Source organism: Oncorhynchus keta, chromosome 12 (genome assembly GCF_023373465.1).
Source record: "Oncorhynchus keta strain PuntledgeMale-10-30-2019 chromosome 12, Oket_V2, whole genome shotgun sequence".
NCBI classification, from domain to species: domain Eukaryota; kingdom Metazoa; phylum Chordata; class Actinopteri; order Salmoniformes; family Salmonidae; genus Oncorhynchus; species Oncorhynchus keta.
In genome coordinates this window covers 26,472,949-26,545,037 of record NC_068432.1, presented here as the reverse complement: position 1 = coordinate 26,545,037, position 72,089 = coordinate 26,472,949, and the positions used below count along the sequence as shown (strand labels likewise).

Below are 72,089 nucleotides of genomic sequence, written 5' to 3'. Positions count from 1 at the left end.
AGTGATACATTTTGTTATCATCCATTTATCAATTCAGGTGGGAATTTCATTGAATCAATTAACAGTCAGTGCATTCTATTTAAATGAGGGTGTCTTATGTCCTCTTGCCTTCCACTGTAGTCCGCGGCGCCACTGGTTTTTCACTCTGGCTAGCACCTTTTCGAGGTTATCATGCCATGGAATAATAGGCTGGTCATATAGAATGAAACACCTGTTCATAGTGACAGAATGTGGTGATGCAATAGAATGCCTGCCAATGTGTTCTGGAAAGATCAAGGTCATTATTAGATATGATTCAAGGTCTTAACACTATCTTTCATCCATTGCACTCCGTTAATTAAGTGTATGTCTACTGTTTAAGACATTACACAAAAGTCCCCTTTTCCAAGGAAACCAACCACTTTGTAAATAACAACAATATATTCCGTAGTTTAACAGCTTTCTTCTGGGCGTTCAAGGCACCCTAGAAGGCAGCAAGTTTGAGATTAAAAATGATATTATCTTGGCGTTTCTAAAGAACTTGTTAAATATAGACAAGCAATCAAAATGCCAATGTGTTTCAGCACAGTGTCACGTTCTGACCTTTATTTCCTTTGTTTTGTCATTATTTAGTATGGTCAGGGCGTGAGTTGGGGTGGGAAGTCTGTTTGTTTTTCTATGATTTGGGGATTTCTATGTTTCGGCCTAGTATGGTTCTCAATCAGAGGCAGGTGTCATTAGTTGTCTCTGATTGAGAATCATACTTAGGTAGCCTGGGTTGCACTGTTTGGTTGTGGGTGATTGTCTATGTTGATTGCTTGTTTCAGCACAGTTCGCATTAGCTTCACGGTTGTTATTACATTTATTGTTTTTGTATAGTGTTTCAGTGTTCAGTGTTTTCTTTATTAAAATGAATGATGAACACCTACCACGCTGCATTTTGGTCCTTCGATCCTTCTCGCCTCTCCTCTTCAAATGAAGAGGAGGACGACCGTGACACACAGCCCGTTTTTGACATAAGGCCTACATCATTTACCTTTTCGTTTCTACTCAAAAGGGCTTCAATAAAGATAGGCTATTCAGAAAGATTGGGTTAAGGACTAATAAACAGCTTTGCGAGAACACAAATTCTGAATATCTCAGAGGAAGCACTCAAATGGCTGTCACTTATGGCTGGAGATGAGGGAGTAGATTTAAATTCTGTTGATTCTATGGTGGGGATGTGTTATGAATTGAAAACTGGTCAAGGTGTGGAGAAATGCCGGATGCAAAGATAAGGCTCTATATGTAAATGTTTAATAGACAAAGACAGACATGCATATGGGGAGACAGACACGTTCCTGTACGAAGTTCACAGCAATCTCCCACCCTCCAGAATAAGAACAGAACTAGACTATACATTTTAAACATCTTTATCACTTAAAGGGAAGATTGCAGAATTACTGTTTAACATTCTGATTGGTTTCATCCTTCAAACTAAAAGTCCCAATATGACATATCACTTTACATTTGTATTTTGGGAGAAATGTATATTTGACCTGAATTTGACTGAAGTCATGTCGGAAAGCATTTGAAAAAGTGATGCAAAGAGAAGAACAAGCGTGTGAATCCACAGCAGGAGTGGAGCCACTGTCCACAAGACGGTAAAGACCCACATCATACCTAGTCCTCATTGTTTAAAATAATATATTTTGACACTCTTAATAAAGACAACATATAATTGGACCACATCCTGTGATTTCTTTATGATGTATCAGCTAAAAATGTTTTAATCACTTATACAGCGGGCAGGCTTTCAGCATAGCCCCTTTCAGACCCATGCTAACCACTAGAAGCCTTGAAACACGTCACTTATTAGCGGTTCAGCACATCACAATTTATTGTACTGTTACACAAAATCAAGATAAACCTTATCCATCATAGTAGACATTGAACGTCTATAACCAAACTGGCTAAAACTCTGTTGTTGGCAAATAGTAGCTATAGCTAAACTGAGTGCTAATGTTACTAACGTTACTAGCAGCAGTAAACAGAGTAAATCCAGGTATAATGGCTAACACAAACATTGGCTACCATCATACCCTTTAAGTTATATTGGCCAATAAAGATCAGGCAGTTCAGAAAAAATAAAAGCTTACCTTAAAATAAACAGACATTAATCCGATTGTAATTGACCATTAATTTCTGCAAAGTGTGCAGTGTTGATGCAGTTGTTGTAGCTTGCTTGCTGGATAATTCCATCCACCAAAACCATGCTAGATCCAAGACGGCCAGTTCATTTTGCATGGTGTACTTATCTTCGTTTTTTTTCATCTACTAGCAACATAACATTACAAAACTCTTTGGGCACTTTTGTACCGACTTACCTGATTCACCTCCATCACCAAAGCCACCAGCAGGCTGTTCCTTTCTTGTTGCCAAAGCCGCAATGTATTGTTGGTATATGAGTTTTTTAATAATGTTATTCAAATTGCAAAAAATTGAAGTGTATAATCATTTTTTTCTTCACTTTTGCATTAAAACTGTTTACGTAGATCTCTGGTCTTAAGGGCTGTCCACACCAAGGAACTAAAGATAACTATAATGATAAAACAAAAAATCTTGAACAGGGGTGTTCACACTACAACAAGAGTGAAGAACAATAACGAGAGCTAACAATTTTCTCCCTGTCCCACCGACGATAAAACAATTGACAACCAATCAAAAACATGTTCCGTTGAAGAGTTCTTACTTCTAGGTGCATGAGGCTGCTCGGAGAGAAGGTTGAACGCAAGGTAAGTTTGCCTGAATAACTGGGCATGTGTGAGCATATTGGTGGCCACATTAATAATAGGATGACTTGGGAGAATGATGATCCACGACAAACAGCCTATGAGAAAGCTGGTAGGCCTATCCACCAATACATCCTGACAAAATACACACTATGACTGGCATGCTAATATGCCGTTCTGGACTTTACTTGACACTTTTCAGGTCTGGAGATTGGGCTGGCCATGACAGGGTCTTGATCTAGTGGTCCCCCATCCACACCTTGATTTACCTGGCTATGTGGCATGGAGCATTGTCCTGCTTGAAAAAACTATCCTCAGAGTTGGAACATTGACAGGGCAAAAGGAAGCATGTTTTCTTCCAGGACTACCTTGCATGTGGCTTGATTCATGCGTCCTTCACAAAGACAAATCTGCCCGATTCCAGCCTTGCTGAAGCACCCCCATTATCACCGATCCTCCACCAGATTTCACAGTGGGTGCGAGACACTGTGGCTTGTAGGCCTCTCCAGGTCGTGAAATTTGGTTTGAGGATCGGTGATGATCTGGGGGTGCTTCAGCAAGGCTGGAATCGGGCAGATATGTCTGTGGGCTTCCAAATAGAGATCAGATCCGGAGGTACCTGCGCCTTCGTCCTCTGTTCTTTCTCCCTCTCCGGTGGATTCTACCTCGGGTTCAGATCCTCAGAGCTTCCCCTTCATCGGATCGTGAGGCTGTCTGATACTCTGGCCCATTCATCATCCACGATGGTTACTACAGCTGGCTTGGGAATGCAGAGGTTGTTCTTTAATGGAAGCCTTTCCAACATAATCCAGGTAGAATCAGGCATTCCCCAGGGTAGCTATCTAGGCCCCTTACTTTTCTCAATATTTACTAATGACATACCACTGGCTTTGATTAAAGTGTCTGTATGTGGATGACTCAACACTATTAACATCAGCTACTACAGCTAGTGAAATCCAGCACGGCTGGCCCTTAAATGTACACAGAGAGCTAACATTAATAATATGTCAATCTCTTATGGCTCAAAGTAGAGGAGAGATTGCTGAAGCTGAAAACAGCATGATCATTACACAGGTGCATCTTGTGGTGGGGCAATAAAAGGCCACTCTAAAATGTGCTGTTTTGAGCAAGTTTTGAGGGAGCCTGCAATTGGCATGCTGACCGCAAGAATGTCCAACAGAGCTGTTGCCAGATAATTCAATGTTAATTTCTCTACCATAAGCCACATCCAATGTTGTTTAGAGAATTTGGCAGTACATCCAACCGGTGTAACCACGCGAGTCCAGGACCTTCTTCACCTGCGGGATCGTCTGAGGGGGGATGCTGAGGAGTATGTCTTTTGTGGGGAAAAACTGATTCTGATTGGTTGGGCCTGGCAACCCAGTGGATGGACCTGGCTCCTAAGTGGGTGGGCCAATGCCGTCCCAGGTCCAACCATGGCTGCGACCCTTTCCAGTCATGTGCAATCTGTAGATTAGGCCTAATGAATTAATTTAAATTGACTGATTTCCTTCTATATACTGTAACTCAGTAAAATCTTTGAAGTTGTTGCATTTTGCGTTTTATATTTTTGTTCAGTATTTGTATGTATAATTTATCATTATAGTTATTGCTATAGTTATCATCCTTGGTGTGGATGGTCCTATAGCAAGGGTACCTACAGTACAGGCCAAATTCCAATAGGGAATGATCATCAGAAAATATTATTCTTAAACGGTCCGCTGGTGTGGATGCTTGCCAACGTTTATAGTTATGTATAATTTATCATTATAGTTATCATCCTTGGCGTGGATGGTCCTTTAGAGAGGGTACCTCGATGCCAAATTCCAATATGGAATAATCATCAGATAATAGCATTCTTAATAGATGTTGAATGTGTATTGAGTGTGCTGAGAGTCGGGAAGCAAGTACAGGGAGTGAGTGTTTTAATAAATAAACAAAATAATAAACAACACACCTACAGTCAATAACACCTGAGAAAAGCACCAAGGGGAGTGACAGATATAGGGAAGATAATCAAGGAGGTGATGGAGTCCAGGTGAATGTCATGAGGTGCAGGTGCGCAAGACGATGGCGACAGGTGTGCGGGATAATCAGCAGCCTGATAACCTAGGGCCGGAGAGGGAGTATGTGACAGAATGATTGTTAGAATGACAGAGGAATGCTAACTTTGATTTGAGCGCAATCATAGCCCACTACTTGTGCAGGAATATTTTGTTTATATATACCTCACCTTCGACCCGTAATATTCAATTAATATGAACAAAGCCTATTAAATTGAATTATATGACTCCATATTAATAGCAATGTGCAAACAGGACTATTGTTGAGCTACAGTCATTTGTATTTGTATTTATTTGGGATCCCCATTAGCATTTCTTCCAGTGGTCCAGCAAAATTAAGGCAGTTTTACCATTTTCAGAACATTACAATACATTTTTCAACACATTAAGTGTGTGCCCTCAGGCCCTATCATGAAAGGTCTGATAATTGTCTGAGAAAAATATAAAATTGCATTGAAAAAAATAAGTGATTACATTATACAAGTCATAACCATAATTTTCAAAGCAATACTGGCATTAACAAAGCAATCACATTCTAGATCAGAGAGAGAGAGTTCATGGCCTGAAAGTCCACAGGGAGTATAGAGAGAGTGTAACGGTTCTCTTGGAGAGTCGGACCAAAATGCAGCGTGTAGATTGCGATCCATGTTTAATGAACAAATGTAAAACACAAATCAATTATAAACGCTACAAAACAAAGAACGTAACGAAAACCAAAACAGCCTATACTAGTGTAAACTAACACAGGAACGAGGACACTAAGGACAATCACCCACGAAACACACAAAGAATATGGCTGCCTAAATATGGTTCCCAATCAGAGACAACGATAAACACCTGCCTCTGATTGAGAACCACTTCAGACAGCCATAGACTTAACTAGAACACCCCACTAAGCTACAATCCCAATACATACACACCACATACAAAAACCCATGTCACACCCTGGCCTGACCAAATAAATGAAGATAAACACTAAATACTTTGACCAGGGCGTGACAGAACCCCCCTTCTAAGGTGCGGACTCCTGAACGCACCTCAAAACAATAGGGAGGGTCCGGGTGGGCGTCCGTCCATGGTGGCGGCTCCGGCGCGGGACGTGGACTCCGCTCAAACACTGTCTTAGTTCCTCCTCCTCGCGTCCTTGGATAGTCCACCCTCGCCGCAGACCATGGCCTAGTAGTCCTCACCCAGAACCCCACTGGACTGAGGAGCAGATCGGGACTGAGGGGCAGCTCGGGACTGAGGGGAAGCTCTGGACTGAGGGGAAGCTCTGGACTGAGGGGAAGCTCTGGACTGAGGGGAAGCTCTGGACTGAGGGGAAGCTCTGGACTGAGGGGAAGCTCGGGACTGAAGGGAAGCTCGGGACTGAAGGGAAGCTCGGGACTGAAGGGGAAGCTCGGGACTGAGGGGAAGCTCGGGACTGAGGGGAAGCTCGGGCATGAGGGGATTCTCGGGACTGAGGGGAAGCTCAGGAGTGAAAGGAAGCTCAGGAGTGAAAGGAAGCTCAGGAGTGAGAGGAAGCTCAGGAGTGAGAGGAAGCTCAGGCAGGTTGATGGATCTACCAGATCCTGGCTGGCTGGTGGTTTCGGCAGATCCTGGCTGACTGGCAGATCCTGGCTGTCTGGCGGATCCTGGCTGTCTGGTGGATCCTGGCTGACTGGCGGATCTGGCAGATCCTGGCCGACTGGCAGATCCTGGCCGACTGGCGGATCCTGGCCGACTGGCGGATCCTGGCCGACTGGCAGATCCTGGCCGACTGGCAGATCCTGGCATATCCCGGCTGACTGGCGGATCTGGAAGAGTCTGGTTGACTGGCGGATCTGGAAGAGTCTGGTTGACTGGCGGATCTGGAAGAATCTGGCTGACTGGCAGATCTGGAAGAGTCTGGCTGACTGGCAGATCTGGAAGAGTCTGGCTGACTGGCAGATCTGGAAGAGTCTGGCTGACTGGCAGATCTGGAAGAGTCTGGCTGACTGGCAGATCTGGAAGAGTCTGGCTGACTGGCAGATCTGGAAGAGTCTGGCTGACTGGCGGATCCTGGCAGACTGACGGATCTGGCTGCTCCATGCTGACTGGCGGCTCTGGCTGCTCCATGTAGGCTGACAGCTCTGGCGGCTTCTTACAGACTGGCAGCTCTGGCGGCTCCATGCAGACTGGCAGCTCCGTGCAGACTGGCAGCTCATTGCAGACTGGCAGCTCCTTGCAGACTGGCAGCTCCTTGCAGACTGGCAGCTCTGGCTGCTCCATGCAGACTGGCAGCTCTGGCTGCTTCATGCAGACTGGCAGCTCTGGCTGTTCCATGCAGACTGGCAGCTCTGGCTGTTCCATGCAGACTGGCAGCTCTGGCTGCTTCATGCAGACTGGCAGCTCCATGTAGACTGGCAGCTCCATGCAGGCTGGCAGCACTGGCTGCGCTGAACAGGCGGGAGACTCCGGCAGCGCTGGAGAGGCGAGGCGCACTGTAGGTCTGATGCGTGGTGCTGGCACTGGTGGGACTGGACCGAGAACACGCACAGGTGCACAGGTGCTTCCCTGGTGGGGGAGCTGCTACCGGAGGGCACTGGAGCTCTTGAGCACCGAGCCTGCCCAACCTTACCCCGGTTGAATGCTCTCGGTCGCCCTGCCAGTGTGGCGAGGTGGAATAGCCCACACTGGGTTATGCAGGCGAACCGGAGACGCCGAGCGCAAGGCTGGTGCCATGTAAGCCGGCCCAAAGAGACGCACTGGGGACCAGATGTGTAGAGCCGGCTTCATGGCATTTGGCTCAACGCTCAATCTAGCCCGGCCGATACCCGGAGTTGGAATATACCGCACGGGGCTATGCACCCGCACTGGAGACACCGTGAGCACCACAGCATAACACGGTGCCTGGTCCGGGTGTGGTGGGTGATTCTGTAACGGTTCTCTTGTGGTGAAGGAGAGTCGGACCAAAATGCAGCGTGTAGATTGCGATCCATGTTTAATGAACAAACGTAAAACACGAATCAATTATAAACACTACAAAACAAAGAACGTAACAAAAACCGAAACAGCCTATACTTGTGTAAACTAACACAGGAACAAGGACACTAAGGACAATCACCCACGAAACACACAAAGAATATGGCTGCCTAAATATGGTTCCCAATCAGAGACAACGATAAACACCTGCCTCTGATTGAGAACCACTTCAGACAGCCATAGACTTAACTAGAACACCCCACTAAGCTACAATCCCAATACATACACATCACATACAAAAACCCATGTCACACCCTGGCCTGACCAAATAAATGAAGATAAACACAAAATACTTTGACCAGAGCATGACAGAGAGACAGTATAGGTCAGCAGGTCAGGAACAACAGAGAACAACACAATGAATCTGAGACCCTTTTATAACATCTGACTGTTCGGATTCAAAATATGAGTTGTTGACCAATAGCATGACTGTAACGTTAACTTCCAATCACACCATCAGACCTATAGGATGTCAACACAACATAACCTCTGCTTCCCAGATGTGTGACAGAATGGTGGATAGTGAGAGCAGCAGAGATAATTCTGCATTCCTGAGAAATACAAAATAATCCTTGCATATAGTTGATAAGAGTCAGGTCTGGGGCACGGCCACTACTACATCACTGAAAGAAAAGGTAGCTTTGCGGGTAGGAGAGTTGGGCCAGTAACAGAAAGGTTGCTGGATCGAATCCCCAATCTGACAAGGTAAAAATCTGTCATTCTGCCCCTGAACAAGGCAGTTAACCCACTGTTCCCCGGGCGCCGTGGACGTTGAGTAAGGTAGCCCCCTGCACCTCTCTGATTCAGAGGGGTTGGGTTAAATGCTGAAGACATGTTTCAGTTGAATGCATACAGTTGTACAACTGACTAGATATCCCCCTTTGATAGATGTGGGCAGTAAAAGGATAATGTTTGTTCACTCAAGCCCCATTAACAGGTGAATTATATTACTGGATGCAATGAAGGAAAGGAAAAGCATTTTGGCAATACACATTTATAGTTGTAATAACAACTGTGACAGGTGTGTATAGAGGCTTTCAGTAAAGCTCACCTCTGAGAGAAAAATGCTTTTCTCAGTTCTCACTGCTTCTGTTGTCATCAAGGTAATATCAGTTAGAACCCGTTTTTGTTCATATCAGGTATAGAATATTTCCATAAAGGTCTGTCTTGAATGTTCTTAGACAAGTGTTTTGCTGACTTGAACTAATACTAAATTAACAGAGCAATACCTTTGGGTTCTTCTTCATTGTGTCAGGTCCAGAGAAAATAGTTGAGGTCTTATATCCATAAAATGGAGCCTAAATGTTGGTCAAATTGATCAGCCATCCGTCTCTCCTGGTATTATCTGTGTGTGGGGTAAAATAGGCGTAAGCGTGACTGGACACCTTGTCCTGAGATTTAAACTTTGAGTGATTTTCATGTTGAGCCTGTCACCATCAGGGCTCCCATGGCAGCAATGACTAAATTATTCAATAAAGCATTGATAATGACAGCCCCCACCCCATTCCAAAATGACAAAAGTCCAGTATAAGGAGATTGTTTTTCTTTTTTTTTTCATTTGATGAGTTAAAGATTCTGTTTGGTTTTATTCTCTCAGTGAAAGCTGACACCATGCTGACCAGCCCACTACTCAAACTGTACTTGCAGTAAAGGGATATATTTACAGCCCAGTATAGCGACTTCTCATTCAGACATGATATCATAAAAGTATTTTATTGCCAATCTGTCTGGGTGATGATACTCTGAGCAACAAAGAAGAAAGATTCAGCCTACATCTAACAGTTTTATTATTTTGTCTGTATTTGTGGCTTATCTTTATCATTTTGCTGCAAACAAGCTGATTTATCTTTCTGGGGAGAGGAAGAGGGAGAGGAGAGAGACGATAAAGGACGAAGGTAGGATTTCACTTGAACATTGGCCATCCATGGAAACACAACAGGCTGGGTCTAATTTGCCTCAGGGCAATTGTAACTGACCTATTTTAACTTTGCAGCTTCGCGTTTCACACAGGAGAATAATGTTTATGGATTTGAAAAGGTCCTGTTGAGACCAAAGAGGGTTGTATGAATGCATTATGAGTATTAGAAGTGTCTGAGTTAGCATGCGTTAATTAGCTTTTATTCCAACTGTTGGATTCTAGCTTGATATACACTTATTAATGTTACCATACTAGATCTTATTGATTACTTTACATTTATAATGAATGTATATATTGGGGTCAATGGAGGGTGGATAAGAACTAGGTGTATGGAAAGTTACTGAGGGAGACAATGGGGGGAGGCAGGAAGTTAACATTCTGTCAAACATGTTATTATTAAATCTCATGGATCCTATGGAGGGAAGAAAATGACAACAGTCTGGTTTCAGCCACTAATAAGGTAGGACAGCCGTGGATTAGGGAAGAGTGAGGTCATGCCAGATGAAGTGAGGAAGAACAGTCCTGTTACACATATGTTTATATCCCCACAAAGGTTTATAGCAGGATGCAGGGCCATGACTACACCAGTGAGAGGAACCAATTAGGTTCCTGACTAGCAACATAGATGTGTTGGCTATCTAGAGATGCAAGGAGGTGACTCCTCCTAGTAGGAGGGTATAAATATATGTGCTTGTGTAAACATGTATTTGTCTTTGCAGCTGTTTGATCCAGTGGGTGAATAAACTTGGTTTGATATTTTCCTGCTAAGGTTTTTTGTAGGCTGAGTGGCCTGGCTTTTTGACACATGGGAAGTGTAGGTTCTTCCAGTTCATATTACTCAACTTCTTCAAAAATTTCCCCTAATATTTTTTTCTTGGTGCTAAAATAATTGGCATTGTGGAATTTAATGTACCTGCTGTATTGTAGACCAACATAAATGCTGTTATGAATGAGGAATGGGGATATGTATGGACTTTGAGGAAATTTGCATACTGATAGATTTGTGTATACAGCTGTATAAGTAAATATATCAGTATGAAGACTGAATGAGAGACTGTAAATGGAGAATCCTGTACTGTGAAAAGCTGTCAAGCGAAGTTAAACAAGGTTGTCCACTATCTCCATATCTATTTGTTATGGCCATCAAAATGTTAGCTATTAAAATCAGATCCAACAATAACATCTATAGGTTAAAAATCCAGGGCTTAAAAGTGTCAATGTATACCGATGACGGAGGTTTTCTTTTAAATTCGCAATCTGGATTACTGCAAATAATTTCTCTATCTATTTGGACTTAAACATAGGCTGGGATTCAATCAAACTTGCCATAGCAAAGTTTACACAGTGTGTTTATTTTTATAATATTCATTCCGTGCCTAAACTTCTAATTCTGAAAAGTGAAAGCATACCTGTGAAAGGAGTTTCCCTGGCAATAGTTGTAGGTTTTTATACGAATACCAGGGTTAATTTGAGCATTGGAAAAAGATCTACTGTAAATACTGCAATGCGGGTTTGATTGAAATGAGCTCCTAATTATGATGTGTACCATATTACATATTGGATTGTTAACTTTTACAGTACCCTCTAATTTACCAATAAACTGGTCTGATGGTGAAGTAGGTCAAATTAACAAACTCACAAAATTCTATAGAAAGCTAGCAAAAATAGACAAGATCTTGCAACCATGGTGAGGTAAATACCAGTCTATTTATGGGAAAATCACACCGATGAACTCTTAAGTCATATCACAGTTTACTTATTTACTTATGGTGCTGCCTATGTGGCCGATGTGAAATGGCTAGCTAGTTAGTGGTGGTGCACGCTAATAGTGTTTCAGTCGGTGACGTCACTCACTCTGAGACGGTGACGTCACTCACTCTGAGACCTAGAAGTAGTTGTTCCCCTTGCTCTGCAAGGGCCACGGCTTTTGTGGAGTGATGGGTAACGATGCTTCGTGAGTGGCTGTGGTTGATGTGTGCAGAGGGTCCCTAGTTCAAGCCCAGGTTGGAGCGAGGAGAGGGACGGAAGCTATACTGTTACACCTACTCCAGATTACTTGTTTTTATATAAGCAAAAAATATTTCACTTTATTTTGTATTTTGTTCAGCCAAGGCAGCAGCTACTCTTCATGGTGTCCACACAGGAATAAAACAATTACATCATAAAAAGACAATATATCATACAAGAACTTATTACATTATTACTCCATTATTGCACATTTACAGTATAAATTTTACAACACTACAATATTACTGTGTGTGTGTGTGTGTGTGTGTGTGTGTGTGTGTGTGTGTGTGTGTGTGTGTGTGTGTGTGTGTGTGTGTGTCTTCACAGCCTGTGTTGTGCCCTGAGGTGTTGTTTTATCTGTTTCTAAATCAGATTTTACTGCTAGCTTTCACTTTATTTTGGAACAGTAAGCCAGACAAAATTAAACATTAATATTTACGTATATAATAAATATGAGTTTGGGGGGCTAAAATGATTAAATATTAATCCATTAAACCTCTCACTAAAAGCTTCAGTCATACAAAAATGATACATAAACCCGATCAGGTTATCCAGTAGATTAGTAAGAATGGCTCACCTTTTTTGAAATGTCCTTTTTGCCTTTATCCAGATTACAACCTCTAATTGTTGGTTAATTGAAATGACACCTTGTTCAACGTATCACCCTCTCTAAAACAAGCCATACAAAGCTGGTTACAATTTCAACTTAATCCTCTAGAAATGACAGAACAAGTATTCCCCAAAATCAAATATACCGATTTATGTTTTTTTTAAACACAATTTATGGAAAATAGGTGTTTAAAAATATATATTAATGATATTATGCATAGGAATGGTGGAGTTATGTCACACGTGTAGCTAACAAAATATATGGGAATGTTTGTTCTATCCAAAGTTACAACCAACTGATTGCAGCACTATGGCAAAAATGACAATGGGAAGGGGGAGAAGGTAGGGAACTTGTTTGTCTGCCTTATATTAAAGACCAAAATTTGCTGAAAAAATTGTCATAAATAGAAAAATATACCAGATTAATTTCAGGACCAAAATGTTGATAGCTGCAGGTTGCAAAATAACTGGGATGAGAATATCGATGTTCAGATTTTATGGCACATGGTTTATTAACTGATACACAAAACAAATCTTGTTTCAACAAGTTCTTCAATTTAAATTATTATAAAACATGACTGCCACCAACAGAATGTTATGTGCAGTATATGTGGCATACAACCAATTCAGCTCTGCATATTTTGCTGTGAAGAAACAGATAATCATCAGATAATTTATTCTGGTATTGCCCCCATGTAGCATGTTTATGGTCACAGGTTCAGCAGTGGCTGAAAATTACAACATTCACCTAAAAACCTAACCCTACAAATGGCGCTGTTGGGCAATTTGGAAAGCCATTGTCAATCAATAATCTAATAATATTCTTAACAAAAATATTGATCTTTAATTTACAATCTGTGGATACTATGAGATTAGAAAAACACCACAGCACAGTTGAAAAATAAATGCACATGGAAATCAAGAGAGGGGGGATCCATGGAGATAGGTGGGATGGGCTGAGTGTGGCTGAGGGCTGGGATTAAAAGCTCATGATCTGTAATAGCCAGGACCGAATACACCATATCATGTACACCAAATATGTCTGAATACCATTTAATGTCACATATTATTTAGCAGATGGAGTCGTCCGTTTGGACCGTCAATTCAACATAGACCCCCTGTCAGTCCAATAGAGCTGTTTGACAGGCTACCACACAGGGGTTCCATTATGCCTTCGCGGCACCAGGTTAACCCTATTATTCACACCCTGAAGTGTTGCAGAGAGAAAGAAGAGTGAGATGACAGACAGACATGTTCTAGTAGGTAAGGCAATCAACATGATGGCCAACTATACACTTGTCACTCTGGACGCAGAAATTAAGAGCTGTCAGTCTTATAAGGAAAGGTGGTTTAAGTTTGGATATCATTAATTACTATACTTCACTTTGCATCCCCCTGAGAAATGCTTCTCATACTTTACTTTTTTCCAAATATGCATAATTTATTAGACTTACCCTGGGCAACTTTTCTCTAAATGCTTTTCTAACGTTTTAGAGTAGAGTATCCTTAAAGCTAGAATCCTTGAAACAATAACAATGCTGTCACCCCGTCTGTGTTTTGGTAAAAAGCGGAGGGGTGAGCCTGGAGTATTCTAACCACTCTCAAATTCATAGACTGAGCTATGGATGCAATGATATCAAAATTATATGTTTTGAGGCTATACTGTGTTTGTTTATATTTACATTGTTTATAAACATTGGAGTAAAACAAGCTTGTATTTTGGGTTCTGATTTGGTATGACAGTTGAACTAAGCTCACAAGACATTAATGTTATATTCTTAAAGTACTTAATTCTATAGCTAGAGGAGTCCTAATATCTTCAGGAGTGAAAAGTGTATTTATATTGTCTTCATCTGTTGTTGTCTAGTACTGTGTTTTTGCTAGCTACTTTAAGTGCCACTTGACTTCCCAGTGGCCGACTTGGTGTGAGAACTGCTGACTGCTCATAATTTGCAGATAGTTGTTGACTCATCAACCAGGATCAAGAGGCAGGGCAATTTGTGTCTTGTTTTGGTATTCAGCGGCTGAATTGGAGGCGGAGTCGTTTCACCTCTCCTAAGCAATCAGCAATTAGTACAGGGAGGCGTGCTCTCCACCTCTGCTAGGCAATTAGCAATTAGTGTTAGTCCTTCAGTCTCCCCTGGTTCCTCAGTGGAAAACTAAGACCGTCGCTGAAACAAAGACGGTTCTGTGGAGTTGTTCAAGGAGGGAAAGAGAGGAAAGCTCCACTCTCTCATTTGAGTGTTTTACAGATCTAATTTAGGTATTTTGTAGCTTTAACATCTATGTGTGTGTTTTCTATACCTGTTTGCACCTCTCCCTGTAGGCTTTACAGGCGTTCCCCATCCCTTGGCTGCAACCCTTCTAATTTAGTGTACACTGCGTGCACAACCTGTGTGGAATTCTGGGTCTCTGGCAGCATTTGGAACTGCCGAACTGCGGTCAAGAACACAGTTAATCTCGGCCAATGCTGCCCTTCAGTCCCTTTTACTTTTTGGCCCTGACAGAGATATGGATCACCCGAGAGAACACTGCCACCCCCAGCTGCTCTCTCTTCATCTGACTATTTTCTCTCATAGTCCGAGGTCATCATGGTGAAGGCACAGGTCTACTCATTTCTCCTAAATGGAGATTATTCTTCTCCCGCTCTCAAATGTCATTTTAATTCCATGCTGTCACTTGTCCACTCAAGCTTAGCATTAGTCATCTATTGCCCACCAGGTGCCCTTGGAGAATTCCTCAATGAGCTTGACACCTTGATAAGGTCATTTCCTGACGATGGTTCACCGCTCTTTGTTCTTGGCGACATCTGCCTTCGATTCATTTCCTTACAAGGTCTCTTTGGCCTCACCCTTTCCCAATATCATCCAACTCACAAGGCAGGCAATATGCATTTTTACTAGAGGCCGCTCGCCTACTAATCTCACTGTAACCCCTCCTCCAGGTATCTGATCACTACTTTGTTTCCTTTTGTCTCCCTTTCCATCAACCGTAACCACTCAGCCGCTACCCAGATGATCATGCACCGTCGCAATCTTAGCTCTCTCTCCCACTATTGTCTCCTCTTCTATCCTATCCTCTCCCTTCTGCTAAATCCTTCTCCCTCCTATCTCCTATAATCTGCCTCTTTTGACCCTACTCTCCTCCCTTTCCACATTCTTTGACTCGCACTGTCCCCTTTCCTCCCAGCCGGCTCCTGCTCCATTTTTTTATTATTATTATTTTTATTTAATTTTTTTTAACCTTTATTTAACCAGGCAAGTCAATTAAGAACATATTTTTATTTTCAATGACGGCCTGGGAACAGTGGGTTAACTGCCTGTTCAGGGGCAGAACGACAGATTTGTACCTTGTCAGCTCGGGGGTTTGAACTCGCAACCTTCCGGTTACTAGCCCAACGCTCTAACCACTAGGCTACGCTGCCGCCCCATTGCTAAGTGACTCATTGCGAGTGTACAGAACAGGACTGCGGGCAGCTGAGCGAAAATGGATGAAAATTCCAGTGGACCGATCATCATTTCACTCCCTTCTCTCTACCTTGTCTTCCTCAGTATCCACTGCTAAAGCCACTTTCTACCACTCTAAAGCTTCTGACTCTAAACTTAGGAAACTAATTTCCAACTTCTCCTCCCTCCTTCATTATCCCCTACCTCCCACTGCAGATTACTTTGTCAACAATTTAGAAAAAATATTGATGATATCCGCTACTCATTCACTCAGCCTATTGAGTACACTGGTCTCTCCCACACACAGAACTACCCTATGCCTTGACCTCTTTCTCCCTCTCTGTTCAGATGACATTCTGCAACAAGTGAGGTCTGGCTGCTTGACAACCTGCCCGCTTGACCCCATTCCCTCCTCCAGACCATCTCTGGAGACCTTCTCCCATTCTCACTTCCCTCATCAAAATGCCCCAAGTTGCTCCCCTCAAGAAACCAACACTCATCTCATCTGACGTCAAACTATAGACCTGTGTATCCCTTTCTTTCTAAAATACTTGAGTGTGCTGTCTCTGATCAACTTTCTTGTTATCTCTCTTTGAAACAATCTTCTTGACCCTAACGACTCAGGCTTCAAGACGGGCCACTGTTCTTCAGTGTCATGGAGGCTCTCCGCACAGCCAAGGCTGACTCTTTATCCTCTTTTCTCATCCTCCTCTGCCTGCAACACCGTAAACCATCAGATCCTCCTCTCCACCCTCTCAGGGTTGGGTGTCTCAGGCTCTGCCCACTCTTGGATTGCATCCTACCTGGCAGGCCGAGCCTAACAGGTGACGTGGAGAGGCTCTGTGTCTGTACCACATACACTTTTTACTGTTGTCCTTCAGGCCTAGGTTCTAGGCTCTCTTCTCTCTATACACCAAGTCACTCGGTTCTGTCATATCCTCACATGGGGTCTCCTAACACTGCTAAGTGGATGACACTCAACTACTTTTCTCCTTCCCCCCCTTCTGACACCCAGGTGGCGACATGCATCTCTGCATGCCTGGTTGATATCTCAACTTGGATGTCGGCCCACCACCTCAACCTCGATAAGACGGCACTGCTCTTCCTCCCAGGGAAGGCCTGTCTGCTCAAAGACCTCTCCAACACGGTTGACAACTCCAGTGTCGCCCTCCCAGAGTACAAAAATCTTGGCATGACACTGGACAACACCCTGTCATTCTCTGCAAACATCCAAGCAGTGACCCACTCCTGCAGGTTCATGCTCTACAACATCCATAAAGTACGATCCTACCTCACACAGGAAGCGGCGCAGGTCCTAATCCAGGCACTTGTCCTCTCCTGTCTGGACTACTGCAACTCTGTTGGCTGAGCTTCCCGCTTGTGCCATCAAACCCCTGCAACTTATCCAAAACGCTGCAGCCCGCATGGTTTTCAACCTTCTCAAGTTCTCTCATATCACCCCATTACTCCGCACAATCCACTGGCTTTCCGACAGTTCTACACATTTTGCCATGGGGCTTAGAGAAAAAAATTGTTTCATAGCTATTCTAGACATTTTACAATGAGACTGAGAGAATTTAGCATTTTAAAGCAAATTTCCTGCTATTCTACAAATTTGGTGCCATGTCTTAGGACAGATATGTGATCTGTGGTGGGGTTTGGGGTTATATATTATACAGTGCCTTTCAGAAAGTATTATCTATGACTTTAAAAAAATGTTGTTGCTACACTCTCTGTACCCCACACATGAACCCAGCAAAAAAAGAAATGTCCCTTTTTCAGGACCCTGTCTTTCAAAGAATTTGTAAAGATCCAAATAACTTCACAGATCTTCATTGTAAAGGGTTTAAACACTGTTTCCCATGCTTGTTCAATGACCAATATACAATCAATGACCATGCACCTGTTGAATGGTCTTTAAGACACTAACAGCTTACAGACGGTAAGCAATTAAGATCAGTTATGAAAAGTTAGGACACTAAAGAGGCATTTCTACTGACTATGGGAAAAACACCAAAATAAAGATGCCCAGGGTCCCTGCTTATGTGCCTTAGGCATGCTGCAAGGAGGCATGAGGACTGCAGATGTGGCCAGGGCAATAAATGACAATGTCCGTACTATGAGACGCCTAAGACAGTGCTACAGGGAGACAGGACAGACAGCTGATCGTTCTCGCAGTGGCAGACCACGTGTAACACCTGTACAGGATTGGTACATCCGAACATCACACCTGTGGGACACGTACAGGATGGCAACAACAACTGCCCGAGTTACACCAGGAACAAACAATCCCTCCATCAGTGCTCAGACTGTCCACATATAGGCTGAGAGAGGCTGGACTGAGGGCTTGTAGGCAGATCCTCACCAGACTTCACCGCTAACAACGTCCCCTATGGGCACAAACCCACCATCGCTGGACCAGACAGGACTGGCAGAAAGTACTTTTCACTGACGAGTTGCGGTTTTGTCTCACCGTTGGGTGATGGTCGGATTCGTGTTTATCGTCGAATGGAATGACTGTTACACCGAGGCCTGTACTCTGGAGCGGGATCGATTTGGAGGTGGAGGGTCCATCATGGTCTGTGGCAGTGTGTCACAGCATCATCGGGCTGAGCTTGTTGTCATTGCAGGCAATCTCAACTCTGTGCGTTAGAGGGAAGACATGTGGTACCCTTCCTACACCCTTCCTCCTGACATGACCCTCCAGCATGACAAAAAATGTGGCAAAGTAATTTCTTGTCATGAATAAAAAGGCTTATGTTTGGGGCAAATCCAATACAACATATTATTGAGTTCCACTCTCCATATTTTCAAGTATAGTTAGTGGTGGCTGCATTATGTTATGAGTATGCTTGTAATTTTTAAGGATTGGGGAGTTTTTCAGGAGAAGAAATATACAGAATGGAGCTAAGCATAGGCACAATCACAGAGGAAAACCTGGTTCAGTCTACTTTTCACCAGACGCTGGGAGATTAATTTACCTTTCAGCGGGGCAATAAACTAAAACACAATGACAAATCTACACTGAAGTTGCTTACCAAGAAGACAGTGAATGTTCCTCAGTGGCTGAGTTACAGTTTTGACTTAAATCTGCTTACATCTTTGGCAAGACCTGAAAATGGTTGTCAAGCAATGATCAATAACCAACTTGACAGAGTTTAAAGGATTTTGAAAATAATAATGGGAAAATGTTGCACAATCCAGGTGTGGAAAGCTCTTAGAGACGTATACAGAAAGACTCATAGCTGTAATCGCTGCCAAAGGTGCTTCTACAAAGTATTGACTCAGGGGTGTGAATACTTATGTAAATGAGATATTTCTGTATTTCATTTTCAATACATTTCACAAATGTTCTAAAAATCATGTTTTCACTTATTCATTATGGGGTATTGTGTGTATCAATTTTTATCTATTTTGAATTCAGGATGTAACACAAAATGTGGAATAAGTCAAGTGGTATGACTTTGTGAAGGCACTGTATATTTAATTTAAATGTCCAAAAATGGATATAGCAACTAAGGATTCCATCTTTAATTCAAAACCCTTGACTTTATAGTGGACAGTGCTCTTTGAACTTAGCTGTTACTTGGGGCTCTATTAAATTAGATGTGCTTTAGTTGACATCCGCATTGCGATTGTTTAGGCGGTGTCGGAGGTAGAGCTGTCAAATCCACAAGCAGCTCCTGGCATTATACCTAAATCGGACATTGCCAGTGGCTGCACGGAGTTGCTTTAATAGAATTCCCATGTAGCCTTGTTTACAAGTTCGAACACTGGAATTCTTGATTATGCTGATAGAAATCATTATTTCATTGAATAATTGTAAATTTGAGCGTCATTGTTTCTATATTACCTACACTTTCTCGTTCTGAACTTGTATTGCGAGTGGGACAGGTGTGGCTTCGTAACAATGATCAAGAGCAGCTGCTCACCGATTTGACAGCTCCAACACAGTTCCACGTCTGACCCTGCCAAAACATCAGCTATGCGGGTGTCGGCTATCGCAGGTATATGCTTGGTCTGATTGAATCTAGGCCTTGATTTTATAGTCCCAAAGTTGTCTCTTTTGGATTAAACCAATAAACGACACCTTGAAAAAAAATCTGCATTTGAAAACACATTGAGAGCAATGCATTGAGCTGACTATAGTTCAATGAGCTAGTTACACTATAGTTGTCACCCTTGTGCCAAGATTAGATGTTGTAATGAGTTACAGACTCAGTCTTTGGACAGATGGGTTAATAGTATCGTTGAGGGTTTCAACATCTTGACTCAGTGGCTTAGAGCCCACATCACTATGCAAATGCATTGTAACACACCCCCAAAAACTCAACAAATTCTAATTTAAATGATAGGGTTCAATGAGTTGATTATTTTTCCGTTGTCTTTGTGTGAAATTCTTTATATTCTTTCATCAGCCAAACACAATGGCAGACAGCCAGAGAGTTGCACCATATTTATTTTATAATTAGTCTGTGTTTGTTTTGTTCCACAACTATGCCGCTAATCTACATAAACAGATGCCAGTGCTGCCGTCTGTCTGTGCATGGATCCAGCTTTTAGATTCATTAATATGACCAATTGTTTGTTTGTCTATCTTCAAATACCTTTCTGGCCATTATCTTCCCAATGTGTTGACTTGTTGTTTGCAATAACAGACTGAACATTAAGCATGCAATTAAAAATTATAATTTGGTAAAATATCTTGCACTCAAGTGTCCATATTCTATTCTCAAGCGGTACACTTTCCCCTATAAACATGGGAAAGCTACTAGACCAAATTAGACCAAAGCTATTAGACCAGCCACAATTTGTACAAGATATGGTACACAATGCTACGAATGGGCTGTTTACCCAGTACAATGTCACTTTACGTCTCTCAGAGAAATGGAAGCCACTTACAAACTGATACAACTACAAACAAACAAAAAAGCCTGCTTAAGACCAGACACCTCAGTTTCACTACCCACTGACTACCACAACAAGATATGAGTCAATCATTCAACCAATAATGAAAAACCTGACAATAGGGCTAAACATAGGACATTTAATTAGCAAAAGTCCAATACAACACCCAGATTACATTGCTGGATGGCATGTTTTCTGTTTATCAGTAAAACTGATATTAAACATGACAAAAATCCCAAACAAATTCAAACGACCTAAGGATTCCAATACAAGCTAAAGGCCTCACAGTCAACAATGCTTGATTGAATTGTTTGTGCAGACAGGCAATTGTTCCATACTCCATATGCCTGCAGTAAAAAGGGGAATGTGTCACCTTCAGCAGGAGCTGTAATGTTCAGCAATGTTTTCATCCCAGTGAAACTGACAGTTCACACTAAAGTCTAACTCGATGTTACAGCCATTCACAGTGGGTTGGCAATGTCAAGTGCATCATTGGTGTGTTCATACAGTCACTTTCCCTCTGAGCCACTCTTCTGGAAATGTTTTGTAGCTGACAGAATTCTTCAACACATCTAAAAACCTTCACCCAACCATGCTAATTAGTTGGCTGGACAACTCCCATTGGAGTGGTGGCAGAGATTGCACCTTCCCACTTCATTTATTGTCATGTCCTTTTGGGCTGTAGTGTGGATGAGCTGGTGATCATCTGGGTTAGTATTTGTGTGGCAGGCCGTTGTAGTTCCTGTCCCTCAGGGCCTGGTCCACCGTGAGGATGTAGGAATCGATGGTGCTCCTCATCTCTGCGGTAAAGGGGTCGAAGGAAGGTCGCTGGGCCCCCCCAGAGCGTTTGAAGTGTCCATCCTGGTTGCTTTTAGCACACATCAGCCTCTCCTCCATCATGGTGGCGTTGAGGAACAAGGTGAGGAGGCGGAGCTGGGGGAAGAGCGCCCTCTGCAGGTCCTCGTAGTGTACCACCAGCAGGCGACGGCCAAACTGCAGCCAGCTCAGAGCGTGGGACGCCCACCAGGGGGCGTAGCTGTCAACAAACTCTGGCCATTCTGAAGTAAACAGAGGAGAGGGGGGAAATAGGTACACTTTATATACAAAGGTATGTGGACACCCCTTCAAATGAGTGGATTCAGCTATTTCAGCCACACCCGTTGTGTATAAAATTGAGCACACAGCAATGCAAACTCCATAGATAAACATTCGTAGTAGACTGGCCTTACTAAAGGGCTCAGTGACTTTCAATGTGACACCCTCATAGGATGCCACCTTTCCAACAAGTCAGTTCATCAAATCAATGCTCTGCGAGAGCTGCCCGGTCACCTGTAAGTGCTGTTTTTGTGAAGTGGAATCTTCTAGGAGCAACAACGGCCCAGCCGCAAAATGTTAGGCCACACAAGCTCACAGAACGAGACCGCAGAGTGCAGAAGCGCGTAGAATGTAAAAATCGTCTGTCTTCAGTTGCAACACTCACTACCGAGATCCAAACTGCCTCTGGAAGGGAAGCTTCGTGAAATGGGTTTTCACGGCCGAGCAGCCGCACACAAGGCTGAGATTACCATGAACAATGCCAACCGTCAGCTGGAGTGGTGTAAAACTCATTGGACTCTGGAGCAGTGGCAGGAGGACCGAGCATGCCACCATTCTCATCGACGGGGCTGTAGTGGAGCAGTTTGAGAGCTTAAAATTCCTTGGAGTCCACATCACCAACAAACTAAAATGGTCCAAGCACACCAAGACAGTTGTGAAGAGGGCACGACAAAACCTATTCCCCTTCAGGAGACTGAAAATATTTGCATGGGTCCTCAGATCCTCAAAAGGTTCTACAGCTGCACCATCGAGAGCATCCTGACCGGTTGCATCACTGCCTGGTTATGGCAACTGCTCGGCCTCCGACCACAATGCACTACAGAGGGTAGTGGTATAGAAGTCTGCCATCCAGAACCTCTATACCAGGCGGTGTCAGAAGAAGGCCCTAAAAATGGTCAAAGACTCCAGCCACCCTAGTCATAGACTGTTCTCTCTGCTACCGCACGGCAAGCGGTACTGGAGCACCAAATCTAGGTCCAAAAGACTTCTAAACAGCTTCTACCCCCAAGCCATAAGACTCCTGAACATATAATCAAATTGCTACCCAGACTATTTACATTGCCCCCCCCTCTTTTAAGCTGCTACTCTCTGTTATTATCTATGCATAATCACTTGAATGACTCTAACTACATGTACATATTACCTCAATAACCTCGACTAACCAGTGCCTCCGCACATTGACTCTGTACCGGTACCCCTTGTATATACGTAGCCTAGCTATTGTTATTTTACTGCTGCTCTTATTATTTGTTACTTTTATTTATTTTGGGAGGGGGGGTAAACTGCATTTTTGGTTAAGGGCTTGTAAGTAAGCATTTCACTTTAACGTCTACACCTTTTGTATTCGATTTGAATTGAAAAGCTTCACCATCTGGCAGTCCGACAGATGAATCGTAGTGCCAACTGTAAAGTTAGTGGTCTGGGGCTGTTATTCATGGCTCGGGCTAGGCCCTTTAGTTCCAGTGAAGGGAAATCTTAACGCTACAGCATACAATGACATTTTAGATGATTTGTGCTGCCAACTTTGTGGCAACAGTTTGGAAAAGTGCCTTTCCTGTTTCAGCATGGTAATGTCCCCATTCAAAAGCGAGGTCCATACAGAAATGGTTTGTCGAGATTGGTGTGGAAGAACATTACTGGCCTGCACAGAGCCCTGACCTCAACCCCATCAAACCCCTTTGGGATGAATTGGAACGCTGACTGCGAGCCAGGCCTAATCACCCGACATCAGTTCTCGACCTCACTAATGCTCTTGTGGCTGAATGGAAACAAGTATCTGCAACAATAGTGAAAAGCCTTCCCAGAAGAGTGGAGGTTGTTATTCCAGCAAAGGGGGGCAACTCCATATTAATGCCCATGACTTTGGAATGAGAAGTTCGATGAGAAGGTGTCCACCCAGTTTTGGTAATGTAGTGTATCTTATCAATGTGCAATGTGTGGAGACTATGCTGACATCTCACATCCAGAGTCTATGCAGCAGGTATAGCAGCTGATGTGAACATTTGTCACTAGTCATGAACGGCTGTTTGAAATAGACTTTTGTTCAAGGCAAACAGTTTACCAAAATCCCAAAATCTCATTGTGTTGTTTGGATATGCCTTAATCATTTTGCATTCCTTAGTTTCCACATAACCCCCAGTCCATTTCCCTAAACACTGAGCTGTGCTTGTTGTGTGGTGTTACCTTTGCTCCTCCACTGTGCGTCTGTGGCATAGCCCAGGTGTCCAGCACACTTCCTGTTGAACTCTGCCATGAGGGAACGGTAGGGGTTCCGGATCAGCAGGATGGCAGAGTCAAACATCTCTATTTCTCTCTGCCCACTCTCATGTGTCTTAACACAGATGCTACGCCCACTCTTCCAGTAGTCCTTCTCCCCTTTGAAACCTGGTAGAAAAACCCAAATACCCAAGATGATCAAACATCTGAAAACTTATGCGTCACAGAGCATTCAAGCTGTTATTGCCATTTGTAAGTACTGTACAAGTGCATTCATTGGAAATTCTCTATGAGAGCTCCATGGTATAACATTTTTTAGCGCATACTTAAAAACATGCAATGATACATTTCAGTAGAGAAACATCAAGCATTCGCAGTATGTGCTATTATCCATCACAACACCTGAGCTGTGTTCACAGCCTCACCTCTATTGTAAAGCGCGCTATCGAAGTAGAAGCTGCCAGTATAGTAGCCCGTCACAAGCTCAATCAGGTGGCGTACCCAGGTGTTGCCAGCTCCGGGGAAGCTGGAGAGAGCCACCAGGGAGGTAGACCTCTCAGGCAGAAATGTCCTCTCTTTGCACCTAGAGTCTGAATGAGGCAGAACCAGCAGGATTGAACATGGCCATAAAAACACGCCATTGATCTATCCCTGAAATACTGTATTGTAGCATGCTATTGCTAAGAGTTTAATTACAGTTGCAGTGAAGTTTTTTATGGTTGAAAACTTGGACTGTAGTATCGGTGAAACTAAAGGTTATTCAAGGCTCTCACCAAGTACAGGTGTCTGGTAGATCTGGTAGTAGTCTTGGTCAGACGGGGAAGTGGAGATGGAGGCATCAGTGTGTTCTGTGCCATTAGTCTCCAGACATGGCTGGTCCAGTGGCAAACGTTGACTCAGTCTAAACAGAAACGAGGCCCAGACGCAGTAACAATGTGGCTTCCTCAACACAGCCAGTGGAAGCTCCTGCAGTAGAAACCGAACCAGGATCAATAAAAAACATCAGAGGCATAACTTCAAGCAGTAATTTACAGTGCAAGGAATATGACTGGTCACTCATTCCTCCTCTGGTGGATTGGATGTGATTTTCCCTTGGGTGACATGATAGGTGGGTTATATAAGATGTCTGAACCACTCCTGCTCCATTTTCTTGGATTCCTTTTTTTCTAAAGTTCAGATGTTTTTTGCACAAGTTGTCTTAGTTTTTTCCTATTCAATATTGTATAGCCCCAGTATAGCCCCCATCACCTCCACACAATATGGAATTACAATTTCTATCGAGACTGACTCTGGAGAGAGGCAATTGTGTTATATGCTGGTACAGTTCTCTTCGTTTATTGACACTGGGCACTGGAAGATACGCTAATGTAAAAACACACAAAGCACAAAAGTACACACCCGTACAGAGGGAATAGGCTAAATCAAATACACTATTATCATCACTTAGACACGGCTGTGATATTTCTTCTAGCCATTTGTGTGTAGAGCAGAGCAGAGCAGAGGACCACCTCACCCAACATCCTAGGCCCACTACAATTCGCATATCGCCCCAACTGATCCACGGACAACGTAATCACCATTGCACTGCACACTGCCCTATCCCACCTGGACAAGATAAATAGTTATGTAAGAATGCTGTTCTTCGGCTACAGCTCAGCCTTCAACACCATAGTGCCCTCCAAGCATTATTACGCTCAGGGCCCTGGGTCTGAACCCCTTCCTGTGCAACTGGGTCCTGGACTTCCTGACGGGCCGACCCCAAGTCGTGAAGGTAGGCAACAACACCTCCGCCACGCGTGCTCAGCCCCCTCCTGTACTCCCTGTTCACCCATGACTGTGTGGCCACACATCTCCAACTCAATCATCAAGCTGCTGACGACACAACAGTGGTAGGCCTGATTTCACACCTTGATGAGACAGCCTACAGGGAGGAGATGAGAGCCCTGGCAGAGTGGTGCTAGGATTATAACCTCTCCCTCAACGTCAACAAAACGTAGGAGCTGATAGTGGATTACAGAAGACAACAGAGAGAGCACGCCCCATTCACATCGATGGAGACGCAATGGAGAGGGTCAAAAGCTTCATGTTCCTCGGCGTGCACATCACTGACAACCGGAAATGGTCCCTTCACTCAGACAGCATGGTGAAGAATGTGCAACAGCTCCTCTTCAACCTCTGGAGGCTGAATAAATTTGGCTTGGCCCAGAAGACCCTCAAAAACTTCTACAGATGCACCATTGAGAGCATTTTGTCGGGCTTTATCACTGCCTGGTAAGGCAATTGCACTGTCTGCAACTACAGGGCTCTCCAGAGGCTGGTACGGTCAGCCCAATGCATCACCAGTGGCACACTGCCTGTCCTCCAGGATATCTACAGCACCCGGTGTCACAGGAAAGCCAAGAACATCATCAAGGACCTCAGCCACCCGAGTCAAGACCTGTTCACCCCACTACCATCTAGAAGGCGGAGACAGTACAGGTTCATTAAAGCTGGGACCGAGAAGCTGAGAAACAGCTTCTGTCTCCAGGCTATCAGACTGTTAATCAGTCACCACTAGCTGGCCTCCCCCAGTGCCCTGAACCTCAGTCACTGTTCTAACCAGATGCACTGTCAAATGTGCGACCTTATATAGACAGGTGTGTGCCTTTCCAATTTATGTCCAATCAATTGAATTTACCACAGGTGGACTCAAATCAAGTTGTAAAAACATCTCAAGGATGATCAATGGAAACAGGATGCATATGAACTCAATTTCGAGTCTCAAAGCAAAGGGTCTATATAATTACGTAACTAAGGTATTTCAGTTTATTTTTATTTTTATAAATTTGCTAAAATGTCTAAAAACCTGTTTTCGTTTCATCATTATGGGGTATTGTGTCTAGATTGATGAGGAAAACATGTAATTTAATCCATTTTAGAATAAGGCTGTAACGTAACAAAATGTGGAAAAAAGGAAGGGGCCGAATACTTTTTGAATGCACTGTAAATATACTATATTCTATTCATGGCTCATTCTACATAACTACTCCTGTACACAACTTTCTATTCATATACTGTTCACACTGTATATACACACCATTATAAGTACATGTACAATACTAGTCAAAGGTTTGGACACACCTACTCATTGAAAGGTTTTTCTTTATTTTTACTATTTTATACATTGTAGAATAATAGTAAAGACATAAACTAGGAAATAACAGATATAGAATCATGTAGTAAATAAAAAAAAGTGTTAAACAAATCAAAATATATTTTATATTCTTCAAATAGCCACCCTTTGCCTTGATGACAACTTTGCACAATATTGGCATTCTTTCAACCAGCTTCATGACCTGGAATGCATTTCAATTTGAAAAATGGCTCTGACAGAGAGGGCTGCCTCGCTTTTAGTCCTTAGGAAGTGTTGCAGTATTTTGTCGTTTTATGTATTATTTATTACATTGTTATCCCAGAAAATCTTAAGTGTTATTACAGACAGCCGGAAAAACTATAGGATATCAGAGCGGCGTCAACTTTCCAGCACTACGACCAGGAATACGATTTTCCCGAAGCAGACCCTTTCTTCGCACGACCCAAAACAACGACACCGGAGGTGAGGGAGTCGGAGCGGTCTTCTAGTCAGACTTAGGAGGCGCGCACACCACCCACCGCTTCTGAGTATATAACTCGCTAATGTCCAGTTCCTAGATAACAAAGTAGAGGAGATCAGGTCAAGGATTGCTTTCCAGAGACATCAGGGATTGTAACGTACTCTGTTTCATGGAAATATGGCTCTCTCAGGATATGCTGTCAGAATCAGTACAGCCACATGGATTCTCAGTGCATTGTGTCGAAAGGAATAAACATCTCTCCAGGAAGAAGAAGGGTGGGGATGTATGATGATGATGATTAACGACTTATGGTGTAATTGAAACAACATACAGGAACTCAAGTCATTTCGTTCACTTGACCTAGAATTCCTCACGATAAAATGCCAAACGTATTATCTTCCAAGAGAATTCTCTATGGTTATTGTCACAGCCGTGCATGTTCCCCCTAAAGCAGATACCACGATGGCCCTCAAGGTACTTCACTAGACTTTATGCAAACTGGAAACCATATATCCCGAGGCTGCATTTATTGTAGCTGGGGATTTTAACAAAGCAAATTTGAGGAAAAGGTTACCTAAATTCTATCAGCATATTGACTGAAGCACTCGTGCTGGAAAAACACTGGACCAATGTTACTCTATCTTTTGGGATGCATATTAGGCCCTCCCCCGCCCTCCTTTCGGCAAATCTGACCACAACTCCATTTGGCTCCTCCCTTCCAATAGGCAGAAACTCAAACAGGACGCACCCATGCTAAGGACTATTCAATGCTGGTCTGACCAATTGGAATCCATGCTTCAAGATGGTTTTAATCACGCAGACTGGGATATGTTTCCGGGTAGTCTCTGAGAATAATATGGATGTGTACACCGATACGGTCACTGAGTTTATCAAGAAGTGTATAGGAGATGTTGTACCCACTGTGATTATTAAAACCTACCCTAACCAGAAACCGTGGATAGATGGCAGCATTCGCGCAAAACTGAAAGCACGAACCAAGAACCATGGCAAGATGACTGGGAATATGGCAGAATACAAACAGAGTAGTCGTTCCCTCCGCAAGGTAATCAAACATGCAAAACGTCAATATCGAGACAAAGTGGAGTCGCAATTCAATGGCTCAGACACGAGATGTATGTGGCAGGGTTTACAGACAATTACGGACTACAAAAGAAAAACCAGCCACTTCGTGGCCCCCTGATGTCTTGTTGCCAGAAAAGCTAAACACGTTCTTTGCCCACTTTGAGGATAAAACAGTGCCACCGACGCGGCCAGCTATCAAGGACTGTGGGCTCTCCTTCTCCGTGACCGACGTGAGTAAGACGTTTAAACGTGTTAACCCCCTCGCAAGGGCATCCCTTGACGTGTGCTCAGAGCATGTGCTAACCGGCTGGCTAGTGTACTAACCAGCTGGCTGGTGTGTTTACAGACATATTCAATCTCTCCCTATCCCAGTCTGTTGTCCCCACATGCTTCAAGATGGCCACCACTGTTCCTGTACCCAAGAACGCAAAATTAACTGAACTAAATTACTATCGTCCCGTAGCACTCACTTCTGTTATCATGAAGTGCTTTGAGAGACAAGTCAAGTATCATATCACCTCCACCTTACCTGTCACCCAAGACCCACTTCAATTTGCTTACTGCACCAATAGGTCCACAGATGATGCAATTGCCATCACACTGCCCAATCACATCTGGACAAGAAAATGTAAGAATGCTGTTAATTGACTATAGCTCAGCATTCAACACCATAGTACCCATTAAGCTTGAGGCCCTGGGTCTCAACCCCGCCCTGTGCAATTGGGTCCTCGACTTCCTGATGGCCCGCCCGCATGTGGTGAAGGTATGAAACAACATCTCTACTTTTCTGATCCTCATCACAGGGGCCCCACAAGGGTACGTTCTCAGCCCCCTCCTGTACTCCTTCACCCATGACTGAGTGGCCATGTACGCCTCCAACTCAATTATCAAGTTTGCAGACGACACAACAGTAGTAGGCTTGATCACCACCAACGACGACACAGCTTACAGAAGTGGTGAGGGCTCTTGGAGTGTGTTGTCAGGAAAATAACCTCTCTCTCAACGTCAACAAAACAAAGGAGATTATCGTGGTAGCAATCACCTATCCACATCGACAGGACAGCAGTGGAGAAGGTGGAAACAGCCATCACTAGCACAGAGAGGCTGCTGCCTATATACAGACTTGAAATCATTTGTCACTTTAATAAATGGAACACTAGACACTATAATAATGCCAATTTAACAATGTGTACATACCTTGCATTACTCATCTCATTACTCATCTCATGTATATACTGTATTCTATATTATCTATTGCACTATCTATTGCATCTTAGCCTATGCTGCTCTGACATTGCTCATCCATATTTTTATACATTCTTATACTTTTATACATTCTTATTCCATTTCTTTACTTCGTGTGTGTATTAGGTTTTTGTTGTGGAATTGTTAGATATTACTTGTTATATATTGCTGCACTAGAACTAGAAGCACAAGCATTTCGCTACACTCGCAATAACGTATGTTAACCATGTATATGTTACCAATAAAATTTGTTTTGATTTGGAATTAACAGGTGTGCCTTGTTAAAAGGACATTTTTGGAATTTCTTTCCTTCTCAATGCGTTTGAGCCAATCAGTTGTGTTGTGACAAGGTAGGGGGGTATACAAAAATAGCCCTATTTGATAAAAAGACCAAGTCTTTATTATGGCAAGAACAGCTCAAATAAGCAAAGAGAAATGACAGTCCATCATTATTTTAAGACATGAAGGTCAGTCAATCCAGAACATAAATGTTCTGGATTGACTGACCTTCATGTCTTAAAATAATGATGGACTGTCGTTTCAAGTGCAGTTGCAAAAACCATCAACTGTTCAGAAGAGACTGATTGAATCAGGCCTTAATAATCGATTTTCTGCAAAGAAACCACTACTGAAGGACACCAATAAGAAGAAGAGACTTACTTGGGCCAACAAAAAAAAAGCAATGGACATTGACTGGTGGAAATATGTCCTTTAGTCTGATGAGTCCAAATTTTAGATTTTTAGTTCTAACCGTTGTGTCTTTGTGAGATGCAGAGTAGGTGAACGGATGATCTCTGCATGTGTGGTTCCCACCTTGTAGCACGAAGGAGGTGTGATGTGTGGGGGTGCTTTGCTGGTGACACTGTCAGTGATTTATTTTGAATTCTAGACATCCTATACCAGCATGGCTACCACAGCGTTCTGCAGTGATACGCCATCCCACCTCGTTTGTGCTTAGTGGGACTATCATTTTATTCAAAAGGACAATGATCCATCACATCTACAGGCTGACAATTGCTCAGCATATGTGGGAACTCCTTCAAGACTGTTGGAAAAACATTCCAGGTGATGCTGGTTGAAAGAATGCCAAGAGTGTGCAAAGCTGTCATCAAGGCAAAGGGTAGCTGCTTTGAATAATCTAAAATCTAAAATCTATGAAACACTTTTTTGGTTATTACTTGATTCCATATGTGTTATTTCATAGTTACGATGTCTTCACTACTATTCTACAATGTAGAACATAGTAAAAAATAAAGAAAAACCCTTGAAAGAGTAGGTATGTCCAAACTTTTGACTGGTACTGTATACTATATATTTAAATTCCTGTCTCTGACAATGCTTGTACTGATATATATATATTTTTTATATTATACTGATTTATATTGTACTGATAAATATATATATACTTTTTTTAACTGCACTGTTGGAGTTAGAAGCACACACATTTTGCTGCACCTGAGATAACATATGTTAATCTGTGTACGTGACCAATAAACTTTGATTTGATTTGATTTGACCCAACTGATGCACCCATTCAGCGTGAAGGACTGATTCCAGAGCCCATCTATTTCTCCTTAGAGGGACATTAAACCTTAAACAGACAAATGGTGTTCCAGGCGCTCAATCACACAGAGCCACGCCATTCCCATCTCCCATCTCCAGGGAGCAGAGACAGAGACAGGCCATGATCGATGATACCTCACTCCTAGGTCTGTGTGAGGAAGACTGGGGTCTGGGCTGGTAGTGAATATGAAATAAATGGTTCAGTGGTTTTCAGAGTTTCTTTTTGGGAACAGAATCAAACCTTATCTGTGCAGGTCTCGATGCAGGTCTGTGAAGTTGAGTTTGGTTGAAAGGAGTAGACAGGGAAGGTGTTGGTGGTGTTCTTTGGAACCTTGAAGCAGCCACCGTAGCGGACGTTTCTGACTATGAGTAGAACGGAGGTATGCAGACATCAGACCACACCTTATAAACATAGCTATATTCCTTGAATGTATTTCTCTGTTTCTCTGTACTGGTAATGGCAAATGATCTACAAGCATAGTCTTACACTGCCAAGCTTAAAGGAAACATTGGCCATAGAAATCTATCTAAGTTGCTAAATCAAATTATCATATCAAATTGTATTTTGTCACATGCTTCGTAAACAACAGGTGTAGACTAACAGTGAAATGCTTACTTACTGGCCCTTCACAACAATGCAGTGACATGTTTAAAAAATAATAGAAAAATAGAAACAATAACACGAGGAATAAATACACAATGGGAAATGATAACTTGGCTATATACACGGGGTGACAGTACCGAGTTGATGTGCAGGGGTACAAGGTAATTGAGGTACATATAGGTATATATAAAGTGACTAGGCAATATGATTTCTCTCCCAGGCTGATACAGAGAGACTCATCCATGCTTTTATTACAAACAGGCCTGACTGTTGTAATGCTCTCCTGTCTGGGCTACCCAAGAAAGCCATTGGCCATTGCAAAACATACAGAATGCTGCAGCACACATTACACTGGTTTCAAGGTCTCTGCACTGGCTGCCTGTACGTTTAGAATTAATTTGAAGATCCTTCTCACATTGTGTTGCATTCCATGTCTGAAATGTGCTGTATAAATAAAGCTTAATGTGATTTGATTAGGCAACAGGATAGATAATAAACAGTAATGGCAGCGTATGTGATGAGTCAAAAGACAATACAAAAAGGGTCAATGCAGATAGTCCGGGTAGCTATTGGTTAATTACTCTCTGAAGCACCTTGCGATCAGATGCCAAGCAGTTGCCATACCAAGAGGTGATGAAACTAGTCAAGATGCTCTCAATGGTGCAGCTGAAGAACCTTTTGATTATCTGAGGGCCCATTCCAAATCATGAAGTAGATGTCCTCCCCCAAATTGAGGTTAGTGTTAGCTGTTCTGATGATCATAGGAAACGATTGCGGAAACATTACGAACAAAAAAAGTTAAGATCAGCGCAAAAAAAATACACAAAATAGCATAATTGGTCAGGAGCCCGTAAAATGGCCGCTATTCCTTCCAGTGCCATGCTTGCATAGTGCATAGTCCTCTGGCTATGGCTGATATAATGTGCAGTAAGCATTAGTAAAGCACTGGTCTCTCTTGACACTGTTGGTCAACGCTCACGAGATGTGGTTCTGGGTTCAGAGATTAATAAAGTTTTACAGCCGTTCAATCAGCCAGTGCTCTATCCAGATTGAATGTACTTACATTTCCTCTGTCCCGGGAGCTGTTCCTCCACCTTGTAGATGGAGAGGCGCCCCACACCCCCACAGGGGACTCCTCTCTCGCCCCTCTCCCCCCTGCAGACTAGGCTACAGTCCTCCTCCTGGGACCGCGAGCTGCTGATGTGGTTACCACAGTGACATTCTGCTCCGTACTCCAGACCTGCAAATCGGTACCCACTGCAGAGAGGAGACAAGCACATATGTCACACACACACACACACACACACACACACACACACACACACACACACACACACACACACACACACACACACACACACACACACACACACACACACCCTCTCACCTCAGTGCCTTAGCCCAGGGCTGTCTTTAACCATCATCAGCCTTGGGATAATTTGCCCCAAAGGACATCAGATTGCATAACCCCAGGCCTCCATGTGAATAAATACTAAACATTTTAATTGAATCAATCAGGGCAGGCAGTGGAGAAGCACAGCATTCATTGCTCTGTGGTGCTGGCTGGTAACAGTTTTCACCATTGACTAGATCACAGTAATTGCTCTGGGTGGATGATGGAGGTCCTTTCTAATCCCAAGGGCGACATGAGTCATCCTACCTCAAGTATCTTTATCCTCTCTCCTTGGAAAGAGAGGACCTATTCAAAATGACCTTTTTGCATTTGCTTTGAGCTCCACCAAAAATTTCCCAGACTTTTATTTGTGCTTTATTTCAACGATGACAGCTAAAAGCATGACTCTACTCTCCATGGGGGTGGAGGAAAGGCTGAGCAGGCATAGGATTCTGGTAGAATATCCTCCCAGCAGTCCACATTGATTGATTCTGTTTGCTTTGGCTATTTGTTTTTGTGGCAATCATTTCCTGTGTCTAAACGTACTGTGGGATATTGCACTGCTAACTGTTTTGGCATAAAATGATTTATGCAGTTTTGTCATTAATTTGAATGTATACTAACACCCCTCAAATACCCATTATATCTTATTCTGCATCTCTAACGCAGATCTGGCCTTCCACCACACACACACACACACACACACACACACACACCACCACCACCATTCTTCCCCATTGGAACACAGGATCTATTCATCCCAGCGACTGAGACAGAATAATTAACCAAATAGCCGCAGCTCTCCATGGTTCCAGACTCATTACCTTTCTGAGCAGGTGTCTTGACACAAAGAGCTGGTCATTTTGCGCAGGTCATACAACACGGTTCCCCCCAGGGCTTGATCATTGGCATCATGCATGAAGCAACCCATGTAGGTTCCTTGCCATGTCAAAACAAAGCAGTTAATGAAAAGCCATATTATATCCATTCAAAGAACAATATTAATAATTTAGTACAACACACTATTGAGAAGTGATGGTAATACAGGTTTGCAGCAGATTTTAGGCTTTCAGTTCTGTCACTGAGTCTGGAGCAAATACTATTTAAACCAGGTCTGGTATGCAGTCAGCGGTTAAACTACACCTATGTTGGCAATAAAGTAAACAATGTTGCAGTGGGTAGGTGGTACCTTTGTGCCTGGTATTGCTTTGTAGGGGACCCCTCTGCTCCTGTGTGTCTGGCATCAGACCGTGGAACCAGCGGCGGTGCAGATGTTGGACCCTCAGGTGCCGGGATGTGGGCCAGTGCCGCCCCATCTTGATGCCCATTCCACCACCCAACATGCCCTGGGGGGCTGCCCATCTGGAGCGCGCCCTCATGTCCAGGCCAGGGGCAGCCCTCACGGCTGTGGGAGGTGCTGGCAGTGCCATGAGAGAAGAGAGGCTGGTGCTGCCTGGTGGCTGGGTGGTCCTCAGGGTCAGGCTGGAGCGCTGCAGCAGCAGAATGCTCCCTGCCATCAGGTAGGCGATACCCAAGAAGAGGAGGAGCATGTGAGCTCGCCGCAGGAAGCAACGCAGCTTGTAGAGGGGCGTGGCCATTCCCATTGTCCAGCTGGTGGCTATTTGATCCTTAGTGAGCCACCATTCCAGAGAGAGGGGTGAGGGATCTACAGCTTCATTATAACCCCATCAGTCCAGTGACAGTAGGTAGGCTACCTGGCTGCAGCTTCAGATGGTTAATGAGGCTCCACGCTTAATAGCCATGCCTCTGGACAGGAGACCAAAAAGACCACTGTGTAATCAGATCCCTCAGATGAGTCACAGCAGCGCCGGACTTTACAGTAATCTCCAAGGCAACAGAACAGCCAGCAAACTCTGGAAGCCAATAGTTTCACCTAGGGCAACAAAATAGAAGCAAATAAGATTTTAATTGGCAGAATATAATTATCTTTGTATACAACCCCTATAGACTATACAAGGGGAACGTATATACAATAGCTTTGTGGATTAGATCTACAGTTCATGTTGGCATTTGTATTTCTGTTCTAGAGCAGTGAGCATAAAGTAATTTCCCTTGCTATTTGTTGTTTGTCTTTCCTGTGAACCTGGTGTGCCATTATATCTGGTGTCAGAGGGTGTGTGGGAAGAGGTTATCTTCCTGTTAGCTACAGAACAGTTTCTTAGCTTTACGCTTGTCTTGGCTTAGAAAATATCCATCATTCTGCCTCAATTACACTGGCAGCATGACAGCATCACAGCACCATCTGTATTATGTTCTTGTTTCCCTGACTTTCCTCAGTGTGTTGGTACATTTGTAAAGCTCCACAGACATGAGTTTGTGAACCATCTTTTGACGATTTGTACCATATCAAACCAATTATGTTTAAGCGGCAACTCGGATTGAGAGTTATGGAAATTAGTGATTTTCAAAAGCATTTTCAATTAGATTTGTGACCCACATCAAAAGCATTAAAGGGATAGTTCACCCAAATTACAAAATTACATGTTGGTTTCCTTACCCTGTAAGCAGTCTATGGATAAGGTATGACAGCAATCCATGCTTTGGTTTTGTTTCTCTGGCACTTTTTCCAAATGCTAACGTTTTAGCATTTGTGGCACAAATCCAATGCAAGTCATGGTATCTAAAGTATCTTAGCATTTTTTGTCCAAATCATTCTAAATTATCTAAAATTGATTAGGTAGCTAAATGAAGTCACTTATAGATGATTTGGACATGATGAGTGAAAAATACTAATACAGGTACCATGAATTGGATCTATGTCACAAATCTTTAAATATTTTGGAAACAGTACCAGCTGTAAACAAAACCAGGTTAAGGAAACCAATATGCCATTTTGTAATTTGGGTGAACTATTCCTTTGAAAGTAGTAGTGCTCTCAGATAACATGTTAATATCTGCCTGCTGCTTCCAAATCTAAATAAAGTTCCTAATAGATTATTTCACTAGATACACTATTACCACAGTGGGAAATTATGACATGATAAAAGTGTCTTGAGGGGGAATATTTATGGTTGGCTCCAATGAAACAAGATTATCATAGCACACAAGTGACCCGACTTTAGAGTTTTATCTTTCAAAATATGGATAAATCAATGGCTTTACATGAGCAAAAATTGTGGAAGAGTGCCTGCCCTGGGAAGAGTCTGGTTGGGGGGGTATTGACTCGTTTGCTTTGCTCCAGTGGTGTCAAACTCAATCTATGGAGGGCCTAGCGTCTGCAGATTTTTGGGTTTTCCTTTCAATTAAGACCTAGACAACCAGGTGAGGGGAGTTACTCATTTGTGACCTTATTTCATCAATCAAGTACAAGGGAGGAGTGAAAACCAGCAGCCACTCAACTTTCAGTGGAATGAGTTTGACACGTGCTTTAGTCGCTTCACAGATCTCCGAGCCCTCTGCTCCTCCACCTACACAGGTTAAACTCTACCATGGAGATTGGAGAATAATGTGATGCAGGAGGGTGTTAAAAATAATAAACTCTTTTCAGTATTTTGGTAATGTATAGCAGTGAATGAAGTGTTTAGCTGTGACCTGTAACACTCAAAGAGAGTATAAGCCAGTTGGAAATCGTAAGGGCCTTCTACGACTTCAGAGCACACGAGGATGCTGGCACCATAATTTGGGAGGACGGGCTTGTGGTAATGGCTGGAGCAGAATAGGTGGAATGGTATCAAACACATGGTTTTTATGTGTTTCATGCCATTCTATTTGCTCCGTTCTAGATATTATCATGAGCCATCCTCCCCTCAGCAGCCTCCACTGCTTCAGAGAAGGCCGAAGGATTTATAAAAAGGACTTCAAACTTAAATTTCATTAATCTATCATTAAATTATATTCTGATATAATTTCTTAAGTTTGTTTAGGAAAAGGGAAGGGTTAACGCTTACGCAAAAACAAAAAGATCCAATCAGGATTTTTATTTGATGGTCTCTAGGGAGAAAAATCCACTTAGCTAAATTGGATAGGCTCTCAGAATCTAGACAGAAGGCATCAGCCAATCTACTGTATTTGAGCAGAATTTTGGAGTGACAGGGAAATCTCAAATGCCTAGAAGGCCGAGAAATGTAACTCCTGAGAGCATGAGAATTAGCTTAGTTTTCCAACAGTCTACCTAGCTTTTGTTGTAGTGCGCGGCTAGGAACATAGGTGTGATGCGGCTGCAGCCATAAGTGTTATTGAGGAGAATGTGCAGTAAAATATTTTTTTATGTGTTTTGAATCATTTGGAACAACAGCTGATGAAACTAACACCGTAAAAATGTGAACAAAAATATATTGGTGTTATTTCCTGATAGTTGATGGTTGAAAATATAATCTACCAAAGAGTTTTGGATTTCCATGGTGACATTACCATACGGTGAGGTGAATCTGTTAATAGACCAATAACAAATGGGTCTCCCCAATTGTCCCCAAGTTGGGAAATAAGATATTTGAATGTTTAGATTTGAGATAACATTTGTCAACAATTACTGCTCCAAAAGGATAAAATAAATATATACATTTGAAGTTGGAAGTTTACATACACTTAGGTTGGAGTCATTAAAATGTGTTTTTCAACCACCACAAATTCCTTGTTAACAAACTATAATTTTGGCAAGTCGGATAGGACATCTACTTTGTGCATGACACAAGTAATTTGTAAACAAGTAAATTGTTTACAGACAGATTATTTAACTTATAATTCACTGCATCACAATTCTAGTGGGTCAGAAGTGACATACGCTAAGTTGACTGTGCCTTTAAACAGCTTGGAAAATTATAGAAAATTATGTCATAGCTTTAGAAGCTTCTGATAGGCTAATTGACATAATTTGAGTCAATTGGAGGTGTATCCATGGATGTATTTCAAGGCCAACCTTGTCAGTGCCTCTTTGCTTGACATCGTGGGAAAATCAAAAGAAATCACCCAATGCCTCAGAAAACAAATTGTAGACCTCCACAAGTCTGGTTCATCCTTGGGAGCAATTTCCAAACGCCTGAAGGTACCACGTTCATCTGTACAAACAATATTACACAAGTATAACACCATGGGACCACGCAGCCGACATACCGCTCAAAAGGAGACGCATTCTGTCGCCTAGAGATGAACGTACTTTGCTGTGAAAAGTGCAAATCAATCCCAGAACAACAGCAAAGGACCTTGTGAAGATGCTGGAGGAAACAGGTACAAAAGTATCTATATCCACAGTAAAACGAGTCCTATATCGACATAACCTGAAAGGCCACTCAGCAAGGAAGAAGCCACTGCTCCAAAACCGCCATAAAAATGCCAGACTACGGTTTGCAACTGCACATGGGGACAAAGATCGTAGTTTTTGGAGAAATGTCTGCTGGTGTAATGAAACTAAAATATAACTGTTTGGCCATAATGACCATCGTCATGTTTGGATGAAAAAGGGGGATGCTTGTAAGCCGAAGAACACCATCCCAACCGTGAAGCACGAGGGTGGCAGCATTATGTTGTGGGGGTGCTTTGCTGTAGGAGGGACTGGTGCACTTCACAAAATAGATGGCATCATGAGGGGGGAAAATTATGTGGATATATTGAAGCAACATCTCAAGACATCAGTCGGGAAGTTAAAGCTTGGTCGCAAATGGGTCTTCAAAATGGACAATGACCCCAAGTATACTTCCAAAGTTGTGGCAAAATGCCTTAAGGACAACAAAGTCAAGGTATTGGAGTGGTCATCACAAAGCCCTGACCTCAATCCTATAGAAAATGTGTTGGCAGAACTGAAAAAGTGTGTGCGAGCAAGGAGGCCTATAAACCTGACTCAGTTACACCGGCTCTGTCAGGATGAATGGGCCAACATTCACCCAACAAGCTTGTGGAAGGCTAACCAAAATATTTGACCCAAGTTAAACAATTTAAAGGCAATGCTACCAAATACTAATTGAGTGTATGTAAAATTCTGACCCACTGGAAATGTGATGACAGAAATAAAAGCTGAAATGAATCATTGTCTCTATTATTACTCTGACATTTCACATTCTTAAAATAAAGTGGTGATCCTAACTGACCTAAGACATGGAATGTTTACTAGGATTAAATGTCAGGAATTGTGAAAAACTGAGTTTACATGTATTTGGCTAAGGTGTATGTAAACTTCCGACTTCAACTGAATAATAATACAATTGTCAGGTCTTTAATCTAATCGCGGCGCTCTAAACATGCAACAATTCCCATTGGAACACAACCATTTGAAATGTGCAGGGCTTGTGCAATTTGTTATTGTTTAACATGAATGATCTACCTTTTGACCTTTTTAACATTTTGTTGTGCTACAGCCTGAATTTAAAATGGATCAAATTGAGATTTTATGTCACTGGCCTACACACAATACCCCATAATGTCAAAGTGAAATTATGTTTTTAGACATTTTTACAAATTCATTGAAAATGAAAATCTGAAATTTCTTGAGTCAGTAAGTATTCAACCCCCTTTTCAAATCTAAATAAGTTCAGCCCCCATGCACACAATTATCTGTAAGGTCCCTCAGTTGGGTAGTGAATTTCAAGACCACAATACAATACAACCTAAATGACAGAGTGAAAAGAAGGAAGCCTGTACAGAATAAAAATATTCCAAAACATTCATCCTGTTTGCAATGAGGCACTAAAGTAAAACTGCAAAAAATGTGGGAAAGACATTTACTTTATATCCTGAATACAAAGTGTTATATTTGGGTCAAATCCAACACAACACATCACTGAGTATCACTCTTCATATTTTCAAGCATTGTGGTGGCTGCATCATGTTATGGGTATGCTTGTCATCGGCAAGGACTTGGGAGTTTTTAGGATAACAATAAATGGAATAGAGCTAAGCACAGGTAAAATCGTAGAAGTGAACCTGGTTCAGTTTGCTTTCAAACAGACACTGGGAAACAAATTCACCTTTCAGCAGGACAATAACCTCAAACACAAGGCCAAATATACACTGGAGTTGGTTACTAAGACGACATGGAATGTTCCTAAGTGCCTTGGCACTCAAATATTGTTAAATCCAGGTGTGCAAAGCTCCTAAAGACTTTTTATGACATTGCCAGCAGTAATATTTGAGTTTGATTTCCAAAAAGACAAGGCCTGTAGCTTTCAAATGACCCCTGTACAGGGCCCAAAACAACTGCTCAGAGTGAAATGCAGCGGCCATGACTAAAGCTAAACGAGAGTTGTCTTGGGGGATGGTTTAGTGTGGGTGATCGCACGTGGCAAGCGTTTGTACATTCACTCTGCCAAAACAGTACACAGTTACAGTCACTCACCCTTCTACAGTAGATAACCTGATACAGTCTAACCAGGTATTGTGTCTTGAAGTCACCTAGGATAGCTAGTGCTAGCCAACTTCTTTTGCCAATTAGCTTCAGCCGGCTGGTGTGCGACCATTGCAAAGTTGGTTTGATATTGGATAGTCTTTCTCTGGGACTAGTTAGGGACCGATAAATAAATTACATAGGGTAAATCGGACAATATTTTCATGTTGCAGTTCTTTTAGTTGTCTCATTAAATGCTTTCAAATAAGGGGTTTCCAACTGAGCATAGTTCGAGGCATAGGCATAATGCATCTTTTCCAATTCAAGCTAACCCCATGGTACTTTCTAGTAGGAAGTTAACTGTTGAACATGGCATGTTTGTTTTAGAAACTTTGTCTGATCTGAAATCCTGCAGCTGCAGTCTTAGTCTGATTCATGTACTGTAAATGACAGAAGTTTGATTTCTAAAATGTATTGTATTGTAAGTCTGGCATCTCAAACCAATCCGGACATTCTGGTTATAACTGAATCTTGGCTAAAGAAGTCTATGCTGGACTCTGATGTGTATAATGTTTTTAGATCTAATAGAGTTGAATGTTTCTGTGACCATCCCCACCTTTGTCCCTAAGAAATGTGAATGTCTAGTCCTAAACATGGGACTTGGTAAGAATGCCCATCTGACGCTAATGGGAATTTATCGCCCTCCCTTGGCCTCCATATGTGCTCTTAGCAAATTGTTGACCTACTGTATAACTATGCTCAATCTGAATTACTGATAGTGGGTGATCCTAATCTACATTGATTGATTACAGTATCTGATGGGCTGAAAGATATTTGCACTGAGCTAAATCTAACTCAGCTGATAATTAAACCAACTCGCCCCAACTCTAAACACCCTGAATAATCTACTCGATTAGATATTATTCTAACAATTTCCCCTCATAGGTTTACAGCCAACCGGATATTTGCCAATGAGTTCAGTGACCATTGTTCCTTTGCTTGTATAAGACATATTAAACTTCCTAAATCTTGCTCACGCATTATTACAAGGAGACATTTTTTTTTATTTTAATGAGCAACATTTTTTTGTCTAAGCTGGGGTTGAGTGGCTGGGGCATTGTGTCAACTATCACTGACTCGGATCAGGCCCTTCATTGTTTTATTTCCGTTTTTTTTCTGTTGCAGATAAACGTGTCAAACAAAAAACTAAGGGTAAAAGACTGATGTAAATCCTTGGTTTCCGCATAAACTATCTGAGCAATTACAGGAAATACATTTAGCTTGACAGATTGATTCTACAGTATGTCTGATTGGTAGCCATTAAGATAACATACTGTAGCCATTAAGAAATCAACATACTGTATTTCTTGAATTGTGTATCAGAGAGTGGTGGTAATCCAGCCCATTTATGGAAAGTAGTAAAATCTTTGAAACAAAACTTGCCCTAGCAGGTTTTGACAGCCTCTGGACCCATTCTAGACTAAATTTAAATTTGTGATGCTTTTAATAACCATTTTGCTTCAACTGGCCACCTGTTTGAAAGGGTAATCTCATCCCATTAGAAGATCCTTTAGTCACCTCAAAACAGATTGTACAGAATGATGCATTAACAGACTTCCATACCTTATTTTCATTTCAACCCTTTGATGTGTATGATGTACTAAGTGCCTTGCTAAAGATTGGTGTTTAAAAAAACAACAACATAGGGTTAGGGTCATACTGCAGCCCTCTGCCCCACTTATTGCAGAACCACTGACCTATATTTTTAACTTGACAATTGTTTCTGATGTTATCCCTAAGATCTGGAAAGCAGCACATGTCCTCCCCCTATGTAAAGGAGGAGATCCTTCTGATTTTTACTGTCCAATTTCCAAATGATCTTGCCTTTACAAAGTTTTAGAATCCCTGACTAACTTTCAGCTGAGAACTTTTTTCACTTTTTTCACTCTATTCTCATAATGCACCAACCCGTTTTAGACCTGGACATAGCAGTTTCAGCTGCTCCGCTTGTTTTAGAGGATATGTTAAATGACTTGGATCATATTTATAGACCTTTCCAAGGCCTTTGATACCGTTGACCATCACATTCCAATTTAAAGGTTGACTGAAATAGGCCTGGATCAGGCTTCTTGCAAGTGATTTGAAAATGATCAGTCAGACAGGACTCAATGTGTGATCTCTGATGGTGTAAGTTTCCTGGATATTATAAAAGATGTACCGCAGGGGTCGGTACTAAGACCTGTCGGTACTAAGACCTGTTCTCTTTACTATTGATATAAATAATATCTGTTAAATCTTTTAATATTAATCTGTATGCAGATGACACTGTTATCTTTGCCATTGCCCCAACTGTTGACCAGGCTGTTAGAGCTACAATCTGACTTTGTTACGTTACAGAAAGCCCTGGTTGGTTTAAAACTTGTAATTAATAGCGGCAAGACTAAATACATGTTGTTCTCTAGTTCACACAAGAATGTTTCAGATGATCTACATATTTATTGATTGGATTGGATGCTTCTCCCATTGATCGGGTTCCCGCCTACAAATATCTGGGCATTTTGCACTGACAAAGACTTAATGTTTACAAAACATACGGATGAGCTAGTTAAAAAGCTAGGATTTAAAGTAGACTTCTTTTTTAGAAATAGATCTTGTTTCTCCCTAAATATCAGGAAGTAGATTGTACAGTCGACTTTCCTCACAGTTCTTGATTATGGTGACACAATATACCAGATTGCAGCAGCAACTACTCTTAAACCTTTGGATGCCGTCTACCAAGGCACCATTCGTTTTATCACTGGTGGCAGTTTTAATACTCACCACTGCATCCTGTATCAAAAGGTTGGCTGGTCCTCATTAAATTCCCGTAAATCAATTCATTACTCCCTCTTTGCTTACAAAACCCTACTAAACAAGCTTCCAACTTACCTAACTTCATTGTCAAAGTATTTAAAATAAAACTAAATAAACGTAAAACCAAACCTGCTCACAGAGTTGTTTAACTCTTGAGGTTCCTCTCCACCAAATTAGTTTTAGTTTTAATGCACCTCATTGCTGGAACCAACTGCAAAATAAATTGCAATTGGTCACTCTGATGCTGCTTGGGCAATACAACATATTGATTGGAGAATATGGCTGTTTTTCTTGATTGTTTGTTGTGCTGTATTTTAGTTTTTTTTGTTTTTACTGATTTTGATTTTGAATGAATCTATGACTTGTATATGCAGGGCTCCCTTGTGAAAGAGACCCTGTTCTCAATAGTGACTCCATTTATATAAAAGTAAATATATACTGTATATATATATATTTGTATATTAATTTCTACAATTTATAGTTTATTTGTCATTGAAATTTGGAGCTATTGCTTTTTAAAATATTGTCCCATGTACATGGTGTAATTTACTGATGGTCCCTAACTAGCACCATAGGGATATCAACTGTCAAACCAAGCTGACCATGGGCATTAAGATCGGGTTGCTGTGCAGCTGCGTTCCGAATTGATGATTACTTGGGTGTTGCCAACTGTGGGCATGTGGGCAGGATTGAAATAAACCCAACCAAAGGAAAACTGTTACAGTATTCCGTGACACACCATTTTTTCCTGTCATCTTGCATGGCCAAAATGATCTATTTACACTTTGTAGTCAATTTTGACAACAGATGTTTCTGACTCATATAGATGCCACACATTTTCAAAATGAAACGTTGCTTTTTAGTGGCAGTCGATTTTTAACATCGTCCTTCAAGATTAACTTTCAACAAGAAGTTAAGTATCAAATGATCATCATTTGGTGAGCAGCAATGTTTTTTAGTAGCTCGATTGCTGTCAGCTCTCTCTGAAAATAATGTGTGTGAAACATTGTTGCATTTAAACTTTAGATCATTACTTTGTGTGCTGAACGTGATAAAATATGCTTGCAATAGGAAGTAATAGTTACACATTTCTCGATTTGTAAATGCTTAATGGTTGTGTTTTTGTTATGATTGGAGGCCTATGGGGTTACTATGAATGGGTTTCTTATAACAGTATGCTGTATGTGACTGCTTTCTTTCTATCGGTTCTATAGCCAGTATACGCTTCCTCAAAATAATCAGACTTAATGTAAGATAATTAGTAATTAATTTGGACTTTTTTGCTGAGGTCGTGGTCACGTGATTTTTCTAACTAAAATGTTTGGTGCAGTGTTTCTCGAGTGAAAAAATTTGCATGAAAACGAGTCATCTCTCGTTGAATGACAACAAATACTTAATTGAAGAATCCCTACTGTTGACCAATCACCAACGAAGGGCCGTGGACGTTGGCTACTGAACTTTGGCTTGTCTCAGGAAAAAATGTTGTGTGCATGAACAAACCTTTGTTGAAGACCGAAACGAACATAAACATCACAAAATGTCATCATAGTATATGCAAAAAGTGTTTCAGATGGGAAGCAAGCGGGTGCCTTTAGGCTACCACAGGTTGTTTAAGTGATTGTTGTTGTTGTTGCTGGTAGAATGAGTGACAGCCGATGCATTGCTCAGGCCTGTTTGATTAATTCATGATGTCATCAAAAAGCATTCCTACTCCTGCATGAGAGCTAGATATAATGTAAGGCTTATTAGGTGATTATGTTTCTGTTATTTTTCTTGATTTGTGAATTTGAAGTTTGACGGCTTTGGAGATTATTTTCCCCCACTGAAGTCCTATGTCTAGTAATCAAGGTTCGCCACTGGTGTAGGCTTTATACAATCTTGCTTATTATGTTTTACTTCTGTTTGTGAACAGCACTTTAGACACGTTTTATCTATAATTCTGTAATAGTAGCCTAATGGAGGACTGCCAGGTAGTGCATGACACGGAAATTAAGACTAAACAGTGGAAAACCTTTTAAGATTTTACGGCTTAAAAGAAAGCCACAGGTTAGCCACATGAAAGGCAGCAGTGGGTGCAAGTATTTAGGCTATATATTGCCCACTACGGATCTAACTTCAACCCTGATCCAGGGGCCCAACTAAACTGGCCTGGAATCAAAACCCTGATCAGTTCAATTTGATGAGTTCACTTTAATTCTCTTTGTTAGGGTCAATCAGACCGGGGCGTTGTTGTCTCATTGTGTGAATCTTATGGGAAGACAGTGGTAGTGCCAACCACCACTAATTCTGTAATAGTAGCCTAATGGATAAATGCCAGGTAGTGCATGACAGGCTAAAGATATCCATTAACATTAGATATTTTGCTGTCCTATTATCTCTAGACCTTCAGCACAAATACAGCATTTGGACCAGATGTCATATTACAGAATTATTGTCATCACAGTTTCTTTTAGGACTTTTTTTGCCACTAATTCCAATTGTATGACTTTTCCACTGTTCCAACATTATCCCCAGTTCAATAGATATAACCTTCTGGTACAATCAGGCTACCTCATCGTGGGGTTCTTGGGAATAATAAGCTATCAGGCCAGCCAAGGAAAGCAACAGTTTGCACATACACTAGGCTTCCACCACAACACGGAATTTGCATCTATCCATTTGGGAACTACCAGTTCAACTCTCGTCAACATCCTCAGTAATTTCTAAGTATAAAGTGGCCACATTTTTGAGAATATTGCCCATTGGAAAATAATAAACTATGCTCTTGTCAGCTTTAATCTAAGAGTAATGTATAATGCATAACAACATTATTAAACACCAGTCATTAATCAAAACAAGTTGCAAAGCGCACATTTACTCAGCTAGAATTATTGTGATAAAATACAAATCTGAATACCATTTAGCCTACCTTAGATGTGGAACCCTTTTGGAACTGCATTTAACCATACAAAAAGCTATCAGGATCGAATCTCTTTCCCACGTACTCTGAAGATTTAGAACATGATTTCCTATTCTATATCCTAAAGAAGTGAAGACGCGTTTGTATTGTAACGATCTTTAAAAATTGTCTCTCAGCTCCTCTTCTTTCTCCCTACTCTCTCCCTCTCCGTGGCAGAGTAGAGCGTTATAAAACGAGAAGGCAGGGAATGAGGGAGCATACTCATTTGCATTGGCCATCCCCGATGCGTCACCAGCCCGCTGTGGTGTGGGAGATGTGTTCCCCAGCTGCCATGAACCTCTAGATATGGTATGTTATGATCCCGTGGTTACTGTAGAAAGCTGAGTGCATGTTGCCAATATCAACACATGAATGAAGTTCAAACCATTTAACCATCTCACGGTTACTGTGCTGTACATCTGCTGCCCATTCCGACATTGAAAATGTACCATTCAGCCCCTGTGTTCATTCATTTGAAGCCTCTCTTATCCGTGCAGAGAATGAATACATCAGATAAGGAGAGGAGCTGACTGTCGAAGCATGTAGCGTTTTACACAAGACATCAGCACCACGGATAGCGCAAGTTCTGATGGTTACTTCCAAGGTATGAGTTATCTTTCTTTCAGAGCAGAACTATTGTAGGTTAAGGAAGGTAGTCCTTTCTTTCCACATAGAAATTACCAGATATTTTCCCAGAAATTGCATGGTAAAATGGTAACCAAATATTAATAACCTACAATGTAGATTTGTTTCTGTAGTATTGATTAAAACAAGCATCACTAACCGTGCACAAGTAGCCTTGCAGCAGTTGTATTGAATTGGCTGCCCATGTGATGTATTTTTATCTAATTTGATTAACCTTAATATATGAAAATGGTAGTATGTAGACTTCTGAGTTTTTTATGACCAATGTGTAATTGCTGACCAGGAATCTGGGCTGCTAGATCAACCGGTGGGCATGCAGCTTACAAGGTTTTGTACTTATCCTCACATTAATGAAGTCTTCTTCAACTGTTTAAAATATGCAACAGACTATTAAAGTAAGACATGTCTCATTTTGCACTAATATTCAGGGAAACGTTATGGAATATGTGTAAATGGCATATGTGTCTGGGGCATCAGTACATAGGGTATTCTATTCCTGTCATATGTCTAAACTGTGGCTCAAACACCCTGCCTGTCAAGAGTCAAACAGAATTCTCCATGAGGAGGTACGCCAAAATATAAGGGCCTATTACAGGTCATAGATATGCAACCCTTCAATGATTCTGCCCTCTCTATTTCCTTCCTTCCCTGGCCTACATATTTTGCAAAGAGCCCCCATTTACAAACCTCTTTCAACTTGTAATCTATTAATTTCATTGTGCTGTAGGGCAGTGCACCGTGGTGAGCCTGAGTTCCTTAGATGGGACGAGAGAGGATAATTGCTGCGAGGTGATTCAAATAAACTGATGATTAGTCAGAATGACTCCTGCTGCCAGCTGTGGGCCTGTGGGGCTGTTTCTCTAGCTGCAGGCGTGGCATTTTATGCAGGTGAGGGGACTTGTTTTCAAAATGTGTATCTTTCCATTAAGAGCACAGAACATTCAATTGAATTGCCTTAAAAAGGGAAGGCGTTTCAGGACATACATACATCAGCGGCAGGGACTGGGAGACTGTTCAGGATCGAGGGAAAGATAAACAGAGCATACAATACACACATATACAGTGCATTCTGAAAGTTTTCAAACCTTTTGACTTTTTCCACGTTTTGTTATGTTACGGATCAAAACAAATTAATTCCTCATCAATCTACACAATGATGAAGCCAAAACAGGTTTTTTGACGTTTTTGCAAATGTATTACAAATTAAAAAACAGAAATACCTTATTTACATAAGTATTCAGACCCTTTGCTATGAAACTCGCAATTTAGCTCAGATGCATCCTGTTTCCATTCATCATCCTCAAGATGTTTCTATAACTTGAATGAAGTCCACCTGTGGTGAATTAAATTGATTGGACATCATTCGGAAAGGCACACACCTGTCTATATGAGGTACCACAGTTGACAGTGCATGTCAGAGAAAAAAAACAAGCCAGGAGGTCAAAGGAATTGTTCATAGAGCTCCCAGACAAGATTGTGTCGAGGCACAGATCTGGGGAAGGGTACCAAAACATTTCTTCAGAATTGAAGATCCTAAAAAACACAGTGGCCGCCATCATCCTTAAATGGAAGAGGTTTGGAACCACCAAGACTCTTCCTAGAGCTGGCCGCCCTGCCAAACTGAGCAATCGAGGGAGAAGGGCCTTGGTCAGGGAGGTGACCAAGAACCCGATGGTCACTCTGACAGAGCTCCAGAGTTCCTCTTTGGAGATGAGAGAACCTTCCAGAAGGCCAATCATATCTACAGCACTCCACCAATCAGGCCTTTATGGTAAAGTGGCCAGATGGAAGCCGCTTCTCAGTAAAAGGCACATGAAAGCCCGCTTGGAGTTTTCCAAAAGGCACCTAAAGACTCTCAGACCATGAGAAAAACGATTATCTGGTCTGATGAAACCAAGATTGAACTATTTAGCCTGAATGCCAAGCGTCACTTCTGGATGAAACCTGGCACCATCCCTATGGTGAAGCATGGTGGTGTTACCATCTTGTTGTGGGGATGTTTTTCAGTGGCAGGGACTGGGAGACTGGTCAGGATCGAGGGAAAGATAAATGGAGCAAAGTACAGAGAGATCCTTGATGAAAAACTGCTCCAGAGTGCTCAGGACCTCAGTCTGGGGTGATGGTTTGGAACCATCATGGGCTTCAGTGGCCCAGCCAGAGCCCGGACTTGAAAGTGATCAAACATCTCTGGAGTGAACTGAAAATAGCTGTGCAGCGATGCTGCCCATCCAAACTGATAGGGCTTGAGAGGATCTGCATAGAGAATTGGAGAAACTCCCCAAATACAGGTGTGCCAAATACAGTGCCTTGCGAAAGTATTCGGCCCCCTTGAACTTTGCGACCTTTTGCCACATTTCAGGCTTCAAACATAAAGATATAAAACTGTATTTTTTTGTGAAGAATCAACAACAAGTGGGACACAATCATGAAGTGGAACGACATTTATTGGATATTTCAAACTTTTTTAACAAATCAAAAACTGACAAATTGTCCGTGCAAAATTATTCAGCCCCCTTAAGTTAATACTTTGTAGCGCCACCTTTTGCTGTGATTACAGCTGTAAGTCGCTTGGGGTATGTCTCTATCAGTTTTGCACATCGAGAGACTGAAATGTTTTCCCATTCCTCCTTGCAAAACAGCTCGAGCTCAGTGAGGTTGGATGGAGAGCATTTGTGAACAGCAGTTTTCAGTTCTTTCCACAGATTCTCGATTGGATTCAGGTCTGGACTTTGACTTGGCCATTCTAACACCTGGATATGTTTATTTTTGAACCATTCCATTGTAGATTTTGCTTTATGTTTTGGATCATTGTCTTGTTGGAAGACAAATCTCCGTCCCAGTCTCAGGTCTTTTGCAGACTCCATCAGGTTTTCTTACAGAATGGTCCTGTATTTGGCTCCATCCATCTTCCCATCAATTTTAACCATCTTCCCTGTCCCTGCTGAAGAAAAGCAGGCCCAAACCATGATGCTGCCACCACCATGTTTGACAGTGGGGATGGTGTGTTCAAGGTGATGAGCTGTGTTGCTTTTACGCCAAACATAACGTTTTGCATTTTTGCCAAAAAGTTCAATTTTGGTTTCATCTGACCAGAGCACCTTCTTCCACATGTTTTGTGTGTCTCCCAGGTGGCTTGTGGCAAACTTTAAACAACACTTTTTATGGATATCTTTAAGAAATGGCTTTCTTCTTGCCACTCTTCCATTAAGGCCAGATTTGTGCAATATACGACTGATTGTTGTCCTATGGACAGAGTCTCCCACCTCAGCTGTAGATCTCTGTAGTTCATCCAGAGTGATCATGGGCCTCTTGGCTGCATCTCTGATCAGTTTTCTCCTTGTATGAGCTGAAAGTTTAGAGGGATGGCCAGGTCTTTGTAGATTTGCAGTGGTCTGATACGCCTTCCATTTCAATATTATCGCTTGCACAGTGCTCCTTGGGATGTTTAAAGCTTGGGAAATATTTTTGTATCCAAATCCGGCTTTAAACTTCTTCACAACAGTATCTCGGACCTGCCTGGTGTGTTCCTTGTTCTTCATGATGCTCTCTGCGCTTTTAACGGACCTCTGAGACTATCACAGTGCAGGTGTATACGGAGACTTGATTACACACAGGTGGATTGTATTTATCATCATTAGTCATTTAGGTCAACATTGGATCATTCAGAGATCCTCACTGAACTTCTGGAGAGAGTTTGCTGCACTGAAAGTGAAGGGGCTGAATAATTTTGCACGCCCAATTTTTCAGTTTTTGATTTGTTAAAAAAGTTTGAAATATCCAATAAATGTCGTTCCACTTCATGATTGTGTCCCACTTGTTTTTGATTCTTCACAAAAAAATACAGTTTTATATCTTTATCTTTGAAGCCTGAAATGTGGCAAAAGGTCGCAAAGTTCAAGGGGGCCGAATACTTTCGCAAGGCACTGTATATATATATGTTTTTTATTTGATCTTTTTTTAACTAGGCAAGTCAGTTATGAACAAATTCTTATTTACAATGACGGCATGCTCAAGGCAGTAATTACTGCCTGAGGTGCTTCAACAAAGTCCTGAGTAAAGGGTCTGAATACTTATGTAAATGTGATATTTCATTTTTTCATTTTTTATAAATTTGCTAAAATTCTAGAAACCTGTTTTGGCTTTGTCATTATGGGGTATTGTGTGTATATTGATGAGGGGGGAAAAAACATTTTAAAAGTATTGGAAAATTGGAAAAACTCACTGCTGACCTAGGAACACACGCATTACACTACATCTGCAATAATATCTGCTAAATATGTGGATACGACCAATACAATTTTATTTTAATTGATATGACACACACACATACACACGTACACACATTAACTGGGATCTGACAATAATAGGATCTTCTGGGACTACTGATCCTTTATCACCTCTATGTGTTGTGTTCTATAACTTTGAAAAGAAAATGCCTCTATTTTTTTATTCCTCTAACAAATCTTTGTTGAGACATCTGCCTCATTTCTCTGTTTTGTGACTAATCCTGCCAAGAGCTTTTCTACCCTCTAAAATTGGGCCCTTTCCAGCCACACAGGAACAAGTAGCTTGCCCACACACAGGGTTTGAGATTCTAATATTGTCTCTCTACACTTCTCACCACCACTGGATACACTGGTTCATAGCAGGATACAGGCAAAGTCATATTATACGTTTGTATGCTCACGGCCAAATGTCCACAATTCAGTTCATGGTGACCTGTCCATTTAATAACTTGGCCACACCACTTCAGCAGTCACCACTGTTGTATACCCTGTGTTGACCTTGGCTATAAAAGCTTATGAAATCAGATAGGGAATGAGTGACATTTGTATCTACGTGATGTCCAGTGCATCGACCAAGCCTCCCAGACACTGTAAATCAAGTAGTGGTATTCACCACTTCTTTAATAGAGACCTCTTTGTTCAAATGGATTGCAAGCTCCTGGTGATTCTGCTGGTTTAGACTGGACTGTTCTATCTATTATTAGCTGATTGTTGAATTTGTCACATTGCTACAGGTGTATGCAAGGAGGCATGATCAAATTAAGATTGCAAACAGTTGAAAACCGTTCAAGATTTTACGGCTTAAATTAAATCCACATTGGCTACATGAAAGCTAGCAGTGGGTGCAAGTCTTTAGGCTATTGCCCTCTACAGATCTATTGCCAACCCTGATCTTAGGGGCCCAACTAAACTAGCTTGGAATGAAAACCCTGATCAGTTAAATGAGATTAATTCACTTTAATTCTCTTTGTTAGGATCAATCAGCACAGGGGGCAATGTTGTCTCATTGTGTGGATCTCATGGGCAGACAATGGTAGATCAACCACCAACTGCCAACCATGGCCCAGCTCGTATCTCGTCATTGTGAGTAATCCTATTATTGGTTTGCTCAAGGTCACAGAACAATCAAGAGATTGATTACGATCAATCCTCCATCTCTCCATGTCTGCCTTTGGGGGATAAACTGGACTAAAGTACTCGGATGGCTGTGGCGTTAAGGCTTTAGGGATAGCAGCAAATACATTCAGTTTGTCTCTACAAATGTAGGATCTTAATTTGAGCCAGATTGCTACAGCAGGGAAACATAATATAATATAATGGAATATAATGGAATATAATTAACAAAAATAATTTTAGAGGTGGATGCATTTTTTGTTAGGGCAAATAAAATGTAAACTCTGACATTTTAAAGTGGAAATTGCAAACTTTGGAAGCCTTTTTAAACTTCATACACCGATGTACAGAAGAATTCTCAGCAATAAAATAGGGATCATATTACGATCCTACATCTGTACATGCCTTTTCTGATTAAATCATCCACAAGTAATCACTGGAAGAAATGAAACTCCCCTGGATTCCAAAGCTGATGGAAAACAGCGAGTGATAGATGTGATCCTCATAATCTGTGTGACAAGAGGTTGCCTTGTAGGCTACTCACAGGGTCCTTCACCTTCATGTTTCTATTCGATGTGACTATTGATGTTTAGTGGATGACTATTCACTGAGGCATTTACACTTTTTTTTCTTTTTCATATTGGTTAATTAAATACCCCTTTGTAGACCATCTTGTCATTTATCTTTGAGTTGATTTCACTAGATGGAGAGTAGGTTCCCATTAGACAGTGTACAATAAGTTAAACATTGGGATTGTTGGTTGACCCTTTATTCAATCAGCCAATTATACAAAGAACGAAACAAACAGAAGCATCAACTATGAAGTGTACTGTAGCACAGGCTCTGTCAGTGCCTGACTGCTGTAGTCCCCTGGATTTGTAAACATGATAATGAATAATGATGATATGTTCATATTGCATTTCAAGGCAGTGAGGCAGAGGGCTTTGTGTACTCTCCAATGTCTGTCCATTTACATTACGTTATTTAAGTATTTCAAGCTCAGACTGAGTCAATGATGTAATGTTCTCTCCTTTATGATCCCAGTGAAAATCTTTTAGCGTCTGCATAATTTGAAATCTACATGAATGGCTGCGGAATACAAACTGAACTGAATGTCATATGGTGTTTCTGGCAGTGAGTGAGTGAGCTGTTGGTCTTTCCAGGTCACCTGCAGTAGGCGACCTCTGGGGAGGAAGAGTGAAGGACTTGCTTTAGAGGGGGGGAGAAGGCATCTCACTCTCTCCTGTCTTCTATCCTTTGCTCTCCCTCTCTCTAGCTCTCTATTTTTCCTCTACCCATCGCTCTCTCTCCCTCTAACAGCTCTTCAGAGCAGGGACGATAGCCCCCAGTGTTTACACTTCACACTCCATTACTCATACATGAAGAAGATCCTCTTCATTCATCTCTGGGACTCCAGCAGCACACAATGCTCTCTCGTCTGTATTACTCTCATGTTATGTCTTCTCTCTTCTCTTCTTCTCTTTTCATCTTCTCTTCATGACCAGAGTCAGAGCCAATGCACAGATTTTACTCAGGGCTGAGCCTTAGTCACTGGGAAAATAGCTGGGGCTGAGTGGAATTGAACTGGACAGATAGACCTGGCACTGATATTTGGCCACTGTAGTCTTTCCAGTTATGTGCGTAGAGGAGCTTTCAAGCAGCCTATTTGATTTTCTGTCCATATGAGCCTTAACATCTACTTTGAAACATTTGGGTCTCATTATAACCTGGGATGTAACTTGTTTATCTAATTTGTATATTATTGGTTTGTACTAAAAGACCCTTGTAGATTATTGTAGATTTTCTTCAGTTGAGCGGCTGAAAAAGGTATGTGAGTTCCAGTCTTCTTCAACAATTAAGAAATAAGGATTCTATTCAATCTGTGTAACTGAAGCGTTACAGAGAGCACACTAGAAATGTAACAGCAATTTTCTATTGAGCCGACTTCTGCAGCATTTACTGTGAATGCAGTCTCTGCTGACGCTGGAACATTGCCTTTAACTTTCAATCACGCTGTAACACTGAATTTCCGCAATGTGGATTGAAAAGTAAGAGGTTAAGAGGTTATCTGAAGAGATCATTATGAAAGATTGTGCTGCTAGCCTATTTCTTTATACAATGCAGACTCCAATTATCCCCTGTGATTTATTTAAGGATTCCTACTGTCGTGTCTTTACTATCATTAAATTGAAGACTTAGTTTTTATCAAAGATTCCTGTAATTAGTATTACGCGATTAAACTGAATAATCATGTAACTGTAATTAACTAGGAAGTTGGGGCACCAAGGAAAGTATTCAGATTACAAAGTTATAATTTCCCAATATAACCCTTCAGATATTTTCATATCTGATCAATAGTCTTCTGATTAATGATTTATTTATTTTACCTCACGTTAGTCTCATTCCAAACTTTGTAAATTGTTGGTTATCTGCACGAACCCAGTCTTCACTATGAGTCATCCATACATCAATTGTCTTAACATTTATTTATTACTAACTAAGTAATTCACAGAAATGCATAAACAAACAAGGTAAATGTGGTTACATGAAATGATAGGAAAATGTGCCCTAGTGGGCTAAACGGGCATGGCGGCTTGTTAGACAAAGGGGAAGTGGGGGGGGTCGACCAAGAAGTCACTACAGAGTGATAATTATAACAATTTAAATGCTAATCCTTTACACATGAACGCTCACTCATTCGGGAACAATTGCAATCAATATATATATATTTACGCTCAGTGTGTCGTCTTGATCGCTGGTGAAAAGTTTGTGTCTTTCGTAGAATTGTCCGTCTCTCTCCCCCTCTCTCTCTGTCTTGCTTAGAGGGGATTGTTCAGAGTGACATTCGTTATAGAATGGATATTTCGGCGGTTGTCGTTCTTCGCGTTCAATGATACCGAATTCCTAGCTGCAGACTAGTAATTAATATCAAAGACTTGTTCTCATTCTGTCGGTATCGATAGTCTAAGAGTTTAACCACATGGTATGGTTAAAAGATTCAGCAATGGTATGCAACCTTTGTCCCCCTCCTAATGGATAAAAACATGGTCTGCTGATAATTAGTCAAAGTTGGGTTTTATTCGGAATGTCAGAAAAGGGCTGTCCCAGGATGTCTGACCCTAACTGGGCTCAGGGGCGGTCCAGGATGTCTGACCCTAACTGGGCTCAGGGGCGGTCCAGGATGTCTGACCCTAACTGGGCTCAGGGGCGGTCCAGGATGTCTGACCCTAACTGGGCTCAGGGGCGGTCCAGGATGTCTGACCCTAACTGGGCTCAGGGGCGGTCCAGGATGTCTGACCCTAACTGGGCTCAGGGGCGGTCCAGGATGTCTGACCCTAACTGGGCTCAGGGGCGGTCCAGGATGTCTGACCCTAACTGGGCTCAGGGGCGGTCCAGGATGTCTGACCCTAACTGGGCTCAGGGGCAGTCCTCTGATTTAGTTCAAATCCAATTCCCTTTTTGACTTTTCCTTCATTTAACAGTCCAAAATCACATTGTAAAATTGTGTAAACAGTATCATACTCACTCATTCATCTTATACAACAATTACATGTAAACCTAATATCTGAGGCTATTATATAAACAGCATTATGGTAATGTTGCCATATCGTCTCCCATGAGCTTCCCAAGTTGTGACAAACAAACCAGTTCTCCAGAACATGACATTTGTTCGTACCTCAAGTTCTGTGAGGTGGAAGGATTTCCTTTGTCCTCTATGAAAGTTTACCCTATCTCTAATACTGTGTGGCCATGAGGCAGGGTCTTCTGAGGAATTTACGACCTCTGACCACAGCAGCCTAGTTGAAGGAGGAAAGGGGGGAGCAGGGAGAGGGGGATGACACGTCATGCGCTCAGCTGCTCACTAAGCCAGCTACAATAGGGCTAATTATGGAATACAAATGTTGTGTAAGAGAATCCTTAACCTTAAATTCATTCATGTGTTTTAAATAAGTTTAATCAGCTGTCTAAAAGTTATATTGAAGGTATGAATTCTTCAAAGGATGTCATATAATGTATTATTTAGGCCTTATCAGGACAGAGCTTGAGTGAAGCACTGCATTACTGATTAGTCTTTATGGATTTCAGCGTACTGTATCTCTCATTATATCTTTCAAAGCTGTCATTGCATCTGCCCAGAAAAAAAAAACCTGTCAATGAGAGCCATTTGTAAGGTGAGGTGAGAACATTTTAACGCCTCCCTTGCTGAGATAATAAGGAAGAAAAATGTAAAATCCTGGCATTCCATAATATCCATGGTGGCTAATTAGAGACTGGCTGGTTTATGACCACAGACGGTAAACTTAAATCTCCCCACCCCCACCCTGACACACACACCCACACCCCACACCACACACACACACACACACACACACACACACACACACACACACACACACACACACACACACACACACACACACACACACACACACACACACACACACACACACACACACACACACACACACACACACACACACACACACACACACACTCACACACACACACACACACACACACACACACACACACACACACACACACACACACACACACACACACACACACACACACACACACACACACACACACACACACACACACACACACACACACACACACACACACACACACTTTTCACAGCTCTAATAGACTTAGTTCAATAATGAACGGGTGTGTAAGGTACTCAAGGGTTGAATGTGTTTCATTTTATAATTAAGACATTAAAGGCAAAAGGGACAGAAACCTGGCTGCATCCATGGGGGAAAACAGCTCGCATAAACCAGATGGGAGAGAGGAGACTAAAACATGAGGGACGGTATGACAATTACAGTCAATGGGAAGGATTAGATCACATTGAGCTCTATCTGAATCTCTGGCTTGAAAATATACACTGAGTATACAAAACATTACAAAATCTTTCCATGACATAGACTGACCAGGTGAAAGCTTTTGATCCTTTATTGATGTTACTTGTTAATTAAATCCACTTCAATCAGTGTATATGAAGGGGAGGAGACGGGTTAAAGAAAGATTTTTAAGCCTTGAGACAATTGACATTTCAGTCATTTAGCAGACACTCTTATCCAGAACGACGTACATGTGGAGCATGTTCATGCACCACTTACAGATTTTTCACCCAGTCGGCTTGGAAAGTCAAACCAGCAACCTTACGCTTACTGTCCAAAGGCTCTTAACCAATAAGCTACTTGCCATTCAGGGGGTGAATGGGCAAGACAAAAGATTAAGTAAGTGCCTTTGAGCGGGGTATGGTAGTAGGGTCCAGGCACACCGGTTAGTGTCATGAACTGCAACGCTTGTCACAGCTTCCGCTGAAGTCGGTTCCTCTCCTTGTTCGGGTGGCGCTTGGCCATTTTCGAGCCATCATCGATCCACTTTTCATTTTCCTTTTGTTTTGTCTTGTCTTCCCACACACCTGGTCTCAATTCCCTCATTTACATGTTGTGTATTTTACCCTCTGTTCCCCCCATGTCTTTGTGTGGAATTGTTTATTGTAAGTGCATGTGCACATTTTCTCTGATGCGCGACGGGTTATGAATAAAACTGCTCTGTTGATTACCCAGTTTGTCTCTCCTACGCCTGACTTCCCTGCCGCCAGTCATGCACTCCCTTACAACGCTGCTGTGGTTTTCAGACAGTTTCCCATGTGTATCAAGAATGAACGGTCCACCACCCAAAAGACTTACAGCCAATTTGACACAATCTCAAATTCTGTCGTTATCTTTTTGAGATTTTTTTAAATGATTTGTTCAACTAAATCTCTGTCGCTGAGCAATTGTATTAGTATGACATAATCAAATCACACTTTTTTGTTGTTGCATGCAATACATGTCAGTATTTGTATTATTTATTATTATTTCATTTTTTGCTCATCTTTATCTCTTGTGCCAATAATTATGGACCTGACTATACAGCAGACAGATATTTCTTCAACTTCATCTTTCAATGCTGTATGAAGTCATCTGAAAGCATGCTTTAATTTGACCATCCCTGTAACTGCTTTATGATTTGAAACTACATTGATAGAAATAAGTTCCCCTGAAGACTCAATTACATGTTAAGAACCACAACCCAGCCAACCTGAAGTTAGGAATAACAATACTCTTCAATTACTCTGCAATTGGAAACATTTTCTTTCATCAATGTTAACTGTATGAGACAAAGCAAAAATATATATAAATTACTTTATTTGCACCATTCATTATACACTATATGGAATTATAATAAACATTTGTTCAGCACAGAAACATTGTCTATCCATGTAAATAGTTTACCATACAGTTTTCCAAATTGGTTTTATTTATTTACAAATATTATAATTAAAGATCTACAAAACTATAATGGAAACTAGATGATGTTCAAGCAGTTTGCCTATACACTGAGTGTACAAAACATTAAGGACACCTGCTCTTTACACCAGATAGACTGACAAGGTGAATCCAGGTGAAACCTGGCGCACCAGTTTGTGTCAAGAACTACAACGCTGCTGGGTTTTTCACGGCACAACAGTTTCCTGTGTGTATCAAGAATGGTCCACCACCAAAAGGACATCCAGCCAATTCGACACAACTGTGGGAATCATTGGATTCAACATGGGCCAGCATCCCTGTGGAATGCTTTCGACAACTTGTAGAGTCCATGCCCCTTTGAATTGAGACTGTTCTGAGGGCAAAAGGGGTGAATGTAACTAGGGCTGTTCCGCCACACCAGCGGTTACAAGCCATGAAGGAAGTCAAATTCCACGTTACCGTTTAATCATGGTAATTAGGCTTCTCCATGATCTGCTGCTGCTGGTCTACCAAAAAGTGCCTACCAAAACTTGCCTGGTACTCAGCACTCTATTGTCCCTCTAATCCCTCTGACAGAAATGCAAATGTAAACGCAAATCTAATCAAACACTTCATGAGAGCCCATGAGCTCTTGTTGCACAACATTTCTATAGGCTGGGCAATTGTGTGAGAAAACAGAGTGATGGCCTCTACTAAAAAGAAGAGGATCACATCAGCTTTCTATAGGCTAGGCCTACTATATTTATTTATCAGCTTTCCTAATATTAAGCACATTGCTTATATTTATAACAGGAGCATAGGCTACCTGGCTGGCATGAGAATGAACCACTGGAAAACGTCCTCCATTCTCTATTTACAGTTGAAGTCAGAAGAGTACCTACACTTAGTTTGGAGTCATTAAAAATTGTTTTCAACCACTCCACACATTTCTTGTTAATTAAAACTTAATTAAAACTTCTTATGGCTGTATCCAATTTTCAAAGAAAATAGATTAAAAGGGAAACGAGTAGCTCTCGTCGTTGATGAACTATATATTGATAACCAGTTGTTCAGAGACACAAAGACTACTCCATGGCTATTTTAAAAATGACCAAGTTCTCATAGATGAGGAAAATAATGAAACACAATTCTAGCCCGGTTATGGATTGTAACAATACAATAAAATAAAAATAGCTTTTGGATATCTTCACATATAACTAATTGGAACACACAAGCACTAATTCAACATGGTGAAGATAAAAACTATGTAAACAGAAGGCACAGTATGTGTGGATGGTGTGGTGTGTCTTTATTTTTTATTTTATTTGTAATGTTTGGGAAAGTTGAGTGAGTGAGTAATGAAATGGTTGCATATCCCAGAACCAATTTATTGCTGTGAGCCGGGGTATGAGAGAGCTTGCAATGTTGTTCAAATGATGGATATACTTTTATAATTAATTATGTCTTATTTATTTATTGTCCTATCATTGTGGAACAGTTTTAAAATACATTATACATTTGATTTATTTATTGTCCTATCACGGGGAACTACATTTTTTAAATAAATTATATCTAATTGTTTATTTATGATCCTAATTTAATGGTACGGTCCACAACCCTATACCCTAGACACCAACCTGAATGACCCAGAGGAGAAGTGAATGACTAAGGAGAAGTCCCTAACTGTTTTATGGGCCTGCTGGAAGCGGTCTGTATGCAGCCAAAATGCGGTCAGAGACCCAAGAGCAGCACTGCCCCCTCAAGATTCTGAGCCTGCTTGGCAGGGTTGGTCCTGCAAAGCCAAAGCCCCCTAAATGGAGAGCATACTATACAAGGAAATTCTCAAAGCCGGTGGGGATTCCGGTGGGGTGCCCCCACCCAGGCAGTGGCAGTGCTGGCAACACTAGCTGCAGTAACCCATGGGGAGGGGGTCACACTCGGACATTCATGATCTCACTCCAATAAATTATTATAGAAAGTTAGCAAAAATAGATAAGATCTTGCTACCATGGAAAGGAAAACACCTGTCTATTTGTGAAAAGATCACCCTGATTAACTCTTTAGTCATATCACAGTTTACCTATTTGCTTACGGTTTTGCCTACACCTAGTGATCTGCTTTTTAAATTATATGAACATAAAATATTCAATTTTATTTGGAACGGCAAGCCAGATAAAATTAAAAGTGCCTATTTATATAACGAATATTAATTCGGAGGACAGAAATGATTAAATATTAAAGCAGGAGACCTCTCACTAAAGGCATCAGTCATACAAAGATTATACCTAAATCCAAACTGGTTCTCTAGTAAATTGGTACGAACGTCTCATCCTATGTTCAAGAAGGGCCTTTTCCCCTTTATTCAGATTACCCTGGCCCACTTTCAATTGTTTGAAAAGGAAATAATCTCCAAAATATCTTTATTTTTTAAACAAGCCTTAGAAAATTGGTTGCAATTTCAGTTTAATCCACCTGAAAAGACAGAACAAATAATACAACAAATATTGTGGTTAAATTCAAATATACTAATTGATTAAAAAAAATGTCTTTTTCGAAGAAATGTTTAAAAAAGGTATAATTTTTGTGAATGATATCACATAAATAAATAAAATGTGAGAATTGCCATTGAGTTAGCAACAGCAGCTGCAAACGTGGGCTAGGAAAGAACAGACAGAGTATTCCGTCTACCACACAAAGACGTTACTACAACATATCCAATTTACCAGCAGAGACATTCTTCCAACCTACCAGAGCGCAGCTCAGAGTAAATATTTATTGCATTTTCCTTTTCCAATTGGGCGGTAATTTAGAATGCATAAGTATCTGTATTTATGATAGAGTAGCTGCCTACGGCTCGATAGAGACATCGCTTCTCCCTTTGTTCTTCAGTCTTCCCGCTCTTTCACTCAAACCCAGCCCCCTTTTCTTTGTGTAACCAGCTGTCATATCTGCTCCGTCCGCTAGGGACGTTTTCCTATATGACATCATTTGTTATCAAGGTATGATTCATTCTGTGTATATGTAATTCTGTGTGATTAGTTAGGTATTTAGTAAATAAATAATTAAACCCAATTTTGTATTGCTGATTCAACTTGTTAGCCAGGGTTCGTGAAGAAAACCAAGAATTTACAACTTTCAGATGAGACTGAAATAAGGTGATGATTAATATTGACTGTTATTGATGTAAAATATTACTAGGTCTTTAAGAGTTTATTTGGGAGATAACTACTCTATAAATATTATTTGTGGTGCCCCGACTTTCTAGTTAATTGCATGTACATGATTAGCTCAATCAGGTCAAATTAATTACAGAGAAAGGATTTTATAGAATAGCATGTCATATCACTTAATCCGGCATAGCCAAAGACACAACAGTGCCTAAATTGCATATAAAACACTGGGTGTATTTGCATTAATTCATTAATTAGTTTAAAAGGCTGGAACAGGGCTACACCCACCATAAATGTGCTCTGTCTCTAGGCCCACCTGCACTGTTTAGACTGCCTCATTTATTAATCAATCATGTTGCTGTCAAGTTCAACTGCATAATTCATAAAGTGGGTCAAGAGAAGGATATCCATGCCAATTAAAATCTAAATGCTTAGCTCTAGATTACACCTACAGTGCAGTCGTAAACTATTCCATACCCCTTGACTTTTTCCACATTTTGTTATGTTACAGCCGTATTAAAAAATGTCCCTCATCAGTCTATACACAATATCCAAAAATGACAAAGCACAAACAGGATTTTCGATTTCATTTTTGCAAATATATTACAAATAAAAGCTGAAATATCACATTTACATACGTTTTCAGACCTTTTACTCGGTACTTTGTTGGAGCACCTTTGACAGCAGTTACAGACTTGAGTCTTCTTGGGTATAACGCTACAAACTTGGCACACCTGTATTTGTGGAATTTCTCCAATTCTTCTCTGCAGATCCTCTCAAGCTCTGTCAAATTGAATGGGGAGCGTTGCTGCACAGCTATTTTCAGGTCTCTCCAGACATTTTAGATCGGGGTTATGTCAATTTTTTGGCTTGGCTACACAAAGACGTTCAGAGACTTGTTCCAAAGCCTCACCTGTGTTGTCTTGGCTATGTGCTTATGGTCGTTGTCCTCCTGGAAGGTGAACCTTCGCCCCCGTCTGAAGTCCTGAGCACTCTGGTGCTGTTTTTCATCAAGGATCTCTCTGTACTTTGCTCTGTTCTTATTCCCCTCGATCCTGACTAGTCTCCCAGTCACAGCAGCTGAAAAACATCCCCATAGCAAGATGCTGCTACCACCATTCTTCACTGTAGGGATGGTGCCAGGTTTCCTCCAGACATGCACTTGGCAGTCAGGCCGAAGAGTTCAATCTTGGTTTGATCAGAACAGATAATGTTGTTTGTCATTGTCTGAGTCCTTTAGGTGCCTTTTGGAAAACACTTTCATGTGCCATTTACTGAGGAGTGGCTTCTGTCTAGCCGCTCTACCATAAAGGCCTGATTGGTGGAGTGCTGCAGAGATGGTTATCCTTCTGGAAGGTTCTCCCATCTTCACGGAGGAACTCTGTACCTCTGTCAGAGTGACCATTGGGTTCTTCGTCACCTACCTAACACCTAACCAAGGCCCTTCTCCCCCGATTGCTCAGTTTAGCAGGGCGTCCAGCTCTAGGAGTCTTGGTGGTTATAATGTAATCTTCTTCCATTTAAGAATGATGGAGGCCACAGTGTTCTTGGGGACCTTCAATGCTGCAGAACATTTTTGGCACCCTTCCCCAGATTGTGACTCGGCATAATCCTGTCTCGGAGCTCTACGGACAATTCCTTTGACCCATGGCTTGGTTTTTTCTTTGACATGCACTGTCAACTGTGGTATCTCATATAGACAGGTGGGTGCCTTTCCAAAACATGTCAAATCAATTGAATTTACCACAGATGGACTCCAATCAAATTGTACAAACTTCTCAAGGAGGATTTTAAAAAACAGGAAGCACCTGAGCTAAATTTCGAGTCTCATAGCAAAGGGTCTGAATGCTTCTGTAAATAAGATATTTAACTTTGTCATTATGGGTAATGTGTGAAGATTGATGAGGATAAACATTTATTTAATCAATTTTAGAATAAGGCTGTAATGTAAGAAAATGTTGAAAAAGTCAAGGGGTCTGAATACTTTCTGAATGCATTGCACATACACAGATTTTACATATGTATATGCGGGGTCAGACATAATATCACTATAATTTAGGAAATTGCTTTCATCCCGGGAATGTCCAGGGAACACTCTTCACATTTCCTGAAAAAAATGTAATGACAAGACCCGGGAAATTACAACCTTTCTCTCCAATATCAATACTAATGCAGGCCCCACACAACATGCAAAAAACTGATTAGCAAAAATAAAAGCATATTATCCGAACAGTTTGTTGCATGGAAGTCTTTAGCCTCACATATTTACTTCACACAAGTTGACTTAAACTCAAAGCACACACATAATTGACACTGCTGGACTGCACAAACTACCCAAATGCAGTTAATAAACCCTACAAGAAACCCCTACAGAAGGCCTATAGTCTATAAAATAATGTGTGCCTCTTTGAGCTGTCATTGTGAATCTTCAGACAGTCACACATTTGATAGGCCTATGCAGAATTCACTACACAAGGATTTCTGTCACAGAAATTATGTCTGTTAACAATTCAGAGGCATAAGGGACATTTCTATCTTCTCCTGTCCTAGAGCTGAGGCTATTTTGCTATCCAGTCCTAATTTCACTGAAACCCAAAATCCTAATTCCTGTCTCGCATGAAAAGTCCTCAGTTTATTCTGTAATCCATAGGTTGCATTATCAAAGCAAGTCTCTTGCCTATCCGTGTCAAATTACCGATTTATCTTTTACCAGCTTCTCTGTGCTCTCCTACTTGTTGCCCATATGAGAGCTTCGGTACAGAATGTGTGATCAACAAACGGTATGAGAGTAGATCAACTCGATTTTGCCAAATAGGAGATATTGTGTCATTTGTTGAAGGAGGTTATCTAGCAAGTTCATCAACTTTGTTTGACTGCTGTTAAAAAGTTTGAATAATACAACAACATTATACTCAGTGGCCTCTGTGCGTCCTGAGTGCGCTCTAAGTCCAGATAGCTTACTGCTGAAATGTGCTTGCGATCAAAGATAGATAGTTACTCTATCATTAGTAAATATCAATTTAATTTGCTCTGAAACCTTTACATAGAGGCACAGCCAAGCCAACAAGGTGGCACAGTGCCCCTCTTATTTGAGGAGAACAAAGGCATAGTGATCATATCTTGGTTTTCAATGGGCACTTCCGATTTTTGCGGTATTTCACAGTACTCTGGGAGACACAAGATTTTGAAGTGTTTGTCCTATATCTAAGAAAGCTCAGGAAATATTTTGAGCTATTGTTTTTACACATATTAAACAATAAATTGGGTAGGCACAAAACAACCTTCACCTTTCACAATTTTGTTTCAACCGGTACCAGATACCTTCAGAAGAGTCCTGAGACAGAGAACACCATCGTGTTCATGAGAGTCTCCCCTTGCCATAGACTGGTCATAATAATCTGTAGGTCAAACCATTTGGACACTACATATGTTTTTGTGAGAAGACTGATTTTCGGGATGTCTCATGGTCTAACAAACACCACTGTAGTCCTGCTACCTTTCACCCCGTGCGACATCGGCAGATACGGTGGATTGAGACATCTCTAGTTTAATTTGACAGATTTTAATGGGGATTTTTTTATTATGTTACTTAGATTGACGCACTGGTAAGTCAATCAACTCTAGGGTGTTACATATTGAAATAGCATGGGCAACCAAGAGAAAACTAATTGGTACAAATTAACGCCATATGGCAAACAATAACAAAGGCACTACGGATGGAGGTGTGAGCATGTGGGTCTGGTCAGAGGAGATGTATTCATTGTTTGTGTGCTTCTGTAAGTTGTTGTTCATAGGGGTGGCAGGTAGCCTAATGTTTAGAGCATTTGGCCCAGTAACCGAAAGGTTGCTAGATCAAATCCCCGAGCTGACATGGTAAAAATCTGTCGTTCTGCCCCTGAACAACCCACTGTACCAAGGCCATCATTGTGAATAAGAATTTGTTCTTAACTGACCTGCCAAGTAAAATAAAAATATGTGTATGTTTGCATTTGGTGTGAAGAAAAACATTTGTATTATTATTTTAAAAAATAATAAAAAAATAACACTTTTTCTGTTTTTCAGTATTTTCTAATACACAGCCCAAAACATGTACTTTTAATTGAGTATTTGTAAAAAAAAAAAAAAAATAGTCTGCCAAATTGTATTTAATAGTATGTTGAAAAATTTATTTCAAATACTATTTTCAAATACCTGGGTTAAATGCAAGGGAGTGTATTTGAGTCACTGTATTTGAGATTTCCAAATACAAGTGTATTTCCAAATACATTCAAATATTAAACTACTTGTCTTTTCAAATAAAACATATCTGAATACTTACTTTGCATGTAGGTGAAATTAATTGAGATATTTGAAATAGTATTTGAACCCAGGTCTAACATACACACATGCTCACACACTCACTACTGTCACCACAAACAGTCACATGCACTCACACACAAACCCACTGTCACGTCTAATCAAGGTGGGTGGAATCAGGCGCAGAGAGCAGATAACGATATAAAGTTTATTCTCCGGTGAACAAAATAAACACGGTCAACCCAAAAACACACAGGGTGAAATTATCCAAAACAGGATAACAGACTAACCGGAGAATAATAAACACAATAACACCGACAGACGAAACGAATGACAAAACAAACAATCCCGCACAAAACAAGGGCGGGACAACCTACATTATATACAGACACTAATTAACTAAACAACACACAGGTGAAAACAATCAGACAAAACCAACAGATACACGAAAAGGGATCGGTAGTGGCTAGTAGGACGGTGACGACGACCGCCGAGCACCGCCTGAACGGGCAGGAGAGCCAACCTCGGCGGAAGTCGTGACACCCACTCACCACATACACTACAGTTAAAGTGACTATATTGATCACTATTACCATTACGCTGCTGCTATGTTGATAATACAATTATTATTACAATTAGTATGTATCTTGCTAACAGCCCCTTTCTACCCATTTTATTATTAGGATTATGACCATTGGTATTTATTCTGCTACCAGTCACTTTTACCCCTGTTTATATACACATACCTACCTCAATCACCCCAGTATCCCTGCACATTGTAATAATAGTACTGGCACGTATATAACTTGCATTCTCGTGTTTTTCTCTCTCATTTTTCTTGTTTGTCTTATTACTTTTATTCTGCATTGTTGGGAAGGAGCTCGGAAGTACGCATTTCACTGTACTGTTATACACCTGCAATATCCTGTGCATGAGACAATACAACTTTGAAACTTGAATAGCAAATGGCTGAATGAATAGCAAATGTCACACATCTTGGAGATTATTTCATTTGATGCAGCCTAATGTAGTCTGCGTGCATGACATGTGCACATGAGGTAATAAAGCCATCTGCCTGATCTCGGCTGCATGTCTCTGTCTCTCCACTCTGATTAAAGATGCAGGCTCGCCTCGGAGCAATAGAAATGATCTACAGCTGATGAGATGAGCCATTGACATGCTAGAACACACATGCTAACACATCCCAGCACCCAAAACACCTCTCTTTGAGGCTGAGTACAGGCACGGTGACGCTACAGTACAGTAGGTTAAATAATGTATTTATCCTCTGCTGTTTGCAATCAGGAGATTAAACTTTATTGGATTTCCTTGTCGTTCTTGAACTGTTGTCTTGGAAATGCCCAGGGGTAAGATTTACCAGCTTTGCAACAATTTCTCATCCAGTCAACAACAGAATTACCCAACTCTCCAATATTTGTTGGTGGTGGGTGTATTTTTACATGGTTGGTGCAGTCGCCCAAGCGGACATTGCCGTCACCACTTTAGTGCGTTTGCACTGGCCTTTGTGGAAATGTAGCAGTAGAGAGAAGTAGTGTTGAGAGAGAGAAGTACTGTTGATATTTGTGTTTTTTAGGAGAAACACAGGCAAATTGGGAGAGGAAGGAGAGAGAAGAGGGTGCGGATATAAAAGGACTCCTGTGGGAGGAAATAGCAGCCAGAAAAATCATGGAGGAACTGAAAAGGTCTGTTTTTATAGCCAGTTTCATAGCAGTCTCTAAATCAGGGATGTTAAGTTACAGAGAAGCAAGGCAACTTTCTACCCTAATAGTCTTTACAATTAATCAGTCAAACTCCAATGCTTTGGGTGAATTTACCTGTAACCGGTGCAATGAAACACAATTTAGCTACCATAACAGATTTATAGTATTACAGGGAGACCTTTGGGGTGAACATTATGCATGCAGTCTTTATCCCATAGACTTTCAGAGCATGTTTATATTTGATTATAGTTGTCCACAGACAATATATGAAGCATGATAAATATAACCATCACCATTTCAGTGTTAGGCGGTGGTCTCATTTCTATGGGTGGACTAGATACTGTATATATTGTTTGGCAGAAATCTGTGCATAGTAGTTCTGTAGCATGTGAAAGTGTGACCTTTAAAAGTCCCTGTTAGTCTGTCCACAGCAGTGCTGAGTGTGTGAGTGTAGTGATGAGTCCTCTTGACCTTGGTACCGTAAAGGGCCGCTGCATTTTTCCTCCTTCACTGTCACGGCTTGGTATTGTCAAATAGTGAAGAACACACAGTTTTAAATGACAAATTGACCCTGAATAATTTAATCAAAGTCATTTGTGAAATGCGTCTCACTAAAAATAATTTTGCTCTTTTGTATATGATCTTGAAGTCTTCAGTCATGTCTTTACTGAGGGTATTTGCTCTTTATGTACTGTATTCCTACTTACTGTCACTAAGTGCAGCGAAATGCTGGTACTTCTAGTTCCGACATTGCAGCAATATCTAACAAGTTATCTAATAATTCTACAACAACTAACTAGTACACACAAATCAAAGTAGAGGGATGGAATAAGAATATGTATATATAAATATATGGATGAGCAATGACCGAGCGGAAAAGGCATGATGCAATAGACGGTATAAAATACAGTATGTACATATGGGATGAGTAATGCAAGATATGTAAACAGCATTATTAAAGTGGCATTAATAAAGTGTCTAGTGATCCATTTGTTAGAGTGGCCAATGATTTCAAGTCTGTATGTAGGCGGCAGCCTCTCTGTGTTAGTGATGGCTGTAACAGTCTGATGGTCTCTCGGTCGCAGCATTGATGCACTTGTATTGACCTTGCCTTCTGAATGGTAGCAGGGTGGTTGTTTTCCTTTATGATCTTTTTGGCCATCCTGTGACATCGGGTGCTGTAGGTGTCCTGGAGGGCGGGTAGTTTGCCCCCCAGTGATAGTTTGTGCAGACAGCACCACCCTCTGGAGAGCCCTGCGGTTGTGAGTGGTGCAGTTGCCATTCCAACAGCCCGACAGGATGCTCTCAATTGTGCAGCTGTTAAAGTTTGTGAGGGCTTTAGGTGACAAGACAAACTTCTTCAGCCTCCCGAGGTTGAAGAGGTGCTGTTGCGCCTTCTTCACCACACTGTCTGTGTGGGTGGACCATTTCAGTTTGTCTGTGATGTGTACACCAAGGAACATAAAACTTTCCACCTCCTCCACTGCTGTCCCGTCGATGTGGATATTGGGATGCTCCTTCTGCTGTTTCCTGTAGTCCAGGATCATCTCCTTTTGTTTTGTTGAAGTTGAGTGAGAGGTTATTTTCCTGACACCACACTCCGAGTTCCCTCACCTCCTCTCTATAGGCTGTCTCATCGTTGTTGATGATCAAGCCTACTACTGTTATGTCGTTTGCAAACTTGATGATCGAGTTGGAGGCTTGCATGGCCACTCAGTCATGGGTGAACAGGGAATACAGGAGAGGGCAGCTGCACGTTGTGGGTCCCCAGTGTTGAGGATCAGCGAAGTGGAGATGTTGTTTCCTACCTTCACAACATGGGGACGGCCCGTCAGGAAGTTCAGGACCCAATCACATAGGGCGGGGTTGAGATCCAAGGCCTCAAATTTAATGATGAGCTTGGAGGGTACTATGGTGTTGAATACTGAGCTGTAGTCAATGAACAGCATTCTTACATAGGTATTTCTCTTGTCCAGATGGGATAGGGCAGTGTACAGTGTGATGGCGATTGCATCATCTGTGGACCTATTGGGACAGTAAGCAAATTGCAGTGGGTCTAGGGTGACGGTAAGGTGGAGGTGATATGATCCTTGACTAGTCTCTCAAAGCACTTCATGATGACAGAAGTGAGTGCTACGGGGTGATAGATTTACTTTTGATAGTAAACTATATTTAAAACCAGATACTTTTGGACTTTTACTCAGGTAATATTTTATTGGGTGACTTTCACTTTTACTTGAGTAATTTTCTATTAATCTTGTCATGACGCTGGCCTGGGGGTAGGTTTATGACAGTCATAAATACCTCTCCCCCTTTTTTCCTCTCTCTACCCTACTGATGTGACTATTGAAAATCCCTTGGTTAAAATAGAGATTCTGGGAACATCAGAAGGTGGGGGGAAATGAACCATATTTTGGTAATCCAACCAGTTGAACATATGCGTTGGTACTTTATGAATATGATGTCATCTGAGACATTCTCATCAATAATAGGATGACATAAAATGTACGTGGAAAGTCTACACATTATAGTTATCAGATTCACATGGAATTGTTGTGCAATTTAAATGTTTGAATATTAAATTACTTGTGTGGGGATGAATTTTAGGCCCGACTCAGTGGCCCACCCACGTGAAGAGACATTGGTTATAAACTATGAAACACGCCCTCCTCTCTGTTCCTATATAAAGCCTTGACGACAATATAACTTCCTGTTCCAGGTACATTAGGATGACGATCCGATGTCAGAAGGATTCAGATAATAACTACAGAACGAAGCCAAACTCAGCCTGAGCTTTGGTTGCGAATGGTATGAACTTTGAACTCTTATTCATTACAGAAGGGATACCTCCTGGCCGTTGAGTTAGCAACAACAGCTGCAAACGTGGGCTAGGAAAGAACAGACAGAGTATCCCGTCTACCACACAACAACGTTACTACAACATATATAATTTACCACCAGAGACATTCTTCAGAGGACAGGAAGATCTGTTGGCCAACATGAGCAGCATCTACGACCAACCTACCGACGCACAGCTCAGAGTAAATATTTATTGCATTTTCCTTTTCCAAATGGGCGGTAATTTAGAATGCATAAGATTCTGTATTTACGATAGAGTAACTGCCTACGGCTCGATAGAGACATCGCTTCTCCCTTTGTTCTTCAGTCTTCCTGCTCTTTCACTCAAACCCAGCACCCTTTTCTTTGTGTAAACAGCTGTCATATCTGTTCCGTCCACTAGGGACGTTTTCCTATATGACATAATTTGTAATCAAGGTATGATTCATTCTGTGTATATGTGTGATTCGTTAGGTATTTAGTAAATAAATAATTAAACCCAATTTTGTATTGCTGATTCAACTTGTTAGCCAGGGTTTGTGAAGAATTTACAACTTCAGATGAGACTGAAATAAGGTGATGATTAATATTGACTGCTATTGATGTAAAATATTACTAGGTCTTTAAGAGTTTATTTGGAAGATAACTGCTCTATAAATATTATTTTGTGGTGCCCCGACTTTCTAGTCAATTACATTTACATGATTAGCTCAATCAGGTAAAATGAGTTACAGAGAAAGGATTTTATAGAATAGCATGTCATATCACTTAATCTGGCATAGCCAAAGACACAACATTATATCTTTACTTTCACAAGTATGATTGATGGCCCTCGGGGCCGAACGCTTGAAAAACAAACTCCCCTATATCCAGAATAATAATTAAAACATAAAGTACATAGACGATAACATGCCTACTGTTTACCCCCAATCCTAGGACAGACCAGAGACTTTTAGAAACGGTTCCTCATCTCGCATTACTTGGCAATGTAGCGTGCAGGTCTACGGGCCAGATGATTGGGGGTTCGCAGATCGCTGCGGACATGGGTAGGAGTGAAAATATGTCCTTTATAATAAAATGATTGAATGAATCTCTCATCATATTCTAGGTTATTTTACATGAGCAGGTCAACGTTTATTGGAATGAGCTTTGTCCTGGAGACAGAACTG

At 41.5% G+C, this 72,089-nt stretch overlaps 1 protein-coding gene across 1 annotated transcript; it reads right to left on the bottom strand.

The window, feature by feature from the left end:
* Positions 1 to 20,237: 20,237 nt before the first annotated feature.
* On the bottom strand, positions 20,238 to 46,726 carry LOC118391182 (WSC domain-containing protein 1-like). Its single transcript, XM_035782291.2, has 9 exons — positions 46,532 to 46,726; positions 34,687 to 35,391; positions 34,322 to 34,436; positions 33,168 to 33,361; positions 31,742 to 31,863; positions 24,790 to 24,982; positions 24,442 to 24,606; positions 23,984 to 24,184; positions 20,238 to 21,762 (listed from the first exon to the last, which is right to left on the bottom strand). The coding sequence occupies exons 2-9, from the start codon at positions 35,099 to 35,101 to the stop codon at positions 21,416 to 21,418; spliced, it is 1,752 nt and encodes a 583-aa protein (XP_035638184.1). The 5' UTR covers positions 35,102 to 35,391; positions 46,532 to 46,726; the 3' UTR covers positions 20,238 to 21,415.
* Between the last annotated feature and the right edge of the window lie 25,363 nt (positions 46,727 to 72,089).

Bases quoted from the DNA above. Each gene is read 5' to 3' on its own strand.
- LOC118391182 (XM_035782291.2), bottom strand. From the start codon at position 35,101: ATGGGAATGGCCACGCCCCTCTACAAGCTGCGTTGCTTCCTGCGGCGA. The intron at 24,185-24,441 runs GTGAGGCTGTGA...TTTTTCTACCAG, and splicing joins TAGCGCGCTTTACAATAGAG to GTTTCAAAGGGGAGAAGGAC. The intron at 21,763-23,983 runs GTAACACCACAC...TGTTTACTTCAG, and splicing joins CGCACAGTGGAGGAGCAAAG to AATGGCCAGAGTTTGTTGAC.